The sequence below is a fragment of the Lolium rigidum genome, chromosome 7 (assembly GCF_022539505.1).
Source record: "Lolium rigidum isolate FL_2022 chromosome 7, APGP_CSIRO_Lrig_0.1, whole genome shotgun sequence".
In the NCBI taxonomy this organism is placed as follows: domain Eukaryota; kingdom Viridiplantae; phylum Streptophyta; class Magnoliopsida; order Poales; family Poaceae; genus Lolium; species Lolium rigidum.
Genome location: NC_061514.1, coordinates 52,885,953 through 52,956,932, shown reverse-complemented (window position 1 = coordinate 52,956,932; position 70,980 = coordinate 52,885,953). Strand labels below are relative to the sequence as shown.

The 70,980-nt window shown below is 47.0% G+C and overlaps 4 protein-coding genes and 1 long non-coding RNA gene across 9 annotated transcripts; 1 reads left to right on the top strand and 4 right to left on the bottom strand.

The window, feature by feature from the left end:
* Positions 1-21,623: 21,623 nt before the first annotated feature.
* LOC124674417 lies at positions 21,624-23,585 on the bottom strand. 2 transcript variants are annotated; one of them, XR_006993004.1, is made up of 3 exons: positions 23,538-23,585; positions 23,347-23,457; positions 21,624-22,157 (listed from the first exon to the last, which is right to left on the bottom strand). XR_006993004.1 is itself a non-coding variant. In XM_047210467.1 (2 exons), exons 1-2 carry the CDS (start codon positions 23,476-23,478, stop codon positions 21,861-21,863), a joined length of 429 nt encoding a protein of 142 aa, XP_047066423.1. In that variant the 5' UTR covers positions 23,479-23,526; the 3' UTR covers positions 21,624-21,860. The 2 variants fall into 2 exon arrangements, 1 of the variants encoding a protein (XP_047066423.1); XM_047210467.1 differs by lacking the exon at positions 23,538-23,585 and having other exon boundaries at positions 23,347-23,526.
* A 1,174-nt stretch (positions 23,586-24,759) lies between these two features.
* On the bottom strand, positions 24,760-30,031 carry LOC124676026. Of its 4 annotated transcripts, none has more exons than XR_006993497.1 (6): positions 29,718-30,031; positions 28,864-28,899; positions 28,255-28,329; positions 26,349-27,752; positions 26,013-26,148; positions 24,760-24,999 (listed from the first exon to the last, which is right to left on the bottom strand). It is a non-coding gene; the product is annotated as an uncharacterized LOC124676026 (long non-coding RNA). The 4 variants fall into 4 exon arrangements; XR_006993495.1 differs by having other exon boundaries at positions 26,013-26,815; positions 27,112-27,752; XR_006993494.1 differs by having other exon boundaries at positions 26,013-27,752.
* Positions 30,032-39,266: 9,235 nt separating this feature from the next.
* On the bottom strand, positions 39,267-41,853 carry LOC124675241 (pentatricopeptide repeat-containing protein At1g79490, mitochondrial). The gene has a single exon (XM_047211308.1). The coding sequence runs from the start codon at positions 41,851-41,853 to the stop codon at positions 39,523-39,525; it is 2,331 nt and encodes a 776-aa protein (XP_047067264.1). The 3' UTR covers positions 39,267-39,522.
* A 189-nt stretch (positions 41,854-42,042) lies between these two features.
* On the top strand, positions 42,043-43,324 carry LOC124675244. The gene is made up of 3 exons (XM_047211310.1): positions 42,043-42,160; positions 42,614-42,730; positions 42,832-43,324. The coding sequence occupies exons 2-3, from the start codon at positions 42,634-42,636 to the stop codon at positions 43,056-43,058; spliced, it is 324 nt and encodes a 107-aa protein (XP_047067266.1). The 5' UTR covers positions 42,043-42,160; positions 42,614-42,633; the 3' UTR covers positions 43,059-43,324.
* A 740-nt stretch (positions 43,325-44,064) lies between these two features.
* On the bottom strand, positions 44,065-46,316 carry LOC124675243 (zinc transporter 3-like). Its single transcript, XM_047211309.1, has 3 exons — positions 45,668-46,316; positions 44,960-45,109; positions 44,065-44,467 (listed from the first exon to the last, which is right to left on the bottom strand). The coding sequence occupies exons 1-3, from the start codon at positions 46,295-46,297 to the stop codon at positions 44,162-44,164; spliced, it is 1,086 nt and encodes a 361-aa protein (XP_047067265.1). The 5' UTR covers positions 46,298-46,316; the 3' UTR covers positions 44,065-44,161.
* Between the last annotated feature and the right edge of the window lie 24,664 nt (positions 46,317-70,980).

Genomic DNA, 70,980 nt, shown 5'->3' with positions numbered 1-70,980 from the left:
ACAACAACTAGAGGAAATAGAAGCATTTATATTATGGTGACAAGAAATAGCAAGCATATCACCATGGCATTTATATGAGCATTTGACACATGGTAGCAAGGACTATCAACACAAGCATGTGACTCATTTATAGTGCTAGATGTGTTTGAGTCCAAAGATGAAGCATTGCAATGAGATAGAGATGAAGGATCATCAAGAATAGGATCTCCCTCAACATTGCAATGGTCATCACCACTCACCTTGGCATTTCCTTGTGTCTTGCAACACAATGGTGAAGTGGATGAAAGTTCATCACGGCCGGAAGTGGAGGGAATACAATCATCCTCAATAATGTTGGACACATCATATTTTTCTTGAAGCTTTGTCCATAAATCATGAGCGCTCCGGAAAGGCAAGATTGCAAGAATATCTACATTGCTCAAAGCATGAAGAAGCACATTAGAAGCTTGAGCATTGAGATATAAATTATTCTCATCTTCTAAAGATAGATTTTGGGAATCCATCGGAGGAGAAAAACCTATATCTACAATTTGCTCCATATGAGGGTCAATGGCCCGAAAATGACTAAGCATGCGAATTTTCCAAACATCATAATTTGTGCCATCGAATATAAAATTGTGATCATGCACTAAATCTCTAGCCGACATCCTTACTCTCAAGGCGGTGAAGCCTAAAATGAGAGACCGGACTCTGATACCAATTGAAAGGACACAGATGCCGCCTAGAGGGGAGGGGTGAATAGGAGGTTTAAAACTTTTACAAATATGGCTTAACAAATGCGGAATAAAACTAGCATTTAATTTGTCAAGCACAAAACCTATATAACTAGGGTTCACCTATGTGCACCAATGACTTAAGCTAAGCAATTCAAGAAACTATGTGATAGCAAGATATATAACTTCAAGCACGAAGGCTATCACAAAGTAAAGTGCATAAGTAAAGAACTCGGGTATAGGAATAACCGAAGTGACACGGAGACAACGATGTATCCCGAAGTTCACACTCTTGCGAGTGCTACTCTCCGTTGGAGCGGTGTGGAGGACAAGTCACTCCAAATGCACGAGGGCCACCGTATTCTCCTCGAGAATTCCCACCAAAAGGGATGTCCTCGATCCACTATGGAACCTTAGGGTGGTCACAGAACCCGCACAAAGCTTGGGGCTATCTCCACAACTTAATTGGAGGCTCCCAATAAATCACCACAAAGGCCTTGCCCTTGAAGAAACTCCACAACTTAATTGGAGTCCCCAAGAACACCACAAAGACCACAAATACCACTAAGCCGTCTAGGGTCCAAAGACCCAAGATGAACAAGCTCCGGCAACAAGCTCCCGAAGTGAATATCTGACAAACTTTCACCTCCACGTATCACCGCGGAGAAGTCAAACCGATGCACCAAATGCGATGGCAAAAACACCACAAAGATGATCCAATCTTTCACTCTCAAATTCCAACAAAGCTACTAAAGCTATTGGGGAAATAAGAGAGGAAGAACAAAGAGGAGAACACAAAATTCTCTCCAAGATCTAGATCTAGAGATTCCCTCACAAAGAGGGGGATTTGATTGGTGCAAATATCGATCTAGATCTCCTCTCTCTTTTCCTCAAATATAAGCAAGAATCATGGAGGGATTGAGGGAGAGGAAGAGATCTCAATATGCAACAATGGAGTAGAGAAAGAGAGAGTATAAAAAGCCCAAAAAACGTGGGGGGAGAGAGGAGGAAGGACTTAAAAAGGGGTCTCAGATTTCTGCCCGTTGGGGCCAAAATCGCGACGGGCCGGTACTACTGGCCGCGGTCGCGAGGGTACTGTAAGTTTGGCCATATTTCCGTTACCCTGGGTGGTACCTCGGGCGGTACTACCGGCCGTGCTCGGGCGGTACTACCGGCCAGCCCAAACTCCTCTCGTTGGGCAAACTTAGAAAATCAATAACTAGAGTTTGGAAACTCCGATTGACATGAAACCAATTTTGTTGGAAAGAAGACGACAAGAGCTACCCCAACAATGAATGAAAATATGGAAACTAGTGGGGGATGATTTTCTATAGTTTTTAGAGTGAACCCTCTAAACCCGGAGAAGCGAGAAAAACTCCAAAATCGAAAACGCAACAAATGATATATGCGAAATCCGTTTTCGATGAACTAGAGCTTGTCATGGAAATAACCACAAGCTCTAATACACCACATGGATAAGATCCAAATAACAATCAAAAGATATGATTCAAGGATGCAAAGGTTTGACCACACTCCGAACGATACGATCGAGTTACTTACTCGAGAGCCCCTTGATAGTACGACACATAGCCTATAAACCGGTCTCCCAACTAAACCCCGAGACCGGTAAGAAAGAAACCCTATCAGGAGGAAACCTTAACCTTGCGCATTCCACTTGAGCTCGATGATGAAGATCTTGACCGCAACAAGGATGGAACGTCGTTCTTGATTGTGCTTGCTTGATGTCTTGCGGATTGCTCCCCCATAATCCACTATAGGAGAGCTTCTTCTTAGGTGCATCTTCACATATCCATGAGCACATATGAATGGCAAGCTTCAAGCATGTGAGCTTTTCGAGTTGACTCATCTTGAACTTGCACCTCATTTCTTCATATTGCAACCTTGACCCCAACTAATCGTTCAAACATTGCCTTATGGACAACTCCTACACATATAACTCAATGCAACCATTAGTCCATAGGGATTGTCATTAATTACCAAAACCACACATGGGGGCTCTATGCACTTTCAGTTCCACTATCACCTTTACTCTTTTACACAAATAGCAGATGTTTTATCTATCATTATTGAGAGGGCTTGACACAAAGTAGATGTTTTATCTATCATTATTGAGAGGGCATAAAATGAAGGTTTATCTACCGGCTTATGCACAAACTTTGTTAATAATGGTATTAGCCATCCTGCAATATGCGGATGATACTATATTACTATTGCAAGATGATTTACATCAAGCTAGAAACTTGAATTTTTTTCCTTTGTTTATTTGAACAAATAACTGGATTGAAAATTAATTTTCACAAAAGCGAAATATTTTGTTTGGGGGAGGCTATGGATAGAAAACAAAATTTTGAGGAAATCTTTACTTGCAATAGTGGTTCACTCCCCATGAAATATGTGGGAGTACCCGTTGATGAAAAAAGAATAAGAAATAGTGATTGGAAACCAGCTGAAAACAAAATGGAAAGTTAATTAGGATGTTGGCAAGGGAAATGGCTCGCTAATGGATGGGAACGTTTCTTTGGTTAATTCATCACTCTCAAGCATACCACTATATATGATATCTTTCTGCAGAGCGGCCAAAGGCCCGAAAGTAAGAATGGATATGCACAGATCACGGTTTTGTGAGAGGAGGTTAAAATGAAGAAAAAGTATCACCTTGTGAATTGGGTAATTATAGATGTTTTATCTATCATTATTGGGAGGGCACAAAATGAATGTTTATTTGCTTATGCACAAACTTTGTTACTAATGGTATTAGCCATCCTGCAATATGCGGATGATACTATATTACTATTGCAAGATGATTTACATCAAGCTAGAAACTTGATTTTTTGTTGCTTCGTTTATTTGAACAAATGACTGGATTAAAAATTAATTTTCACAAAAGCGAAATATTTTGTTTGGGGTAGGCTGTGGATAGGAAACAAATTTTTGAGGAAATCTTTACTTGCAAAAGTGGTTCACTTCCCATGAAATATCTGGGAGTACCCATTGATGAAAAAAAGAATAAGAAATAGTGATTGGAAACCAGCTGAAAACAAAATCGAAAGTAATTTAGGATGTTGGCAAGGGAAATGGCTCGCTAATGGATGAGAAAGTTTCTTTGATTAATTCATCACTCTCAAGCATACCACTATATATGATATCCTTCTACAGAATGGCCAAAGGCCCAAAAGTAAGAATGGATATGCACAGATCACGGTTTTGTGGGAGGTTAAAATGAAGATAAAGTATCACCTGTGAATTGGGTAATTGTTTGTCTCCCAAAAGACCAAGGTGGGCTAGGCATTCTAAATTTTGATTTAATGAATATATCATTGTTGGCTAAATGGTATGGAAACTTTTCAATGAGGATGGGATATGGCAACAATTTTAAGGAACAAATACCTTTCTTCAAAATCTCTTGGCCAAGTGGAAGTTAAACCTGGTGACTCCCCTTTTTGGCAAGGTTTGATGGAAGTTAAAAAACTATTCTAGCCTTGCTGTAGTATTGTGATTGGCAATGGGGCACCCGGTTCTGGGAAGATCATTGGCTCCATGGTCACCCGCTCTCTGATTTTTTCTAGACTTTACTCAGTTTCTCTAAACCAAGGGATCATTGTAAAGCATTTTCTATCAGGATCAGAAATCTTAGATTTAGAAGGATTATGGTTGGACGAAGAAAAGAACAATAGCTAAGAATGTGAGGTGTGTGTGGGGATGTGACTTTATCAGAAGATTCAGATAAGCTGTATTGGAAACTGTCTGACACGGGGTTTTTCACTGTGAGATCTTTTTATCACGCTCTAGAATTGTGGTGTAGTGCTGTACAAGTTTATATGGAATGTTAAGACTCCTATGTGAGTTAAAACATTTCTTTGGCTAGTGCTGAAAGGTGGCATCTTGACGAGAGACGGTCTCTTGCAAAGGGTGGAACATGTTTGAAGAGTTGCTTATTATATGGAAGCAATGAATCGATTGACCATCTTTTTTTGTGTGCCCTTTAGACAGATATGTGTGGAATGTGTTGAGTGTTGCTTTCAGTTTCAACCATCCCTTCACCAATATTCAGAGTTGTGTGAACATCTAGCTTAAAGGGTTGCGGGGGCTGTGAATCGAAAGCTTGATACGGTGGTGATAGCGGGTGATAGCGGCGGTTTTCTGGGGGGATTTGGAAAAGAAGAAACTTGGCGTGTTTTGTGAAGTAGTTGCCAGATGAACCAATTTTAATCGTATACAAAATCTGCTATTGGATTAATTTATGGAGTTCTTTGCAGTGAAGGAAAACGTAAAGGATCGACTACGATGGCTCGTAAAGTTGGTGGAGTGAATCGCAACTGTGGTGTTCAGTGCCAGGGTATCAAGGACTCCAAGACTGGCAATGTAGAAAAAGTAGATGAGGAACTGAAGTCGCCTAAGCCTGAAGCCTGTGAGAAAATGCTTCAAGCTTGAGGGTCTGTAGCTCCAGCGTGTGTTGCCTCTGACCTATGTCTCTTTTCTCTTATGTATTCTCATCATGATGACTTATGCTGTCTAGTTTCTTCTTTTTCAAACAAACTCTCAGTTCCATGGTGGTTTGGTGGCATTACCGAGGCCTGTAGCAAGCAACTTTTGGTTTCTCTTAATGAAAATCAGGGGAAACCCTTTATCAGAAAAATGAACACGACGAAGCATCCCTAGTCTGGAGCCATCGCTTCCATGGTCTCAGGATTCGTTTGGCAAGCACGAGCAGCGATATACTCCTACCCCACCACCTCTCCCCTCTCCCATCTCTTGGATTTTTCATTTTTGTGGATGGAGATTAGAGAAGGGGATTCAGATTGATTTTTCGTTTTTTGAGCATGAGGGGATTCAGATTGCTGGGGATGGACATCGGGGTATGTTCATGGATGGGATGACTATTTCCACGGATGGGGATTGAGGTGCGTCGGTACTTCTATCAGATCCGGGTGTGTTGTTTTTCATCTGATCCGATTTTGTAGGTACACGAGTCCACAGTGTAGCATCTCAAAAAAATGGTCCATAGTCTAGAGCTTGGTTCATTTATCCGATTAATTGCATCTGCTTAGTACAACTTTCTGAACCATAGATCATTACGTGATGTTTAGCTTATGATTGATTTGTTTCTTTTGCTTAAATTTTCGGGCAGCGCTGAGCGTGGGTCGGCTGGTGCTGGCCTTAAAATCGGTTGCAGTCCACACCGTCATATCACGATCGTTCAAGAGCAGCTGTAGCAACTTTTGCATTTTGCCCCTTAACTTTTTTGAAATCTACCTGTGGTCTAGAGAATTTCTATCTATAAAAGGCGCTAGCCTACCCGGCCAACCACTGGGTCTGAAAGGGGCAAATCGATCAGCACCACTCGTTTCACCTGTGCCAGTAATTTCCTTCACCCGCTTTTCACCTTAGCCGTTTGATACGGTAATTTGTTTTTCACCAGTTGCTTCGGGTTCTTGGTGCATGACAACTGGGCCCGAGCGCGTGCGGGAGCTTCAGGCAGAGACAGCGGAGGCAGCTCGTTCCCGTCGGCCTTCACCGTACCGGTGAAAACCTAGCGTCGTGGGGTGCCCCAATCCCCCGTCTCGTCTCCTCCTCCTCCAATCCCCCGCGTCGTCCCCTGCCCCAATTGCCGCCTTGCCTCCTCCCCGAATCCATGCCTACTCTCCTCCTCCAACCTGATGGCGGCAGCAGGTCGGCGAACGTGGTCAACGGATGGAGGAGGATCTTGTGGAGGCGAGCAACCACAGATCGGCTTTGTTTTCGAGGCCGTGGCGGCGCACATGGAGGAACAACGCCCGCTCCTCATCCTTGCCGCGTAGGAGGTTGGGGAGGACCAGGAGAAGGCATGCGGGGCTGGGCTGGGCTAGTTCGACGCGGGCGCGGGGAGACCGGCGGCGGCCAGGGCCCGTCGACGAGCGCCTCCACATGGGAAAAGAAGAAGAGGAGGTGGCGCTGGGAGACCGGCTGTGGCGATGGCCGGCGAGCTCCGCCACGATCGACTACGAGCCGCTACCGCTGTCAGGCTTCTCCCCCTCAACCCACTCAGCGCCGGAGTTGGAGGAGCGGCAAGGGGTGGCGCTGGGATGGAGGAGGAGGAGCACGGATTCGACGCTGACAAGCTTCTCCACGAGTAAGGCCGTCGTCTTCCTCTCAATGCATCTTCCCTCTCCCTCTCTCACTTTCTCTCTTTGTCCACAGATCGGTCCATGCGTGAGATGGCGGGGGCGTATGTGTGATGGCGCTGCTCCTTGAGATCCATGGACGTGAGATGCGAAGGTGAGCTTTATCTCGTTTTGTTTCCATGGGATTTGCTGACCCGTAAGACATCTGTGGAAGGTGAGGCCTGAGCTCCTTTTGTGGTAGGAGGCCAGAGGATTTCCATGGCTAGGAAGCTGGATAAAATCCCCAACCTGAACTCCCCGGTTCTTTGATTTGATTTGAGAAATGGAGTAGAACCACTCACCATTCCCAGGCCATCTCGCCCCCAAACTATCGTTAATTGAAAACTCATTGATTTGTTTCTCATTGATTTGTTTTGCTGAAAATATCAGTGCACTTTGATGTGATGACTAGCTTCGTATTGAACTATGCCTATTTTAATTTGGTTATTTTGTATTTGACAGACATGCCAAAGAGACACATGCAACCAAATGAGGCCACACTGGCCGCGGGTGGTTGGATGATGGTGGCGGTCGCATAGCGCGTGCCAAGCAACGACAGTAAGCGTGCGTCGAGCGATGGCTGCGGCTGGCCACATACGCTGCGGGGGCGTATGTGTGATATGGTAAGTTTATTCATGAGTTCAGTGCATATGTGGTCATCTGGTCCCTTCCACCAGCCATTTGGTACTTTTGTGAAGATACCTGACATGATATATTTCAGCTGCAGCCCAAGCATTCTTTGAACAGCGATGTTGTGTCAGCATTTAACTGAAATATCTGCACTCTGCATTACATTTTTTTTGAGCATTTTTGTTTCATGAAACCTGAGAATAGTTTTTAGATTTGTCACGAATCAGTGTGTTGCAACCTTCGTGATGATACCGTTGTATATGCCATATAGCTTTTTATTTTACTTTTGTCTCACAAATTTAGAAAAGAAAGTGTACATTTTTAGAAAGTCGATATACATAACCTGATTTGAGTTACCATTCAACCTCTAAGAGCGAAGGTACTGTAGAGACTTGCCGCGTTCAAGCTTGAAAGAATATATGTAGCCGCCTTTCTGTAATACCAAATAATCGGGGAATGTTTTCAAGAAAATTCTTAAACTAGAATTATTGTACATGTGGAAGTGGAACTAGGTCGGTCACTAAACATTTAGTTTTATTGGTACCATTTATGAATTAGATTTTATGTATTGTATGCTTGTTTCTGCTTTCTGTTGTGGTACTTTTCCGAAGATACTTGGCATGATATGTTTCAGCTGCAGCCCAAACATTCTTTGAACAACGATGTTGTGTCAGCATTTAACTGAAATTTCTGCACTCTGCAACTGAGACATGACAACTCCTGAATGGAGGGCAGCTTAAAGCCATTGAAAGGATCGTATGCCGCACCTAGAGGTGGGGGGTTGAATAGGTGCTAACCAATTTTTAGTTCTTTTTCAATTTAGGCTTGACACAAAGGTAAATTCTCTAGATATGCAACTATGTGAGTTTACCTATATGACAAGAACAACCTAGGCAATAGATAGCAAGACAATATATAGGGAAGCTAATAAGGATAGAGGTAACCGAGAGTGGAGCACGCGGAGACACAGAGATGATTCCTGTAGTTCCTTCCTTTTGAGGGGAAGTACGTCTACGTTTGGAGGAGTGTGGTCGCCACAAAGGCCATACCAACGCCACGAAGGTTTCACTCAGGTCTCCTGTGAGCAACGCCATAAAGGCCTAGCCTACTTCCACTAAGGGATTTCCTGGAGACGGAAATCGGGCCTTTACAAGGTTCTTGGGTGCACATATCCACAACCGAATTGGACGCTCCCAAAATCTGTAACAACACAACAACAAGAAGAATAAATCAACCACAAACAACTAGGGTTTCCAAAGAGGAACACTAGCAAGGGGGCCCTCAACAAAATGAGGGGGAAATGCAAATCACTTTGGTGAAGATGTAGATCGGGATCTTCTTCTTCGATTCTCTAAAGCTCAAGAGATTTGGGTGGTTAAGGGAGGAGATCTGACGATTTTGGTGTTCTTGGTGGCTCAGCAATGGTGGAAAAAGACTTGAAGGTTTGAGCAAATTTCCAAGGCAGGAGAAGGGTTCCTTATATACCCCTCCACCAAATCTGTCCGTTGGGACGTCTTTAGCGGTAGTGTCGGCCCTGAGACGGCGGCAGTGCCGGCACCTGAAATTAGGTCACAACTGGTCGACAGAGATAGCCAGCAGTGCCGGGGTGCAACCACCGGAAGTGTCGGGGTGCAACCACCGGCAGTGCCGGGGTGCATCCACCGGCAGTGCCGGCCACTAGAAGAAATCAACCCAACTCTTCTGCCTTTTTGAGGGGATCGATAATATCAGTCGTGATACTTTTTCTTTATCTGTTACACACTTAGCACAAAGTTATATCGTCACCGGTGTTGTTATCAAACACGCAAAACCCTAGAGATCATGAAATGTTCTTTCAATCTCCCCCTTTTTGGTGTTTGATGACAATACTGGGATTTAGCAAATAGAGAGCATTTTCAGCATAGTGTATCAATAGAAAAAAGAAGCTCCCCCTAAATGTGTGCATATAGAAAATTTGCGTTTGAATACAAATGCACATATTATGTACAAAGCAACTCTAACCATCAGGGAAAAGGCAACACTATGCTAACATATCACATATCGCAGATAAGAGACAGAGAGATATAAAAGTTGAGATGTAGAGACCATACCCTTCCATAAAGATATACTCAATTATGTATAATTCCGAAATCCAAGTCTCATGATCATACCATGCATCAATTTGAGATATATAAATAGCCAAGTTGAGATATATAACGATCATACCATTTCATAATGACAATCTCAACCATATCGAATCCCGAAATCCATAACAATATGTCTCACACTAATATGTCTTGCCACCACACTTAGAATAGAGTTTTAAACACACAAGAAACAAACGATAAATAGTTCAACATAAGCAAGCACAAATGATAAAAGGAGGACACAAGCTTTAAAGAAATGGTAAACACATATGCTTGTGTCTCAACCCGAGCAAATCCCGTGCAAGTCCTAATAGACCTATGTCTCTTTTCTCTTATGTATTCTCATCATGATGACTTATGCTGTCTAGTTTCTTCTTTCACTACAGGAATCGCGGTAGATGCCGACGGCCTCCGACCCTCAGCGAGCACGCGCTTGCCCTCAGCGTACGATACACCGACGGGGCCCTCGGCGTAGCTCCTCAGGGAAGGTCGGCCTCGGCAGAGCACACGTGGCCCTCGGCGTAGACGTCGCCGTCGGCGTAGCCGCAGAGGGCTGACGGCTGGACCCACCCGTCGGCGTAGCAACCCTCGGCGTAGCACGGTGACCGGCGCCGTCCGGCTAACGTCCGTTTGGGCTACGCCGAGCGTCGCCCCGTCGGCATATGGAGGCACGTGGCGCCTCCTGGCCGTGTCTACGCAGACGCTACGCCGAGCGTCGCCCCGTCGGCGTACGGAGGCACGTGGCGCCACCTAGCCGCGTCTACGCAGACGCTACGCAGAGCGTCGCATCGTCGGCGTATGGAAGCACGTGGCGCCTCCTGGCCGCGTCTACGCAGACGCTACGCCGAGGGGGAGGCCCTCGGCACAGCCCGCGACGTGGCAAGCGCTGGGAGCTCATCGTTCATACGCCGAGGGGGAGGCCCTCGGCATAGCCCTGACCATTTGGTCCATGTCGAGGCTATGCCGAGGTCTAGGCCGTCGGCGTAGCGTCGACCCAGATTTACTTTTTTTGCAAAATAACCAGATTTCACAGTTTTTCACAGATTTCACAGATTTCACAGTTTTCACACCACATATATTGCATAATTCACAGGACTTTGCACAAAGACATCACATGAAGTTCAAATAGCTACAAATCATGGTCTCATAACATAGCTCCGGATACATAGTGTCGTGTCGATAAGATACATGCATGGGAGAGCTAGAGGGGCTCGTCGCCGCTAAACACCGGCCCGGGCCGACGCGCTGCTCCAGTAGAAGCTGCGGAAGAACCACCGGGAGAAGGACCGGGAGAAGTACCGGGAGAAGAATCGGGAGTAGAACCGGGAGAAGGATCACCATGATGAACCGGTGTCATCTTCCTCCCACCACCCTGGTTCGCGGAACATCCGGATCCCTACACACATGTTTCCTAGATGTTAGCAACCTGCGAGGCAAAGGAAAGCCGTAGTATTCGGTTTGGCGAAGAACTTACCGTTGTTCTACCATAGTATGTCGCAGTGAAACTTTCCTTCGATGGCATGTTTGGCGCCGGCCCCGGAAAGGGAGGAATTGGCCCTAAATCCACTGTCTGTCCAGTTTGATTGGCCACCATCGACGCCTGCAAGATAGTTTACATGTCAGTCTTTGCAGAAATGAAGCATCAAACTAGGGGAAAGTGGGACTTGTCATCATTTGCGAAAAGAAAGGTTGGAACTTACATGTACATATGCCATGTACTCCTGGAACTGCTGCTGCCGGTTAAATGCCACCTGATATTCTTGATAAGCGGCCACGTAGGCCGCCTCGAAGTCAGGCTACAATTTCACAAATTCATATCTCATTAGCACTTAACAATGTATGAACGAAAGTCGGAAAGAGGATGGAAATGAGGGAAACTTACGTCGTATGCGGGTTGCCGAGGCCGGCGACGAGGCGGGAGAGGGGGGCTGTCCTTGGTGAGGCCCGCCTTGAGACGCGTGAAGGTCGTGGTGAGCTTATGCTTGATGACCTTGTTAAGCATCTTGAGACGGCCATGCGGCAACCCTCCGGACGAAAGGACCAACGACTCCTCGTCGAGCTCTGCGCTCATGGGGTCATCCACCTCCGGGTGACGATGCCTCACCATCGCGCAGTAGTTCTCGGCGTCCTCGGCGTAGGTGCCGAAGTACTCAGGGAGCGAGGGCTGAGGCTGCGAGAGATCGGGCCTCTTAAGCCGCATCCTGTTGTATACCTCGACGTCAGAAATCTCCTCTTCGGGTCCTAACTCGGCCCTCTGCATCGAGAAAGGAAATGTTGTGAGTATCAACTTTGAACCTGACGGAAAATAAAATGTATACATACCATCTTCCCCTTGTAGCGCTCGTAGCTGAGGTTTCCCCCGCAGTGTGTGCCACCGTCGCCTCGGTTCTCCGTGTTCCGCCTCGCCACGGCTGCAAAGTCCTCATCCAGCCTGAGCCACCTCGTCCTAACCAACTCCTCCCATGCATCGGCATGCGGCTCGGCCCACTCGGGGATAACCTGAAAATGCAATACTCAACTCAATATAATACAATTGCAACTTAGTAGCAATGTAGAATCTCATTGATATTTTACTCACCGACATGTAGTCCTCCACCGTCATCACGTACTCGGCCTTAGCACGGTGACCGACAATGTCCGCCTTGTGGACCCTCTCGCCTCTCTGTGCCCAGAAGTGACTAGTTGTGGTGACCCTGCATACCACTGCATGTTGTAGTATGCCAGTCGTTGATATAACATTCACGAAGTACCATTCCGCAAATATTACATCCCTCAGAGTAGTACAACAGAACATAGCAGGTCCATAACTCATTCATTTATTATTACAAATATCATACACATGTCGTCTCGGAGCTCCTCTCGGGTCCTAAGAGGAATACTCTTGGGTTCGAGGTGAACCCAACTTAGCTTACAATATAAGAGTCTCATTAAGTTATACATTTATTTCTTCGAGCAGCTAAATACTAAGAGTTCGGGCTGCTCGGCTTCTACTACTACTCGAGATGTTCAGGCTTGATCTCCTCTGGAAGCCTCCCCGGTTCCATAGACAATGAGGTAGTCTACGCCCTCGATACCTCCAGAGAGGTCTGGTTCTTCATAGCCGATGATCTCGGCTCCTTCATTGTTGTCGTAGTCCTCCTCCAGACGATTCAGACAATCTAAGCATGGGATTTAAGAGTGGTATGAGTACGAGCGTACTCAACAAGTTCATTATAGATAAGAGGTGTTTAATGCACTAGCTACGATATTAGACCGGAAAGTCTAATACCAATGCAAGTTTTGGTAAACATTTCTTCAAGAGATTGCTTTTATTCCAAAGAGCTATGTCCGTCAGCCTTCACCGGTTTACTAGAACTTCATGGAGCTCCTTTCCGGCCGCGTTCGCAGTTCCTTATCCCGGAACAGGGAGTGACGGGTCACAGTTCTTTACACTCTGCAGAGGTGTGTTGCTTTACCCATAAGAGATCTTAACCTTGGTGCCAACCGGGCAGCTTTCCCGTCCACACTTCCTTTGGTGTGAGGCCCGGTATAAGGTCTAGCCAATCATGTTCCTCCGCTACCTCGAACACCCACCCTTTGTTGCATGCCCCGACCCTGGGTCCACGCCGGTCCCATTATTCCCGTAATTTCAGGGTGGACCCCGACCACGACGACAGTGCTGGGCTCTACCATACACTCCTACGCCGGTAGCTGCAACCCATCATAGACCGCATTACCGTGGGGAATTAGAATGGGATCCTGTGACGCCCCAAAACCGGTACCATGAGGATTCCAGCGATCCCGCCGAAATCCGCACGATATCGATCCAGAGACGCCCTCCGACACGACGTGCGCGACGAATCACACACGTGATGCCAGAGGAATTAACACGAGCGGTAACATTACAACAGGATTACAATAGAGCCCACAAGAAACATATATTACAACAACGACTCCAACGAGTCAAGATACAAATATACAATACAAAGATCCAAATCATACGAGAAGATCAAATACGTCCGAGTACGGACAGGATACAAATTGGACTAAGAGTCCCGAAGATAACCGATGGCGTCCATAACCCCGCCCGGGCCAAGCCGGAAGGGTAACCTTGCTAACGTCGTCTTCATCGAACATATCTTCATACCTGCCCGGTTATATCCCGTAGAAGCAGCAATAAGTACGGGTTCGTACTTAACAAGACTTCAAGACGTATAAGCATTCGTCAACCAGTCGTCCTTTGTACTTGAGGCACGCAGGGGACTTAGAGGACGCAAGAGGAACGTCATAGGCAAAATGGTGGGGTTAAGCGGCAACGCGCAAGCACTAAAAACCTATAGAGACACTCTACAACATTCGTCTAATCAGAGAAGGTGAGAGAGCGCATAACTAACAGTTCTATACTCTGCAAACATAACACAGCCGATGCGTTCCCCCTTCGCAAAGAGGTACTTACAAAGGCACTCACACGGTTGTCAAGTTTTAACCATTTATTATTGAAGTTGTGCTAACTTACTACACAAATTATTATGATTGAAACAACAGGTGTAAGTTGTCTATGGTCGAGTCATACAGCTCCAAGTCGTCCATAACCGCGGACACGGCTTATCGATAAGATTGTAACCCTGCAGGGGCGCCCAAATGTGCCCACACGCACGATCAACCCACTTACGACAGGTGGATATCACGACACGCACTCTCCTTCACGACAACAATGTCCAGGAAGCCACCTAACTAAGTTAACCCGTTTCGGAGCCCGATCGAAACTCTGAGGCGGACCTAGCTGTTGCGAGAACGGCTAAGAGGATCAGAGCCCACTAGAGGATGACCTCTTAACAATACGTGCCGCACCTACGGACGTGCAAGAGACAACGGGGATACAAGGCACTCACGGCTTCCCCAAAAGTAACATCATATCATCTGACCACAAAGAAACATGCTTGCACGCCCGGGAGAAACAAACAAACATTCAAACTAGTTGTGGCCACTGGACAAAGCTGTAGATTCCGGCAGTGGTCGAGGGGAGACCCGGTAAGCATACCCACGTGTGGTTAGAGCGCTCAGTCTCGAAACAGATAACAAGAACTCGGGGTCCTAAGATATTTAGGAAACACAAGTGAGCCGTCACAAAACGAGCAGCTGACCCACCGATGCCTCCGCTAAACAAATATCAACAACTAAAGTAACCATGATTCTTCCCAACATATAACCCGATAAGATAACAATAACGGTAACGAGATAAAACAGCACTAGCATGCACTACGACTCGCAAGGCAGACCCCGATAACCAAACAATAGCCGTAGGAGGTGGTGGTGGCAATATGGGCTGCTTGAGGTAACACATGGAAGGGACACGTGACAAGAACGCAACTTAAGGATAGCATGAGGGAGAAGGCAAAATAAAATAGATGAGCGACTCCTGCAGGGACAGGAGTATAGGGGAAATGCTTGCCTGTTAAAGCTTGCCGCGGAACATCCGGAGAACTTGTCGTATCTCACCACATCACTTCGCGATCCTATCCGGGAAGAAGCAAATGCTGGACAAACAATGGATGCAAATCTTACTACTACGGCAAAAGAATCGGCATGCTCAAGGTATGGTATGCATGACATGGCAAACATGATGCGGCGATGCAACTTATCCAATTTAAGCGGAACCGGAGTCCGGACAAACAATTAATTAGGTTCAAGTTATTTTTCTACCCCGCAAAATTAAATGTTGTTAGCATGGTATAAGCATGGCATGGGTGCGCTACGCAAAATTAAATGGAACCGGGATAAGATAACAATCCCGCACAATTCCATATTTAAATAGGTGATTCGCTATTTACCCGAACAACCACATATGCGATGCACAAGATGATATGCGATGCACATATGATGATATGATCTATGCCTAAAAAGTCCACCATCGGGTTAGCATCCGCACCCCTTCCAGTATTAAGTTGCAAACAACAGACAATTGCATTAAGTATGGTGCGTAATGTAATCAACACAAATATCCTTAGACAAAGCATCGATGTTTTATCCCTAGTGGCAACAAGCACATCCACAACCTTAGAACTTTTCGTCACTATCCCGCATTCAATGGAGGCATGAACCCACTATCGAGCATAAATACTCCCTCTTGGAGTTACAAGTATCAACTTGACCAGAGCCTCTACTAGCAACGGAGAGTATGCAAGAACATAAACAACACATATATGATAGATTGATAATCAACTTGACATAGTATTCAATATTCATCGGATCCCAACAAACGCAACATGTAGCATTACAAATAGACGATCTTGATCATGATAGGCAGCTCACAAGATCTAAACATGATAGCACAAGAGGAGAAGACAACCATCTAGCTACTGCTATGGACCCATAGTCCAAGGATGAACTACTCACGCATCAGTCCGGAGGCGGGCATGGTGATGTAGAGCCCTCCGGTGATGATTCCTCTCTCCGGCAGGGTGTCGGATGCGATCTCCTGAATCCCCCGAGATGGGATTGGCGGCGGCGGCGTCTCTGGAACTTTTTCCGTATCGCGGCTCTCTGTAATAGGGTTTTCGCGACGGAGAGTTTATATAGGCGAAGGGGCAGAGTCGGGAGGCGCTCGAGGGGCCCACCCCATAGGGCGGCGCCCCCCCCCTCTTGGCTGCGCCGCCACGTGGTGTGGCCACCTCGTGGGCCCTCTCCATCTCTCCTTCGGTGTTCTGGAACCCTCCGAGGAAAATAGGAAGTTCGGCTTTTGTTTCGTCCAATTCCGAGAATATTTCCTGTGTAGGATTTCTGAAACCAAAAACAGCAGAAAACGAGAACCGGCGCTTCGGCATCTTGTTAATAGGTTAGTGCCGGAAAATGCATCAAAATGATATAAAGTGTATATAAAACATGTGAGTATTGTCATATAACTAGCATGGAACATAAGAAATTATAGATACGTTTGAGACGTATCACACGGTACGAGTAAAGAGTACTTGTCATGAGACGAGGTTGAACGAGGTATAGAGATACCGATGATCAAACCTCGGACAAGTAAAATATCGCGTGACAAAGGGAATCGGTATCGTATGTAAATGGTTCATTCGATCACTAAGTCATCGTTGAATATGTGGGAGCCATTATGGATCTCCAGATCCCGCTATTGGTTATTGGTCGGAGAGAAGTCTCAACCATGTCCGCATAGTTCACGACACGTAGGGTGACACACTTAAGGTTTGATGGCGTTTAAGTAGATATGGAATATGGAATGGAGTTCGAAGTTTTGTTCGGAGTCTCGGATGGGATCCAGGACATCACGAGGAGTTCCGGAATGGTCCGGAGAATAAGATTCATATATAGGAAGTCATTTTATAAGTTTGAAAATGATCCGGTACATTTATGGAAGGTTCTAGAAGGTTCTAGAAAAGTCCGGAAGAAAGGCACTATGGAAGGTGGAGTCCCAGAGGGACTCCACAAGCTTGGCCGGCCAACCCTAAGGGGAGGAGTCCCAGGTGGGCTCCACCTGAGGTGGCCGGCCACCCCCCCCCTCAAGGAAAGGTGGGAGTCCCACCTTGAGTAGGACTCCCATTTTGAGTAGGTTTCCCACCAAAGGTAGGTTTTGGTGTTGGGGTCTTATTCGAAGACTTGGACTACAACTCTTGGGGCTTCCACCTATATAATGAGGGGCATAGGGGAGGGGCCGGCCACACCCTTGGCCGCACCACCACAGCCCCCTTGAGGCCGGCGCCCAAAGCCCCCTCTCCCCAAACCCTAGCCACCTCCTCCTCCACATACAACTCCCGCAGCGCATAGGCGAAGCCCTGCCGGAGTTCTCCACCACCACCGCCACCACGCCGTCGTGCTGCTGGGATTCCGAGGAGGATCTACTACTTCCGCTGCCCGCTGGAACGGGGAGGAGGACGTCGTCTTCATCAACACCGTACGTGTGACCGAGTACGGAGGTGCTGCCCGATTGTGGCACCGTCAAGATCTTCTACGCGCTTTTACAAGCGGCAAGTGATCGACTACATCCACCCCGAGATCTAATCTCGTTAAGCTTTGCGATCTTCGAGGGTTAGTCTCTTCATCACCTCGTTGCTACCGTCTACTAGATTAGATCTTGGCTTGTGTTTTCGTTCTTGCGGTAGGAAATTTTTTTGTTTTCTATGCTACGAATCCCATCACTCTTACCTAGTGTTTGCCAAGATATTCCGTGAGAGTCTAGTCAGCAAGTCTGGAGATTCAAGTGAGTGCCGATCCTATCATCTCAATCTCATGTACTACTACCGTCCTGAGCATGCTAGAAGGATTGATGGTTGTGACTTTCTATGCAATGAACTGAGACGCTTTGTTCGCAACCGTATGAGTCCGAACTTTGCTCAGTACATCCAACAGCTTCAATACCGTTGTACCAGCTCCTTACAACAAGAAGAATCAATTGATAAAGATGGAACCTTTCAAGATTCCTCAACAGGGAAACAAACCTGAAATCCCTTAAATGATGCCTTCTGGGCGCAGGTCCAAGGAAAGGCATGACCATGCTGCATGTTCCAGCTCCTCTATGTGCCCCAAACGGGGTGCCTCTCGCTTCTTGGCAAATCTGTGGCAAATGTGCAGAAATACCAATGATGTGGCTCATCAAAGCCTTTCCCTGAATCAAGAGACTAGGAGGTGCCAAAATGAATTCATGGCTGCAAGAAACCATCATGTCCCTCCTCTTGGTCATGAACTAGAGCATGTGGTTGCTCCAACTTGGTAGATGCCTCCCATTGATGATGCCATGTTCCAGAACTTTGACATCTCCCTGTTTGCTCGTGGTGGATCTTCACATGGTGTTCCTCCTCCCAGGACTAGGTCTAGGACTACTCCTGCTTCTGATGCTGCTGAGTCTGGCTCTGATGAGTCTGGAGATGATGATGGAGACGGTGATGAGGATGAAGACGAGGATTCCCGACCTCCGGAAGATTTCTACTGATGGGAACGATAGCATTCATGCTCTCTCCCGCCTTTTTGGTGTTCCGATGCCAAAGGGGGAGAAGAGAGTACAGTCTAGGATTACATGTTTCATGGATGGTTGTTGGTGCACAAGCCATTCATACTTTATTTGCTTCTTATTTGGCTTGTGCTATTTGCTTGCTTTCCTTTCCGGAACCATTTGCTACTTTTAATAATTTGTGTACGGACAAGTTATTTTATGCTTAACCTCTATCCTAGGATGATTATGCTTGATGCTTATATCTTGATATATACTTGTCTATACCATGCTTGTTTCCTAAAGATATTGGGGGAGCTTCTCATATTCTACAAATGGTGCACTTTGCATTCAAACGGAAATTCTCCAAGTGCATACATTATGGGGGAGCTGTCTTAATATCTTATATGGAATCAAGGTTTGAGCTTATCATAATATTTATATGTAACTCTAGCTTGGTTTGTCATCTTATACCAAAAAGGGGGAGATTGTAAGGGTATTTTACCCTTATCCATTATTTTGGTAACAATGACACCGTAGCTAGAGTAATCAGACTAATGCATGCCTCAAGATGATTCTCAGGAATTAGTCTAACTGGCATAATGGTGTATTAATGGAACAAGAAGGTGAAGGGAAACCCCCCACTTCGATGAAAAAGGGGGTACACTTTTTCTCTACAGGATGGCGTGTCGTTCGGCGGTGCCGGTCGTGGCGCCGGCTGGCCCGGCGCCGACCGGCCCTGGCGCCGGTGCCAGCCAGACACTATCTAGTAAGGATTCCATCCTCGCCCGGTGCCGGCCTGGCGTATGGCCCGGTTTTTTCCGGGTGATCTGGTGCACGGCCCGGCGGCACCGGCCCCTGCATCGGACGGTCCGGTGCCTGGCCGGCCGACCGTCCTCCTCGACAAAATGCTGAGCTGGACAAGTTACAACGGCTAGATTTCGAGAGGACATATAAATACCCCTTCACCTAGCTCAGAATACTTAGGCACTACACTACAAACTGTTCTTGAGCTCTCTATCTTATACTCCATTGTTAGAAACACCAAAAGCCTCAGATCTCCCTCCTCCTCCACCCAAACTCGAATCCCTCCAGGGAAAAGCTAGAGGAGGTCTTGATCTATAGTTCCACCGAGCCAAATCTTGTTCCCCCTTGTATTCTTCGAGATACCTGCTCTCTAGGGTTTTTTGGAAACCCTGGGTGGGCAAAAGTAGTCCGGAAGCATCCCGGCAGTGCATTTGCTCCTGACAAGATTGTGAAGGTTTGGAGGCTGCCTCAAAGTCTACCACAAGTGAGTGAGCTATTCCTTTGTGGGATAGGCTCCGGAGAAGAAGGTGAGCCTTCGTGGCGTTGGGAAATCCTTCGTGGGATCCCCACCTCTCCAAACATGACTACCTTCTTGCAAAGGAAGGGAACATGGGGGCGTGCTTTCGGTTATCGCTAACCAAACTCTTTACTTGTGCTATATATCCTGTGAGAGCCTTCGTGCTTGAGTTACTCGTATCATCATCTAGGGTGCCTCACCTAGTTTGCATTAGGCTCATCTTTATATTTCACAAAGCCTAATATTGCAAAGAAAGAATTAAAATCTGTAGAAACCTATTCACCCTCCCCTCTAGGTTTACCATCTCTGAACTTTCAACGCGACGCTGGCGGAGTACGGCTTTAGGCGGCGCATCCACAGCGACCCCACGTGTGTGCCCCTCTTCTACCCGCAGGCGGAGTGCATGACGCGGAGGTGCCGCCCCTACGGAGGCCGCTGGCAAGGACGACGGCATCAAGCAACTCGTGATCTAGCTCGTCGACCGCCAGGGGCCGCCCGCGCTCTGCCGCGCACATGCCTCCTTCGGGTGGCGTCGTCATCCACGACGGCCCGAGGCGTGCAGCTTCGGATCCGGCTCGAGGGACGCCGGAGACACTTCAACGCCGCTGCCCCAAGGAGGAGGTTGCGGACTCTCCACCACCTCCACCGGCGAAGAAGTGGTGGGAGATGGAGGCGGAGGCGCAGACGGCCTTCCCGGGGACTTCCCGGGGAAGCACCTCATCATCGGCCGTTCCGTCGAGGAGGACTACCGGCAGATCACGCTCGACCTGCGGCAGGCGGCGGTGTGGTCCGCCATCGACCACGGCGAGAACTTCATCTACCTCGTCGGTCCTTCTGAGCCGTCAGCGCCAAAGGAGGAGGGCGACTGGTCCTTCGACTTCTCCGATGACGACGGCGGCAGCGACGACGCGGACAATCTCGACTTCAGCGCCTTCGACGGGCCCGGCTAGTTTTTTTTAAGATTTTAGTTCAAATTCGAGTCGCTTTTGTATAAAACTAGTCTAAATTCGTATAAGTTTCGTTTTTTAAATGTTTTTCATATATGAGTTTTTTTGAGGGCTGTCATATGGAGGCGCCGGTGTGGGAACATCATCCCCAAATGGAGGATGTTATGTCGGCACCCCCCATATGGTAGTGCCGGCACCCCTGCCAGCGCCTATTTGGGAGTGCTGGTGGAGATGCTCTTAGGTGATTTTACAAAATGTTTGGAAGAGTTTAGGTGTTGTCCCTCTTGGCAGGAGGCTGGGAGGGAGGAGGGGTCGTTGTAAACTTGTAATAACTGGAAGGTCTTTCTGTGGTTTCATTTTAATAAAATTTGAAGCGAGATCCTTTTAATTCGAAGAAAGAAAAACAAACTAACTGATTGATCTACTGTTGTTAGCCAAGTTTGTTAGGATAAGGTGCGCGTGAGATGTCTGTGACAATTTTTCAGTAATAATCTGATTTAGCTGAGCATTTGACACGTTTCGGCTATTTCTGTTAAACCACAAAATTTTGGTTTTAGCCGAAATAAAGAGGGGGCTATTATGGTTAGTAGTTTCCCTAACTATAACCAAAACCCAGAAAAACTGAAATTTAGTTGCAGTTACTTTGTTTCGAACCTCACAGCTGCTGATTTGTTAGTGCTCTACTGCCTAGGATCAACCCAACATATCAGGTGTAAACAGCAAATACAGTACCTAATCATTGGCTTGCTATCTGAAAAAATTAGCAGAAAAAGGGGATAAAATAGAGGCTGCAATCAAATTGTCGCTGTGTACGTAGCATGCAGATGTCACATACTCCGTATAACAATGTAAACTGGCATCATGCCAATATCGCATACAAAATTGCAACACATACGGCCAATATCGCATACAAAATTGCAACACATACGGCCAGACAGAAATTGGGGCAGAGAGCGTCATTGACCTAGAGAGTAGTCCTGACATGCCAACACGGTGACCAAAGTACTAGCAACAAGACGTGAGTGATCAGCTCACTTCATTCATCCAGCACAGGGAACTTAGCAAAGTACTCCGGGAGGTATGCTTTATAGCCAGTGGAATCATATATCTCCTTGATCTTCTTGCCAACATTGGCCATCAGTCCTCCAAGCTCGAGCTTAAGCTGGGTATATTCCTTTGCATCAGGCGTTGGAGAGCGGGCCAGACAGTGTAAGACTTGACGTCGCTTATCAGCAATGTTGTTGCAATCATCCTCGTACAGCGCCTTCAGAAGAAGGTCAGCGACTTCTAGACCTATACGATCTGACTTTGCAAACCTGAAGAGGGAACCCTCCTGAAAACAAAATCACAGAGAAAATTCAGGACAATAGAATTTCCAACCACGCAGTGGAGCACTAACCCAACACTAGTGAAAAGCACAGAACCCAAGGAATGTTGTAATGCACAGTACTCATGTTATTAAGGTAATCCTGAAAAATTAACTTGCCATGATGAAATTTATTTGTGGGTAATAACCTGTTCACTCATTGTCAAGAAGAAAAAAAAATATAGCTATGCATAGTGTTTTGTCTATTTCAGTTTACAAATCAAACATCATTTTCTTCTACACCCAAAGTATGGAGCTAGAATTTCATTATTGTCATTAATACCCGTTTGTGATGAGCATGCGACTTTAGGTGATACGAGACTCGTCTTCCATTTCATATTATGCAACCTTAAAAAGATGAGATGTAAATTATGATTACTAAAGAGGATACGTGTTAGCTGTTTAATGGACCCAAATAGAAAAGCATAAACATAAAGACAGAACCATTCCAATGTTGCAATCCTTTACATGAAATAAAGGTACATACATTGGTCTGGCAATGACATAAACAGCTGAAGTAGTGATATGGTGATGCGATTAGTAAGAAGCTTCAGATGTACACAAGTAGCAAAGGAAACCAACGACTCTCTTGCAATCTGATAGCTAATAACAAAATCCCCTGTTCCACTAAGGATTAATAGCATTTCCTCCAATGGCACAAAGTAGCAGAATAGAAAGATTATGACGCATGTATACAAAAAAAATCAAAGTTGAATATTTTCTCTTGAGATTGCTATCGATTAGAATCTGCTAAGCTTGTTGCGTTTGGTCCAGCTGAAGCCTTCATGCAGAAAATTTTGGTCTGTTATATTCATCCAATCATTAATTATTGAGAAGGTACTAGAAGTAAACCTAGTCAAACATTTCTTCCCTGACTTGTTGCTACTTGATAAGTGGAAGTGCGAAATTAAACTGCTGCCTTAACAGACAATTCTATGACTCTCAAACAACATAGTTTACCAGGCTCCCTCTAACGTCCCAGAGGAAAAGCACTGCAACATGCCTTGGTTCGGCAATAACACAAGCACCTGGCATGCCATCTATTCCAAACTGAACTATTGATATGATGAGGAATGGTTGAAATCGAGGGAAGCTCAGACTCATTAAGTAAAATACAGTTCATCGTCATCAGACGAAACAGAGGGCAATAACTTACCACAGCAGGGGCCTTGGCAGGGAGAGGGAGCCACTTGTGACCCCTGGACTCTTGGTGTTGACCGACATGTCTCCAAGCGGTGCCAAAGAGCTGCTCCTGACTGGGACCACGCTGGTGGGCATGAAACTCCATCGTCAGAAGAGACAAGAGGGGAAGGTAGAAGTATCGGAACGGAGGGGAGGTTTATTTACCGCTCTGGCGGCGGCGGCAGTGGCTGGGTCGACGAGCTGCGGCGCCTGAAAAACCGCGGCCTGACGGTGCGGGGCCCCTGCGCGCCCCGCCCTTCCATCCCGGCGGCGGGCGCGATCCATCCTCGGCGGCGGTCTTGGGCGCTAGGGTTCGCGGATATTGAAATCGATCGCCTACGAATAGATGGGGAATTTTTGGGCTCCCCGGCTGCGGGTTATGCGAGAGAGGGGAAGGTGTGAGGGGGTTTGTGCGGGGATTAGCACAGCACAACTGCGAGGTAAACGGGCTGCGGATGATCGGATGGCCCACAAATTGATCAGCCGCAGGCTCCAAACTTCGTGCACTGCAATGCCTGTAGGTAATTGAGCTGAAGAAGTTAAGTTAGCGGTTGATTGGCCTTCTGGAAATTGCTAAGCGTAAAACTACTTGAAATGACCTGCAGAATTTGTATCCGTTCAACTGACTCTCAAATTGAGAAAGAATAGTACCATCTTTTGGGGAGATCCATGGGAGCGCAAATTGACGGAAGCATCGACAAGATCTTCATCTAAAGAGGTGCAGCTATGGCGGCCCTCTGTTGTTAGAAGGCAGCGGGCCGCTACGACCTCGCTGCCTCCTAACCACAGGGGATCGTCGCGGCTACCTCCTAATCACAGAGGATCGTCGCAGCCCCTTTCATGGCAAAAGGATGCATAGTGGTGGGAGCTTGAAGTTCTGGGCAAACTCGATACCTCCTAACCACAGGGGATCGTCGCGGCTACCTCCTAACCACAGGGGATCATCGCAGCCCCTCGCAAGGAGATGGTCGTCGCGGCCGCTGAGCCCTGAAGCTCAGGGCAACCATCTCTTCCGGCCATGGTTCCGGCGGCAGATCTGGTTTAGGGTCTGATGAGGAAGTGGCGGCTGGACAGGGGAGGTTTGGCAAAGAGCTGGAACGCCCATCTTAAGTAGACCTTGGAGATAGGTCACAGGATTCATTGAATCCAGACACCCTGTATTTGTAATATACCACAACGCCCGGTCTTTCCTCTCAACCACAGATTAGTTTGGAAAGAGCGACCCCATCGCAAGCGGCAAACTGAACAGAACCCGGTCTTTTCTCGAGGGAACCGGATCTCGTATCCTCAAGTTTAGAATAGGCTGTTGTTCTCTCACGATACACCAAGCTGCCCACAGGCCACACCTTATTCCCTATATATAAAACAAAGCTGCCCACACCTTATTTTCTCGTGAAAGGTTGTGACGCGACATCACATCGATTGGACACTTCTGTATATAAGTATATTACAATCGCCCGCTAATTCCATGTTAGAAACTCGATAGACAACCATTAATTACATGCTCGTAGGAGAAGAGACATTGTACTAGTATCCAAGGAACTGAAACTAAAAGGATGTTTTCTGCCGCATCAGGAACTATGTTTTGTGGTCCATTCATTGGCTCGCAACCCCGAAGCTTGTGAACCTGCACAATGAAAACGAAGATCTTGCCTGTGAGCTCCTCTAACTGTTACTTATATTGTCGAGCATCTGTAAAACTATATGTGACGGAAATTTACCAAAACAAAATGCTCACGGCAAGATCAGAACATGCATAGATTCAGGCATCACATACAACTCACAAGATGTGCAAAACTACTCTCCTAACAATCATAACTCGGAACTCCAAAATCAATTGAACAGCGATGCACCAGCCTTCATGGTTTACAAAAGGGGAAAAAAACACCTAGACAAACAAAACAAAAAAGGCTGTGTTACGTTAGGTGCAAAACTGAAATTTCTGTGGACAAAAATACTCTCTGCAAGAGCAATGCTCCCCAACAAACAAAACAGAGGAATTATCACTGCATGATCTTTTAGAGTCACACAGGGCATAAAAATGAAAACCCTTGGCAGAAAATGTCATGTTAATTCATTTCACGTGAACGTAACATGTATATAGTCTGGCTCTTAATAGCCAAACAAATAATGCAGACATATTTTTTAAAGTAGTTCAAAGAAAATTAATTCACGTAGGAACATAACTGTAATGAATATTCAGACACTATTCTAGAATCTGTGTTGGCAAAATAAGCCACTTCCTTCTTTTTAGTTTCAACAAAGCATAAAACCTTTCATCCCTGTGTAAACCAGCATTTGCTTTTTAAAGATGCAAGTGGAAGAAAATGGAATCAAAATACTGTTCCTTGCTGCTGCAAAAAGCTTTCAACAGCTTTACCCTCCCAACTTTTATGATAATATTTAGTATGTGCAGCTCATTTGCTTGTCAATTTATATAAAAAACTGATTCAATCACTATCCCGAGGCCTAGAAAGAAGAGCTGGAAATGATGACACCAACCAATAAAAAACAGCAAACAGGTACACATCATTCTTGTCGAACAGGATCACATTATCGAGCACAAAACCAGACAAAGATGTCGTAACTCGTAACAGCTTCAGGAGCATAGAAGGATCAAAACAAAGTTAAGGAATATACCATGCCAGGAGAGTCCTGTTTATGCGATCGAGCTGTTATTCCAAATGATAACCATGTTGCAGTTTCTGCCTTTCTAGCATCAGCAGTTGCCCTCCAGAGAATCAACTTGAGCAATCTTTTGTGCTTGAGGTGGCAACTGAACAAAAACAGAATTGCATGTAGAAATACATAGAAAATAGAGCAAAGCTAATGCACCAGATGACAGAAGATCCGACAATTGCAAATCAAGATGAACAAGTCAAGAGCGCACGCTAAGCAGTATAGCATGATGCCACAGAATAAAGGAAGAAAACAGCACTATAAACAAGCACCAAAGGTAACCAAATATATACTGACCCTTCAAGCCATCAAAGATCATGAAGAAGACTATTTGTCGGTACAACTGCTCCAGTACCCAGAGAAACTGTTTTTTCTTACTGAAACATGCTTGTCAGTCTTTCGTGCTAACACAGAAGGATGACATATTTACTTTGATTCAAAATAAAATTTAATAGATTAGATAAACAGGACATGCTGTATAGTTACAAAATCATTGGTCAATTCTACCTATGCACCGTGTACCGTTCCTTTCTATCTTGAGACCCATTTGTATTAGGAACATACACTTGGCTGAAAATTCGTTTGAAGATAGAATGTTTTGGTGTTTTCCCAGCTCTCATACCACATATATGGCACCAACAATAGTAGTAGCAGATCATTTGTGAATAGAAAAGGCTAGATCCAAGGTGAAGGGGGGAGAAAGAGAGAAGGGCTCATTAGATACAGGAAAAAAGGCCAAGCTGAGCCTTCTCCAGGTCTGAAGGCTGCAATAAAAAATCAATGGAACGGAGTTAACAAACTAGAGCCTGGAAAGGGTATAATTAGCTAGAGATGACATAAAACAGTTCCAGTTCAATTAACATGTCAGGAACTAGTTTGTTAACCTGCCAATTCACTGTATGTTGATACTAAACTTAACTACTAGTAAAATGATGCATCAAGCAGAAGGTAGTAGATGCACAACAATTCTTCACTATCTAACTCTCCGCACCCAGTTCATGCAAAACCATAGTTCATGAAACCACTACACTAAAAGTAAGCAGCACAAAGTTCAACATACGTCCTAGTCTGCTCCATGCTTGAACGTAGCTACAGAAGAAGCCGGGTTCTTATGGTCATCTTTGCATTCAGTAAGAGATAAACCAGGAGTAGTTGCATGACAATAAAGTGAATAATGTGAGTACTTTGTTGTTTCCTTGAAGTAGAATATGTCGGCCCATATGATAGCTCTTTAGATTCATGGAAATTAATTTCACCTTACGATAGTTATATCCTCATAGGTAATCTCAGCAAGTATCATGGTACAAACAACTGCAACAATAATTCAAGGTACCATAAAAAAGCACTCAGAAACTAATCTAACATGACATGGTAACCAAAGGAACTAAAGACAACTTAAGGAATTTGCGCTTCACTGTGCAAATTTATTTTGGATTAAGATTTGAAACTGACTGAAATACATGATCAAGAGATGATGTTTATCATATTCATGAGTTGTACGTATCATAATTCACAAGTCATTAAAACCCAACAGAGAACAAATATCACATATCAATATTTATCAAACTTATAAATGTAGTTAATTTGTTTTTCTATGACTCACTGCGTAGCTGCAAACCGTGAAATTGAATCTAAGAATAAATTTGCATCCCTTGTCCGGCTGATGATGATAGGGCGGAAGCCAACCAGGAGGCAATGACCCTGGACACGGTAAGAAAACAATATGAATATCGCACAGGCAGAAGCTTCATATACCTAAGATAAATATAAAAAAGTATTCACACGTACAAATATTAGATGAAAACCACACTGAACAATATCTTTACTCAAAGCCTCAGGAACTTCGCATGACCAAGGATCTCATTTATATTAGCTGCCCTATTTGTCTACATATAGTTGGAAAGAATTGTCTTGATTTCATTTAGTAGCCATCTCTGGACCCGGTGATTACCAAATCATCATTTACTAATCTTCTAAATATTACTATAATTATCAGGATACATGTTTGGGTGCATCCTATGGGCGCACATGCCAGGGGGTACTTGAGACAGATGGAATTCAGATTACTTTGATTCATGAAAATGGTATGCCTTCACTTTTCTCACCTCCAAGAAGTAAAAAGTAAAAAATACTTAAAGAGGAAAAATCTTAGTGCTATAAAAGATTAAATTGAAAATAGGAACAGGAAGAGAGATAAACAAACCTTCCATAGAATCCTTTGGCTGTTTTAAACTTTTAATGGTAAATGAGAGCCTCTATATATCAGCATCATATGCACCTGCAATATCACAGTAAAACTTAGAGCGCGCATACACACAGGCTTCCTCGGCTGAGGTGAAGGCCTACTTGGCATAGGCGACAAGAAAGCCAGGACAGTGACATTGCGCCTATGTCTTAATTGTATCAACAATATAATTTTAAATAATAACATAGTACTCGTATAGTGCATTTACAAGAATCTCAATGGCATCACTATTCAAGCATGGCTAAAATTATCAACACTTGAAATGTAAAGTACAAATTGAATGATCTTCTTTGCAAAGTTCAGCCTTACACAGTAGGTATAAATGAAGAACTGATACAAGAATAATATACCATACACCTATTATCGCGCTACTTGGGGCCAAATAATTGGGGGAACAGGGAAATGTGATATAATTATTATTCATCTCATAAAGCTTTTAGTGCTTCGAAGTTCAAACTATTCAATAGTCACAATATCTCATATAGAAACACGGCAACCATGCTCAGATTACACTGAAGAATAGATACATGATATCTGCTAAATGCATGGTCAACAAGCTCTACTCACACATGGGATGCCGCTTGTATCCAGACAACATAAACCCTGCAAGAGATTCATATAAAGAGTTAAACGAAGGATTGGTATAGCTATACCTTAGGAAATGGCATCAATCGTCCAAATCTACTGGTGCAATAATTTTCAGCCAGTCATTTAGCCACTCTGGCAAGTGGATACTATAAATAGAAGACTGCACCAAATAATAAATTGTCAAATATTAGACAATATCGTGTTTCGTACATTAGACTAACAATAACAACACTGGAGCATTTGCAGAAATTAACATCTTGCTGATAGGGCTTCCTTGATATGTTTCATAAAGGCCTTTTTTCGAGATTGACATAGGAACCTTCTTTAACCACAAGTTCAGAAGAAGCTTTCAGAGAAAGATAGTAACTAGTTTTAAAAATATCCCTATTCAGCAGAATCTTTCAGAGTATAATTTGGGTCTTCCATTGTTACATATCTTGACTGTGTCATAAAGAATGAAGCAATAAGTAACCGATTCAATGATATGCATATGATATACCAATGGTTATGAACCTGCATTTACTTTAAGCTTGAGAAACTACGCATAACCAAGGATCTCATATAGCACAGCTGCTCTATCTATCTGCCTATAAAAAAGGTGGCATGGAAATCGATGATTTGGTTCTGCTGAAATCGAATTGAATTGCAAATGATTAAAAAGAGCCGAATTTATCCATTTTATTAGGGAATCCGGACAGGAAAACCTTACAAGTCTCAGTTATTGAGGACAACCGAGCTAAAACCAGTACCATACGGCCACACTACTAAACTAGGTATGGAGAGGCCCCATACGACACGAACACAATGTAGAATAGTGTAAAAACGGCCGGTACCAAGCAGCGGGAGATGAAGTGAAGCGGTTCTGGGCCTCTGGAGCACGTGGAAAGAACGACAAATCCCCCCACACCCTGGCAAACTCCACTCGGCGGTTGTGCAGGTCGAAGAGGAAGTCGGAGGTGGCCATCGCGGGAAGTAGCTGCTGCTCGCTGCCGTCGAAGGGGCGGAGAGGGCTCGACGGCGACGAGGGGGCCGAGTGGGAGATCTCTCTGAGGCAGTGTCTCTGGGTTTGCTAATGGTAGTGGGGAACTGGGGAGGGGAAGGAGAAGGAAGGGGAGTGGAGGATGAAGACGCGAAATTGGGCTCAGCCAATAGTGGACTGGCGGAACTGGGAGCCCTGTGCTGCTCTTTTCCGGCCTGTTGTCCTGTGTCCTGTGTGTAATGGGCTTGAGTGAAATACGCGTCCACTCACGAGAAAAAGGGCAATTCTCAATGGAAAAAGCTTGTAATCAGCCGACCGATGCGTCCCGCGCGATCGGTCGCTCTGGCTCATGCGTGCAAACGTCGCTTTCACATGCGCCCTCCCGTCGCTTTCTTTTAACCCGCTCGTTTTTTTTTACTTGCTTTCCTGTGGGCATGGCTCTCGCTGCACCCAGCTTCTTCATGCCTCATCCTGGCCACGTCGCTCAGCTGTTGTAGGCCACTATCTCTTGTCTCCATGCAATGTTTTCTACGTGACTCACTAGCATTATATTTTGAACTAATGGCTGTTGGGCAGCAAAGTACATGTAGCTGAAGTACCTATATACTGGGACACTTAGCTTGCTACATATCGTATTTATTTTTTCTATCGCGGTGCTTAAAGTTGCTAGTAAATTTGATTTTCTTATACTATATACTTCCATTTGGAAATAAATGCTGCATATTTGTGGCATGTATCTATTGTGCAGACACATCCAAATCTATACAAATAGGCGACATTTGTTTTCTAACAGACTGAGTATCTCTTAATTTTGACACGCCAATCACTCTTGGTGTATGCTAAAAAAATGTTGTGATCTGACTGTGCAAGGCTCCGGATCCTGCGAGGTCGGCGCTTCAACAAAAGGCAAGGTTTTTTCCTGATTTTCGATGTTACTTTTGTTCACTCGATATGATGCAAAGTTCTAGACATTTTGTTGTTAATGTAGACACGAGATGTTCTATGGCTTTAGTGGGCTCTCCTAAAAATAAGGTTTTCCGTTGGATATTCAATGTTGTATACATGCTTTAAAATTGTAACAAACTCATATGTGTTTTGTTGTGAAAGCACATACAAGATGTTGTAAGGTGCTTTGGGCGTTTGATAGAAATATGCTTTTCTCAGATTTATTGATGGTGCATACATGTTTTAAAATTGTAACAAACTCGTATAAATTTTGTTGTGATAGCACATGCAAGATGATGTAAGCTTTTCTTTTAGCATTTCATACAACTTTATTTTTCTTGGATTTGTGGATGTTGCATACATGCTCTAAAATTGTAACAAACTCGTATGAATATTGTAGTGAAAGCACATGCAAAATGTTGTAAGCTTTACTTTTAGCATTTCATACAACTTTATTTTTCTTTGATTTTTCGATGTTGTATCCATGCTCTAAAATTGTAACAAACTCGTATGAATATTGTAGGTAAAGCACATGCAAAATGTTGTAAGTTATTCTTTTTAGCATTTCATACAACTATATTTTCTTGGAATCTTTGATGTTGCGTACATGCTCTAAAATTATAAAAAAACTCGTATGAATATTGTAGTGAAAGCACATGCATAAAGTTGTAACGTTTTTTGGGTGATTGATACAAGTTTGTTTTTGTCAGATTTTTCAATGGTGCATACGTACTCTACAATTGTAACAAACTCATATGAATATTGTAGTGAACGTACATGCAAAATGTTGTAATTTTGGGTGCTTGATACAAGTTTGTTTTTGTCAGGTTTTTCAATGGTGCATACGTACTCTAAAATCGTAACAAACTCATGAATATTATTGTGAAAGTATGGGCGATATGTTGCAAGTTTTCTTGGGAGCTTGATACAAGTTCGTATTTTTCTCAAATTTTTGGGTTCGTTAAGCGCGCCTTGCGCGTATAATATGTTGTATTCATGCTACAAGGCAAGGCGCGCATAATATGTTGTATTCATGCTACACTATTTAATTTTATTGATTTTTTTTGTACAATCCAAATTCTTTTGCTCTATTGGTGATTTTAAATTTATATTTTCCTGTTAGATATCGTGTACTCATGCTAGCATAATATTTTGCCTTGCCCGCATAATATGTTGTATTCATGCTAGTACAAGGTAAGGCGAGTATAATATGTTGGTGGAAAAATAGCAATGATTTATTTTAGTGCAGTGTCGTGAGCAAGCTAGCACTGTGAGGCACCCAAGCACCTAGGAGCTAGGCTTCACGGTTGCACAACTCTGCATGCTCACAAGACACTGGCAGGAGAAAGTCACAACAGTCGCGCAGCACATGCGGGCTCCACACACGAGAAACAATACTGTATCACGCTACCCTCCAACGCTTTGAACATGCACCTGACGCAAGAACAGAGCTGAAAGCGACGTGCCTGAGCGACTATTTCCATCCATCAGATGAGGCCAATGGACGGTGGTCGAGCGACCGATCCCTGCGCACGGATCGGTCGGCCGACGCCTAGCGCGGCCATTTCCTCGTATATGTTTTTAGCCCGTTGGATGTCGTATGAGGTAAAACGAAAGTTAGGTATGTTTGTGTACTAGGTTTGGATGCCAACAAAATATCTTCGTGCAGTTTCGGCATAGTGATTGGTTGACAACAATATGAGCTATGTTGGCTGATGAGGGAAGAAGTGGTTGTTTGACTGTGTGCTAAGCACAGATGTTGTTACCTCCCTCTTTGTAAGGATGCTCTTACTCCTACCTAGCTATTACGAAGCTAGTAGCAAGAACTTAAGATAACACACATGCTTAGCTAAATGCACAACATCTAATCACCATAGTTAGGGCTTAGAAAGGTGCACTGTGAGGCAGTGAGGTCTTGATCCACTTACGGAGCGCGTCCTGGAACCATGATGGGACGACGAGCATGTGGAGATCGTCCGTGTTAAGCTGGATGTAGAATCTCCGTGGCATGAGGGCCCTAGCGATGTGCCCCAGCTTAGGCTGGCTACCGGCGATGGGAAGTGGCATGAGCACAGCCTCCACCATCCCTGGCACTATCGGCTTCAGAGCGCTCGTCCACCGGTTGAGGATGATGTTGTCCTGGTAGCCTGGTGGAGGAAACCACCCTTTGGTTCGAATCGACCGTTCCTCTCGGGCCAACTTTTGGTCTGCTTTAAACATCGTGCTATCCAAGATTTCGGTAAAAGCTAGGTTTTCAAACAACCCGTTTTCGTTCCCCCCCCCCCATATGAAAAAACATATTGTGGGCAACCAATCAGGCCCTCTATATACAACCCGTTGCGGCATCACCCTACCCTTCATTGGTGTGCGTGCGGTGGTGTGCCAGGCTAGTTGCGAGGGATTGAGCATGCGGATGGGTGGGGATCATCTTTCTCTCTTCCTCGCGACCAACCAAAGAACTTAGGGTGGAGCGTGTAGGCAGTGTGTCGATGGCGATGGAGGCCCTCACCTCCATCGCCATCGACACACTGCCTACACGCTCCACCCCTAAGTTCTTTGGTTGGTCGTGAGGAAGAAATCTTACGATTAGGGGTTGCAGGTGTATCACCAACGCTGGAGGAAGGGGGTTTAGAGGGATGGTCGGCTGGTGGACGGTGGACCTGCAGAGGTTGCAGCTCGGCATGTAGGGCAGCAAGGCATCGCGGTAGCGACGACACCGACCGTGGGTGGTGGGAGATGGCGGTTAGTCCCGCGGTGTGTGGACGAGTCGACAAAAAGGAGGAGAAGTTCGGCGGCACTGTTGTTCTTGTCGTCGAGCAAGAGGAGGAGGAATAAGACTGGGAAAAGAAGGGGCAGTCGGTGGTAGGTCGCATCCCACGACGTGGTGCGTGTGCGGGGTGTCTCCTTCAGGGCCGTAAGGAGCGGTGTATATGAGCACCCGAGACCATGGGGATTGGGAAGAGGAGGAGAGCTCCTTCCAGGGAGCGCGTGGGAAACCTCTCTAGGCGCGCCACTTATCCACCCTCATTCCCTGATCCTCTTCCACTTATCCACCTTCTCCCTTTCTCCTCTTCCACTTCTCCATCCTCATTATCTTCCACTTTTCCACCTTCTCCCCTCCTCATCTCTCCCTCTCCACCTTCTTTCCCTCCTCATCTTTCACTTCTCCATCATCTCCTCTCCGGCAACGGTCGATCATCTCCTCCCGACATGGTGACCACCGGCCCTCCTCTCTAGCGTCGGTGGCCACCTCCTCCCGGCAATGGATACCACCTCTTCCCCGATGACAGTGACCACCTCCTCTCCCGACGACGGCGACCACCTCCTCCCCGACGACGGTAACCACCTCCTCCCTGACGACGGGCCACCGCAGACGCCCAGCTCTGGCGGCCATCTCCTCTCCTGGATCTCGTCAATGCCATTGACTTGATTGCTTTCTTTTGGTTTTTAGGGTGTTTTGTGAAATATCACGTGGACATTCGGGCGTTTGTCCCAACTTTATTTTAAATTGCAAAAAAAAATATACTAGTAGCGGACCGAACGAGAGTACGTGACTAATAACTTATTGGCAGCGTGCCGGGTGCGAACGCGACTAGTACCGGACATACTAATCGTGCACCGGGTGCGCACCGACTAGTAGGCCCTTACCACTGGCGAGGTATCACTAGCCAAATTTAACACGCGTAGGATATTCTGTACTACTAGTATTGTATCTTGAATAAATCGAGCATTCATGTTGAAGGTTTGCCAACCAATATATAGGGCTTCCAATTTAGTTCCTTTGCTAGAATTGAATCAATGGCCACAATCGGTTTCTGTAGGAAAGTAAGCTTGTTTTCCCTATCGTCTGCATAAGCCCTCCCCTCCATGATGAAGGTTTAGCGCATATAATTGCTATATTCAGTACCGATTTAACATTTCAAAAAAAAATCGTTTTTACAAAGATGCATCCACGACGCTTATAATAAATTTAGGACCCACTCCTTTCTAGAGCATATAAGTTTCTTCTCCGGTGATAGAATCACAAACCTTCCCGAGACTATCGAATGACAAAGCTTTTACGCATCGCATCACTTTTTTTTGAAAGGGGAAATCCTGGCTTCTACATTATGGTCATGCACACGGCCTTTTATTTATTAAATTATTCACCAAAGCTTTACAAAAGCAATACAAAAGATCAAACTCAAAGCCACCTCGCTATACCTAGAGGGATGAAGGGGGTGACAATACACCAACTCACATCATCTAAAAAACCAAATGCCTTACCAAGTCGCTCAATAGCAGGTGAGAAGTACATCCAGTTAAGCGGACTCTCAGCGCATGCCACCGCACACACCATAGAAGTTGCTACCGCCGTCTTCCTTGACCCCATCTTCAAGAGGGACAATCGCATTAACCTTGCAAGGCCTGCCGTCGATGCCACCATGACGCCAGACGGCTCCACCATCCTGCACGCATACATCATCCCGCATTCGTCGTCGATACCCCGCAGCACCATGCCACCGAGACTCATCACCTTCGATGTGGTAGATGAATACCACTCCACCAACATCCGCCATCATTCAGCAGCTGCTCCAAAAACGAGGTAGAACGACGCAGGTAGTGCTGCCATCGTCTGATCCGAGAGACCCGGATCTAGGGTTTCCCCCGGAGCAGCACTAGTGGGTAGATGCAGACTGTGACGATGATGCCTTCAAGAAGGTTATGCCACGTGATGCCGCCATCGCCCGCCAAGATCGGGGTCGGAGCACGGTTTTCACCGGCAGCCGCGCATCCCCAACTCGCTGAGTGTAGTGCCGAGGCAAGCAAAGATGATGCCTTCGACAAGGTAACGACGCCAATCGACGCCGCCATCATCCGCCAAGACCAAGATCGAAGCACGATTTTAACCGGCTACCACATCACCCCCAACTCGACATCGACTAGATCTTCACCACCAGAGATCGGTGTGGGATCCCGAGATCCTCCACCCCAGATCCTAATAAGGTCGTCCACCTCCGGAGAGGAGGAGGACACCACCGCCGATTCCGAGGCCGCTGCCTCGACTCCCAGTTGATGTGGGCAGAACCACCCTCGCTGCAAACCACATGATCCCGCAGTGCAAATCAGGCCCTCACGAGCCCGCTCCACTGTCGCATCACTGCCGCCGCGCCTCAGGAAGTCGCCGCCACGCACCACCGCGGCTAGAAGATGGAGAAACGAGCACCGCCGCAACTCCCCTAGCCGCTGCAGCAGAGTCCCCGCCGCCGCCACGTCGCGCGGGCTTTGCCCAGCAACATCACCGGCGGCGGCAGAGAAAAGGGAGGTGGTAGGGAGGGCCGGAGGCGATGGGCTGGAGGGGCCCCAGTGTGGGCGGTGCCGCCGCACGGGGGTTAGGTCGCGAGAGGTGTAGGCGGAGGGTTAGGTGTAGGCGCATCGCATCACATGGTCGTAACCTTCTTCTCCTTCTCTTACATAGATCATGTGGGTCCTTCATGTTTTCATCCGGGCCATTTTGATTTATTTTGATTCATTTTCCATAATTCTGTGTTGATCTTTGTTTTTGTACACAAATATAGGATTAGTTTCCAAAATTATACCAAGTAAGCTGAATAATATAGTGACAACATTTGGCAGGACAAGCCAGAAATTTGTTTTCTACGTGAGCGTTAAATGTTTCCAAAGTTATATAGCACACAATGTAAGCAATGGTCTTACGGATGCTGGAGGTAATTAAAAAGCAAACCTTTTTTTTTCTCGATCTTCAGTAGTAATAAAGGATCCACAAGGTGGTTTGTGTTTTTTTCTGGAAGGAACAAGGTGGCTTCCGTTGTGACAGACTTATAAGTGGGCTTAAGTTGCGCCGATAGTTGGTGAGTCTAGGCCTGTGCACGTTGATAGGCCCAAGAAACTAGAAATTGGGGTCTAGAACAATGCGAATCCGGTCCGGGGAAGAAATCGAAGACGGACTGTGTCCAGACTTGCCTCTATATCGAGCGAGCCACAGCTCCTGCAAAAATCCCAACCAAGAATCAACACAACAGATCTACCCATGGCTGACAAAAAGGTGGTTCCTCCCCAGGTGGAGGAGGAGCTCGCCGGAGAGGACAGTGCACCAAAGACGAAGGCGCTGACAACCGGCCTCAAGGGTTGTGCCACGAAAAGAAAGGTGCAGCACGGCTGCTCCAAGGGAGAGGAGACGGCGGACGAGCAGGCAACGACCGACAAGACTGCGGGGCTGTCCGAGGTGACAATGGCGGCCGACGAGACGATGGAGCAACAGGATGGCTCGAACTTGGACAAGTTCTATGAAGAGTGGAAAGCAGAATACGCACAGCTTATGGACGAGCTGTTTGGTAATGGCCCAAACGCAACACCCGTGAGGTGGGTGAAACATCCCTCGTTCATGTATTACGATGGCCAGGATGACGAGGAGGAGGGGGAAGAGTTCGGCGTTGTGGTTGACGGGATCCCGCCGATGGCATCCAAATGACACGAGCAAGAAGAGCGATGGCATGGACCCGTCATGTTTCGGTCCAACCCACTTCGGTTTATTTCTCTAGTACATCACCTTGACAGTTTTTGCATGTTAATACAGAGCAAAATCTAAATAAAAACAATAAGGTGAAAGTACTTCTAAAAAATAACTCATTGTACATCATGTTTTGTTGTTATATCTAAATTACGTGACGATGTTAAGATAAGGCGGTTTTATCAACCATTGCACATGCCCTTATGGCCTTATGGGTCCATCATGTTTTGATCCATCCCATCCCACTTCGACTTATTTTTCTACATGTCATCTTGACATTTTCTTTTTGGAATATTGATACAGAAGAAAAACTGAAAATAGTTAGGTGAAAGCACTTCGACAAATGTTCTGAAGGTTTTGCCGAACACATTATAAATAATGACCTTAAAGATGATCTATGTAATCAAAAGAGCAACATGGTAAAGGGAGTATATGCATACATATTAAAAGTAAATTTCCGTATATTTGTCTCCATTTATGTCTGTGAGTGTATAATAGAGTTCTTAAGGAAATACAACTACTACGGTACTACCTCTGCCTATAAAAGGATGTCGTAAGTTTTTTCTAAATTTTAATGTATCTAGACGTACTCTAGTGTATAGATACATCCGAATTTAGACTAATTTCCGACGTCTTGTTTATGGACGGAGGGAGTACTATTCTTGCTTTACCAAAGTGTCCCGGTTGTTCTTTTCAATAGTACTTTTGCAATTAATCTGAGCCGTTCTTTTCATTGCTTATGTCTAGCTAATTTTTAGATGGAAGGTTTGAAGTGAGCCCAATTTTAAATTAACGAAGTCATTAACAGGCTAAGAGTACAACATGTATCACTGCTAGGGAGACCAGCTTACAATGAAAACACATAAAGAGAAGAGAACAGTACTAAAAAAAAAAAGAGAACCACTGCTAGAAGCAAACGGCTTGTTGGCTTCATCCTCAAGATAACTTGACCCCGGGGAACGTCGCTGGATTGGGAGCAAACCTTCAACGGAGTCCGTGCACCTCCATCTTCATGTCACACTACTCCAAGCCGCACGAAGACCACTAGCCAGAAGCATCAACACTCGTAAGGAATTTAAGGAAACACCTTCAAGAAGGAGGCGACACCGTAATGTTGTCGCTGCCTGACCCAGAGGGTCTAGGGTTTCACCCAAGTTCTAGGACACTGATGAAGTAAGAAAGAGAGGTTCAACATCGACGCCTCCGAGGAGGGGAATGGCACCCATGAGCGTCAATGAACTGGGCAAGGCTTTCGCCCAAAGCCTTCTAACTTCTTCATCACAATGCCGCCAAAACATGAGGAAGTTGCAGTGATGACCAACCGCTACAATGGACAATCCCGTCACTGGAGGACGCGAAGATAGACCAAAAACAGGGATCTTCTTCTCCCAAGGTCCAACGGATGACAACGGAAAGAGGGGAAGGCACGAGAGTCGAAATTGGACTAGATCCTTGTAGCTAGGCGCCGGCTCCGACCAAATCCCATTCTTCAACCTCACTCTGGCGGTCTTCCTAGTCTGATCTTTGTGACAATCTGTACTGTGATCGAACAGGCGGCAAGAGTCTGACCGGAAGCTGCATGGCGAACATCAGAGAGACGCAGGAGATGCTCGACTTTGCTGCCGGGAACAGCGTGACTGCGGACGTCGAGGTGAATGTGGCCATGGAGAGCCTGGCCAAGGGCGATGTCAGGTACCGCTTCGTCATCAACATTGGCAACACCTTCAGCTCGCTGGCCTCGGCTATGTAGCATATCTACCTGCGAGACCAGTGGCCGAATCCAGCAAAAAAAACACCTGATCCCTGCTGGTGCAAATAAATGCAGCAAGTGATATGATTGTTCTTAACCTATCTTGATTTAGTGTTGTAACTTTGCATATACATTGTGTAACACTATGATATGAGGATGGATTCTCTGAGACGGCAAGAATTGGAGATAACAATGCAGTATGTAACATCTGTTTTCATATAAATAAGATGAAATTCAATAATTACATGCCACAAACATGTGTGAGCTCTCAGTCTCACTTCACTACAGGAAACATTTGCATTATCTCTTTCTAACAATTATGGTACCATAAACCATTTGAATTTTGCATTGTTGTACACGTACAAACAGAGAGGGAAGAGTGAGAATCCTCACGCTTTGGCAAAAAACTACAGTATACAGTATGCTACGGTTTGTGCACAGAAACTCGCACCATCACCGTGGCATGCCAAGGGGCCTAGGGAGGGACAGAGACCGGACCTCTGGTGCTGAGCTAGGGAACATAACGTTGAGCTTGTGCATCAGGACGTCTGACTTGGACGGTATCTCGTTGAGCAGGAACTGCTGCACAATTGGCTTCTTAAACCACTCGAGCACTGAGTCCCCAGGTGCCCGCAGGACAACCTTACTTACCTCGAATGGCGACTCCAGTGATGCTAGCACCTGGGCCACCACCATCTTGAGCGTCGGCCCTGTCACCAGCTTGATGCGACGCGGCACGACTCCGTAGTAGAGCATCCGCTTCCTGAATCGGTGGAGCGTGTGCACTGTCGCGATGAGCGCTGCTCCCACAGAAAGGTTCCGGATGTCCAGGGACCAGGCGATGTGCTGGTCAAAAACGATGGCCTTGGGGAACAGCTTATTCTCGTAGGCGACCTTCCAGACGCATCGTGCACGGTTCATCTGCCCCATGAGCACCAGATAGTTGAGGAGCACGTTCACAAAGTACCTCGCCGCATTCTCCTCATTTTCATAGTCGATGCCCTGAAAGAATTCACGGACAAAGGAGAGCACGGGCTTCTTGCGCTGCTCAGGCCCAGTGAACAACCCGCACATGAAGTCATGCGCCTTGTGCCTGCTCACGCTCAGGATGTTCATGATTGCGCGTTCGCTGTCCTCATCCTGGCACCGCACCAAGTGCGCGAGGATGGAGGTGTAGAGTATCATGTCCACCTTCGCCGCCGCACCAACATACGTCTCGAGCAGAGGACGTGCCGAGTCATACAGCCCCATCTTCATGCAAGACTCGAAGAGCTGCCTGATGATGAAATTATTGGTCCGTATCCCAGCAGAGCCCATGAACCGCAGCCACTTGAGTGCGAGCTCCGTTGACCCATCCTTGATGTAAATCATCAGCAGGTCACTCGCAGTCACCTCGATTGGGAACCCTGACGCCTTCATCTCAAGCAACACTTTTGCAGCCAAATCCAGTAGCCTCTTGTTCGCCAGCATCGTCAGCAACGCTGTAAATGTGCTCAGCCCCGGCCTTGTCCCTGCATTTGCCATCGAGTGGTACATCCGCATTGCAATATCCACCTGCCCTGCTGAAGCATGCATTTCGACCAGACAAGCATATGTGGCAGGAGTAGGGAAGAAGCCGGACTTCTCCATGTCTCCAAACAACTTGGCAGCGACGTCCAGCCTCCCTGACCGTGCATTCGCCTCGACCACCATGGTGTACAACCCAAAGCTTGGCCGGAGCCCTCCTCGCCTCATCTCCTCCCAAAGCTCCATCCCGGCATCGAGCTTCCCAGCCTTCACGAGCCCCTCCACCATGGCCGTACTCACTGCCGTGCTCACCCTGTGCCCCACCGCCACCATCTCCCGGTACATTCCCATCGCTGCGTCGAGCCTCCCGGACTTGGCCAGCACGTCCACCATCGTGCTGTACACTGCCGGTGACGCAGGCCCGACCCCATCCCTCTGCCTCATTTCATCAAACAGCTTCCGTGAGGCGTCGATCCTGCCGGCGCGTGCCAGCGCAGGCACGGCAAGCTCGTAAGTGCCCTTGTCGAGCGCGCAGCCACATACCGACATTTCATCGAGCACCTCGAAGGCCTTGAAGGCGAGCCCCCTGGTGAGCAGCAGCGAGAGGAGGGCGTTGCAGGCGGGCGTGGCGAGGCCGCGGAAGCCGGCGTCGCGGAGGCGCTTGAAGCAGTAGAAGGCGGGCTCGAGGAGGCCGTGGGTGGCGAGCGCGGAGACGACGGCGTTGAGGGTCCTGGGGAATGCGGCGGGGTCCGGGTGCGCGAGCGCGTCGTCGAAGAGGGAGAGGATGTCGGAGGAGTGGGTGGACGGCGGGAGGCGCGCGGCGACGAGGGAGGAGAGGGCGTCGGAGGGCGCGAACCAGGGCTGGGTGCGCGCCCAGGCGACGAGGGAGAGGAGCGGGACGGGGTCGGAGGCCGGGAGCGAGCTGGCGGCGAGGAGGAGCAGCGCCGGGTCCGGCGGGGACGGGAGCGCGGAGAGCGCGGCGGTGAGGGACGGCCCCGAGCGGAGGCGCAGCGCGAGCGCGGCGAGGCGGGCCGCCGCGGCGGGGCGAGGGAGTGGGTGCGCGGAGGTGCCGGAGAGGATGGTGGGCTCGGCGCCTGGTACTGCGGGGCGCGCACCCGGCGCGGACGAGAGGACCTCCCCCGTCTCGTCCAGGTAGTCGACCGTGTCCGTCCACTCGGCGCCCGGCGGCGGGTCGGATGAGAGGCGGCGTGGCGCGAGCGAGCGGGGCAGCGCCGCCGCCCGGCGGCGGAGGTGGGGGAGGCCGGCGCGGAGGAGCATGGATTCTTTCGGCGGCGTCTCGGCCCTTCCCCTTGGGCTGCCTCTCGGACTAGTTGCGGACTTTCGATAGACGAAGCGGGCCACGGGCTACATGTGAAACTGGTATAGCCCATGGCCCATTGTGCCCGGCCCATGAGAATCACGCGAGTAAAGTCACACATCTCCGCACGTCAGACAGATGGTCTTCTTCTCTGGCTTGTTCTTCATTGTCCCTGCGACGCGCATCCCCAGATCGCCTTCTCTCCTTACCCTGGTGCGAGGGCAGGCCGTGCTCGCGTCGTCCGCGCCAAATCCTCCCCGCAGTCAAGTAATCCTCGTCCTCTTCTCTGGCAGCCCGTGATTAATTTGGGCGCTTGCTTGGAGTTCATGCTTCTGCCGCCGAGTTGGAATCACTTTTAGATTGATGGAATTAGGTGCTCGATTAGATGAATGGGCAGTAATCTTATGCCGCAGCTAAAATTTTGCATGGGATACGAGCAATAGCAAGGCGATTTTGTTTTCTTTTTAGGGGTTTGGAACAGGGTTCATACGCAAAGCTCACAAAGCAACCAAACAACATTTTTTAACCTACTAGTATAGCTGTATAGGCAGGGGAAGCATACTACCTTTTCGTGGTTTAAGTCTCTAGTTTATAATATAGTGATTCTGTTCATTGCTTGGCCTCATCAGCCCATAAACCATAACCAGCTTGCAGAGTCATATCTTTCCCAGCAGTTAGCTTTTTTACTCATAGTTCCTTCTTTATCTTGAACTGTATCAGCATTCCCGTTAGGAGAAGCGATGTCGACAGTGATCACAAAGTTCGCGGTTACGTCTATGCTGATGTGGATGGTCCCAGTTGCAATCGTCTATGGATTTAACCACCAGATCTTTCCAGGTATGACTGCTTTCCCTTCTACATTATGCTGTTCTTCATATTTTTATACAGAATCGAACCACACGCATTCATAAGAGGATGACGTTTTACTCATTGGTCAGGTGTCGGCCAGCTTTCGCCCTCGGCGCAGACCTTGGCCAGTGGATTCCTCGCTGTCATCTCGGTCAACCTGGTGATCGGCTTTTACATATACATGGCCATGAAGGAGACTCCCCATCAAGAGCCGCAGCCTGACCCTACCTTTCTGGCGAACGCCAAAGCGAGCATCAACCAGCCTACATCTTCGCAAGTGAGTGACGATTCCCATGGGAAGGGAAAGGTGGAGTAGGCAGTAGGGCACCTTCACTTGGTTTTTTGTCCCCTTGATGCACATGCTATCAGGAATCAATTGTGTTATGTGTGCTTATGTAATAGTAAGCGTGTCCTTTTAGTTTGATGGATGTAGTTGCTGAATCTTTTCAGAACTGGAGGTATATTGTGATGAATCTTGTGTACCAGTTATCAGTAGGTACTGTGTTCAACTTGTTAATTTTGTTACGATGTTGAGAAAGACCACTCTTGTGATCATAATCGAGAATCTACTTTCACTGATTATGTCTGTTATTCTTAGCACATATTTTATGCAGACTTATCTCACTTGTTTCCTTTGTATGCCATATACTCGATATTTTATAAACAAAACAGTGAATTTCTTGGGAATAGCTACTGTTGAGCTAAATTGTTCTTAGTTATTAAATAAGGAGTATTTGTGAACAATCAGTGGAACTGGATAAGACAGGTCATTGTTTGACAATGGATATTGTTTTTGTGTCACGAAACAAAATAGGATCTTGATATATTGTCGTTCATTTCGGGAAGGACTTGAGTCTTATCTAAAGCTTTGTCCTATCCCAGATATGAGTGACCATGGATCAATAGCTCCAGTAGCACTTCACTCTTCTGTGTGTTGCATGTGTTTTTCTCCCAGGAGCATATGCAATTGCGGATAAATTGTGTAGACCTTAAGATCTTATTGAAAATTTATATCTGTGGTGAAGCTTTGAACTCTCCTGTCAAGTATTCTGGAAAGTAATTTTCTTACTAATGATCTAAACAAACTAGCCTGTTTTGTTGCTTCCGGATGATAGAAAAACTGTGCCTGCTGATTCTGTTAATTGTGTGATATGTGGGACTCGGCTTGTCTAAATAGAAAGTTCAAAACCTACTGTATAACTAATCACTTGCATGACTTAGGATTTATGGCTGGCATTCATACAACCTCATACAATTGTGTAAATGGAGAATATCCAAGAGTAACCTATTTTGAGACTTAGAAAATTCATGGAATTGTCAAGTCTGCACCAATGGATTATTATTCTGATAGAATGGAGAGCTCCACTGGATACTTCCAACTTTAGCAGGACATAGTAATACTAGTAGAAATATGGAGATCTATGCCCATATGGCTAGCATGGACATGATCCCTGCACCTAGGAAAAGTGCAAGATATGTCATCAGCTGAAGCTTTGTGTTTGTCTGTAGCTTTGGGTTATTGAAATCTGTTGCTAGAAGGTCAACTAGGGACATGTAGATCAAAATCCCTGCCGATGCTGAGTTGAAGACTCCCTCGATAATGAAGGCAGTAGAGCTATGCACATTATAGCTAGATGAAATTGCAATCCCTAGCACAATGCCCACAGGTGCAGTCAGGGAGAAAAACGTTGCCATGATGATGGTTGCCCTTACCTTGAAATTAGCCTGCAGTGAGAAGTAAAGATCAATGATGTTAACCTTTGTTGCTGTGGCACTATATACAATTAGTTCTTTATCCTCTGCAATCATTTGTTTGCTTTCTTGAACATCTTTGCTATCTTATGACAAAATAGTATGTCCTTAGTCCATATAAGAGTCTATCTGCTGACCACATTTGTTACTTTGTGTTCTTCCCTGAAGATTTAATGATCAATAGCTCTTGGATGCATTGTGTTGATTTTTTGGAAGAAAATTATCAATGTTGTTTAATGCCTGTGATGTGTCAAGTTATTATCAGGTCTTATTTTAACTCCATATTATCTTTGTCTCTTGTTTTCCTCCCCTTCTGTGAGTCATAAATATTCTGATATGTTGGTTTGGAATTGTCTTTTTGAGCAAGTTGTAGCTTCGTGGTATCTTAGTCTAAAAAAGAAATAGACAAAACAAATTAGGTTCTTATCAGATACCTAGTATCTTAGTTTTAGTACAAGCAGGTACCTGTACAATGCAACCACCCAAGCCTATGCCTTCAAAGAACTGATGGAAGCTAAGGGCACCGACCAGAGGCCTGATGGTGGATGGCCTCACAGATGCTCCTAAGGACACCCCAATGATCACCGAATGCACCAAGATTCCCAGCTCTAGAACCTGCATGATGATATATTTGTTATTTAAAGAGGGATTCACTGGTTCTTCAAAATACTTGGAGAACAAGGTGTGGAGGAACTCAATTCTTAGTTCGAAGAGGAAAAGTTTGTCTTAAAGAAGTAAAGCACATAATGCCAGACCTGTCGAATAGGTATTGATCTCAGTACCCTGTCCCTGACCCTGTTTGTTTGTGTGTTATGGAAAGGTTTCTGAAGAGATGCAAAAGTGATTTTGGAGAATTCTTTAACATGCCACTATGCCTTTTGGTTTCACCCTGAAACTGTAATCTTCGAACTAGTATTTGTTTGCGATGGTCATTGTTGATAAACGTTTTGTTAGAGTGAGTTATTTTGGAACATTATGTGCTACTTTAATCTTATTATCTGCATGTTAATGAAAAGTTAATACATTGCTTGATTCTTTTGAAAGTTACTTCTTTCATGCTCCCGTCAATTTCAGATTCACTATTTTTCTGGTACACAGGAAGTTATGGAACAAAGCAACCATTACTGCTGCAAGTGTCAGGGATTCCTATGAGCTCTGAGTGGCTGCTCTTACCTGAGACACCACCCTGTGCCGGATTGTGTCAGCTATTGAAGCCTCCTCTGGTGAGCTGATGGTCACCACCTCACCATGTGAATGGCCCTGCGTATGCACATGCACATGATCGGTCCTCCCTTCCTCGTCTCCAGCACGCTCAGGTATGTCGATGCTGTCAACAGGCTGTGCCTTACTGACGTGAGAGCGCCGGTAGTACCCAGCAGCCAGCGAGTCTATGACCATTGTGGCCATTGCTGCAGTCATCGCCACAAGACCCGCGAAAGGGAAGCTGTTCCTACTGCCGCCACCTTTGTGGAGGCATGGGGACGTGAAGCTGTCGAACGCCGCTGGCAGAATGTGCACCATGCCGGTGGCAAGGATGACGCCAGCCGCAAACGCCTTGACAGCGAAGAAGATGTCGCCGTCAGAGCGCAGCGCGGCCATGGAGCGGCCAAGCACAGGCACCAGCACGCCAGCCGCCCCCGCAGTCAGGATGGACGCGATGGCGACCAGCTTCAGCTTCGTCGCGCCCTGCTTGTCCACCCCGTCTGTGGCTGTAGTGCAGTCGCAGCCGCCGCTGGCTGCAGCCTGCTGCGCAAACAAGAGGAGCCATGGAAGCGCTTGCAAGGTATGCTTGATAGCCAACATGGTGCTGATTATGTCTGAATGTGACGTGTCCCCTTGTCTATTCTGGTGTGGCCTGCAGGGAGATAGATAGATGGAACCAATTCTGTGGGTACTTTATATAGGAAGGGTTGCGGTGATGAGAGCTGTTGTCCTTTGTCCAGGTGGGGTCTGATACTTCCAAAGTCCCCTATGGCCATGTGTCACTGACCTCGGTACGAAGTGTCGTTGATGCTTGATACTCGAACGACATGGTATCCGTAAACTGGATTCTCTGCACTTTCGAGACTTGTTTTCCATACAGATCCGCAGACTATGTTGAAACTTGTTCTCATCCATGATCATCAGCTTCAGCTCTCTGAAATCTGGTCCAGCGCCGTATCGCCTTGTTGTCGTGCCTCATCGCCGATCACTGGATGGGCGAAGGCGTGATACTGCCTGATACTACTATTATAACCCTGAGAAATCCAGAGAGGGTATGAGAAGTAAGGCATGTTTGGCCGATGGTGGCTGTGGGAGGACCTGGTTTGCTTTCTGGTCGGTTTAGTGCAGCGTTGACATGATGGTGTCATCGGCCAGTCAGATTAGACACTTCCCAGCCCAGGTGATTACCCTTTCAGGGCTCTGTGGACTGGATTGAGAGAGAGGCTATGCGGTTGCGTCTGATCATTGGTGGAGATAAAAAGAAAAATTCAAGGCCCATAGCTTCTGTTTAGCTGTGCGCTTTCGGTGCTGGTTGAAGGTAAGTTAAAGCCTTAAAGGTGAGGAATTTGTCAAGTTGTCGTTGCAAAAGAAACTGAAATACTGCCTCCATTCCAAATTAGGAAAGAAGCCGCCCCAACTAATTTCGAATGGGCAAACTTATGATTCAAACCCAAGCAACTGTGAAACCTGAAGAATCAGAAGGCAGAGATCCCACGAAATCCAGCCGATAGGATCTCGGTTGAACTTGTTGGGTGCCCTGTTCACCAGTGGACGTCTCAGTGAGCCACTTACCTGTACGAGGGGGGCGAATATGCATGCCATGTCATGTACTGTCGTTGGGGTCTTTAACTGCCGTTGTCTTGGGTCACAATCATGACGATGTGGGATAGTTCCACTAACCTTGGGAGACAACCTTGTGAGCACAGCCGAGGTGTTCTCCTCCTCCCAATCCAGAGTTGAAAAGATAGAGAATCTGCCTAGCTAGATAGGGAGGAATCTATCTAAGTGCACACCAAACACGAGCCATCGAACCCTGGCCGGAAAATTGAGAAAGAAAGAAAGAAGGCGGGGCTAGCTTATGTGCCAGCAATCATCGACCCAACACAAACAGGGACGGGGCTACTTGCCTTGCAATTGGGTGTGTGTTCTTGGTGGGTGTCGCCGCCATGGATCAGGTACTCAGCAGTAGGATTGATGTGTACATGCAAGGGAAAGGCACCAGGGTTTTCAGGATTGATGTGAACTCCACTCGTGGGTTCTACTGTTGGCAAGCATCTATACATCGGCAAGAATGCTTCCTGTGATTGATCGATCTCGTGGAGAGACAACTCCAAAGCCATTTCTGTCTCTTTGATCCATCATCACTGGAGGAAATTTGAGTGCATCAAGCAGATGCAGAGGTACATATATCAACTCCTACAGTTGAAAACCGTGACCATCTGCCCGAACTAGCGTTTGGCCTAAAGTTCCGAGGCAGATACATGTATCTTCTCCACGCAATAGCAAGGCGACTGACCGATGGCCGACGCACTGGCTACCTAGCCAGGGTGAAAAGGTTAGTGGAGAAGGCGGTGCAGGACAGCAGCGTTCATGGGTTAAGAAAACGTAGGTGGTGGTCCTTTGGCTTGAACAACATCCATCAACAGAAGAAGCAACATACGCAGCGGATCAAGGAAGCCAATAATGCTCGTAATAGGATCCACGATGGTGCACTGACCCCACAACTGTTCCGTTCGTGCTCACATGTTGCAGAACCATGCGCAAGAGAATCACATATGCAAAAGTTTTGGTGTAACTAAAGGACTCCCAGGATTGATCACTAAGTGTTCAGTCGTGTCGTTGGCTTTGGGGCCGTGTACTATTGTGGCCCTCTTTCTTCTCGGGCCAAGGCCTGGTTATATTGTTTGGCCCAACTACCAAACGCTTGCTAAACGGGCTTGGCCTACCACGCTTGCTAAACGTGCTCGGCCCAATCTACCCGCCATGTGCGGCAGCTGAATTGGGCGGAGAATAGGTTTCGCCATATGAGACTCTTTCCTATTGGTTTCACCATCAGCAAGAGTGGAAGATGGAACATCGAAATGCGAACCCTGGCCGCTTTGGTGCTTTAGGGGGAGGAAAATGACGGGAGCCTTCGTCTGATCTTTCACATGCTCCACCAATCTCTACCAATTTGTCTTGTGGCAGAGGTAAATTCAGATCAATGGTTGGTTTGTAGATTAGGTTTCTTAGATGTTAGGTTTATGTGTCTTTGGTGAGGTTTGAATGGCGTGGACAAAGTGCATGACGCGGGAGGTCATGACGACAAGACCATTCACACCCACAAGCACCGCCTCTCGGATCGTGACTTCGGTACCCGCCTCGCCGATCTGGCCTTGTCACCTGCCTCGCTTCTCTTGGTCTCGCTAGCCGCTGACATGCTTGCACAGGGAACCTCTCGCCTTGCCTCGGTGCCTTTCGAAATTGTTGCATATGCCAAGGCTAGCCAAGCTGGGTGGGAGCTCTACCGCCTAAGATTCCCGTCTCCAAGGTCCCCACCACTCCCTTCTGCCCAACGCGCGGACATGACTCACGCGGCCCTCGACTTGCCACCCGCGTCTCCTGCTACACTGCCCACGACCACTGTGGTGTGCATTGACAACGATCAAATGTAGGATGCGGTTCCACCCATTGCTCGGGTCGGGATCGATCGTGGAAAAGATGGCTTGCCTGTGGCGGTGGAGGACCTCTACGACAAGCATGCAAATGCGCTTATGCCTTTGCCACCTCTCATGCCTTGCATGTCACCATTGGAGCCGGTCGGAGATGGTGCCACCCCTCAGCCCTCGTCCATCTCCATGGTCGCCAGCGTCGGAGATGGTTTGGCATAGACTTCGACTAGGATCTAAGCCGTAGATGCCGGCGCTGAACAAAGTTGTCTTGGAATTCCACTCGAATATGGGCTTGCCAAAGCCTAACTCGGCGGGACTTGCTCGCCAAGATTACTAGGAGCTGATCCAGAAGACCCCTTTGCATGAGGCTTCCGTGGAATCCATTTGGGCCTTTTTCCAGCTTGCGAGCGCACATGCCAATGTGGCAGAGGCGGGTGGGTCGGGAACCCAGTAGCTGGTTGACACGAGCCTCATCGTTGCAACCTCCTAGTCATGTCATCCTGATGTCCACCCCCTCGCCGTGTTCTTCTCCATTCCACTACCATCTATGTTACAATCGTCTCTTACTTTTGCATAGTTTGTACTACCTGCTTCAAAAACTACATCGAGGAGGACTTGTTTCCTTCCCCGTGATCCCCCCGCGTCTTCAATACGGCTTCGCTTTGCGGATTTGACCATAAATGGATGATCTCGTCTCTCGAAGTTAATGTGCATTCATCAAAACTCGGACTATCCACGACAACTTCATGTGTGTCCGTGGGGTCAGCAGGTGTTTCCACTCTAACAAGTCCCATGCACTACTCGTCAAGCTTGATATTGCCAAAGCCTTTGATAGTGTGCGTTGCGATATCCTTTGAGCTCCTACACCTCAGTGTCCTAGACTCTTGCCGTTTTTGGATCACCAGAATGCTCATTTCCTCGACCTCGAGAGTTCTTCTGAACGGCATCCTCGACTCACCAATTATCCATAGAAGAGGTCTCCTCATAGGAGACCCGTTGCGTTCCTGCTTTTTGATTTGGCAATCGACCCCCTTCACTCGCTATTGCACCATGCGATGGAGGCGAATATCTCGATGCCATTGCCTAGCAGATTCCCCAAGCTCAGAATTTCGATGTATGCGGATGATGCGGTTATTTTGCTAAAGACGATCACAGAGGACGTCGGGAATTTGGTAGACATTCACGCCAACTTTGGTCAGGTCACTTTCCTTTGCACCATTATTGCCAAGAGCATTATTTCACCCACCAAATGGGAGAGCATGGACCTAGGCTTCATCCTTCATGATTTCTAAGCCGCAAAAGTTGAATTTCCAATCATATTTCTAGGGATCCGTATCGTCCTTGGGCGCTTGAGGATGGTGGACATTCAACCAATCATGGGAAAAACTTAAAATGAGGTTGCTACATGGCAAGGCCGTTCAATCATAACTCACGTTCTCACAACCTTCCGGCTTAGCAAGAGTTCCATCAATACCTTCACGAAGAAGTCCCTTAGAAGCTCTATGTGGGCGGCCAAGGACGGTCTCCGGTGGACAATGCAAGGTCAACTAGGCCACGACTGCCGCCCCAAAAATCTAGGGGCGGTGGCTCGAAATCCTGGACACAAAAAGTTGCGAGAGCTCTTCGTCTTCATTGGCTCTGGCCCCAGCGGAAGTACCCTCATAATCCTTGGGTAGCCCTGCCAGCCCGTGTGATGATATGGACTATCAACTCTTCGACACATGCACCACGATAACCTAGGTAGTTGGATCTACTTCAAAATTCTGAAAATCAAACGTGGTCCATGGCAGGGAGTATTTATCGCAGGTTCAATGAATATAGATAGATTTTACCATAAAGGAAACATATCGTCTTACTTCCAGCCACCTGTTCTAAACCTAGCCGTCTCCTCCACCTTTTCCTCTTCCATCAGTCGGTTCCCCCTCCTCCTGTTGTCCTTGTCAGCCTCGGAAGGGATGGGAAACCCGAGCTATGAGTTGAAATTTGAACAAAAGTAGTGGTTTCAAGACATTAGGTTAGGGTTTTGTTAGCCATATTGTTTTTTCGCCTATGCGCCAATGGAGATGGCATCGTCTAAAATAAGTGATATTTGACTCTTTGTTCAAGGAGGAGATCTCCTTCCTGACATCAATGATGGTGTTGAAAGATTAAAATTCTATAGGTATGGTCTTTAGATCTTACTTCGTGAGATCAATTTTAGAATTTCTATCAAGGTTATCAAAAGGAGGATGGTGCTCGCAATTTTTGTCCCGGATGCTACGTTTTCGATGATGATGGTCCGTATAATCGTCTCCCATGCAATATCGATGAGGCGGTTTGGTTATTGTTCCCTAAAATATCAGTGTTGTTATTCTTGCCGATGATGGTTGATTACTTTAATGGTTACACATATGCTCATAGCTTTAGCATTATGGCTTAAATAAAAATTATGGGAGAAACTTGGAATGGTATTTACATGTCGATGGTTTGGTAGATATGTTAATTTTTATTTTAAACTTTATTTCATAATCGTTAAAGACAACTTATGTATCTCTACCATGTGCTATTCGCTACTATAAAATATGTCATGGTATTGATTATTAAAATATATCGATTTTACCCCGCATTTTTACTAAACCTGTGAGAGTATTTTGGGCCTACCATTCTCACGATTCATTACTTATCAATGTGTCATGCTAAATTAAACTTGCGTAATATATCCGATTCAGCATAGGATAGCACCGTGCACGCGCTTGCTAGGGCCCGACTCGGAGTGGTTGTGCGATGCTGCGGATCATATATACATGGCGTGCGACGTGCGCCGGCCGTCTCCCCAGACAGAACCACCGATCAACACCGCAAGAGTGCAAGACACAAGTACGGAGTATACTGTATACACACCATGGGAGCAGTTTTGTCCTCCGCCGCCGTCTGCCTAGTTCTCATAGCGACCTGGAAGTACACGCGACGGTGGTTGATGGCGCAAGACGCCGCATCAGCTGCCGGTTGGTCTGACCTTCCGGAGGACCTCCTGCTCATCGTCCTGGCGGCGCTGGATGTCCTCAACCTCATCAGCTCCGCCGCCGTCTGCACGTCCTGGCGCGACGCCTGCAACACCTTCGGCCTCCCCGTGCTGAAGCAAGCGCCCTGCCTCCTCTACGCGTGCGAACAGTATGGGTCCAACGACGCCGCTCTCTACTGTCCCTCCACCGACGCCACCTTCCGCGTCCCCTTCCCGGCCCCCCCGCACGACAAGAGGGGCTTCGTCTTCTCATGCAACGGCTGGGTGTTCGCCGCCGACGAGGTTGGCAACCCGTACATATTTAACCCTATGACAGGGGTTCAGGCTGCGCTTCCGCGGGTCCAAACGATCAATCCAGGCTGGTGGGATGATGAAGGCAAGCACGTCTTTGAGGCCGACGCCTCGAGGCCCTTTAACATCACCTGGGCACGACTCACGGAGTATTCTCGGGTTGCTATCTCTACCGCCACCGAGGTGATGGCGTGCACCGTCCTAATCGTGCATAGGCCAGAGTGGAGGCTCTCATACGCTAGGCCGGGTGACAAGGGGTGGACATTGCTCCCCGACATTAAGCCCTCCGTTGCCGACATTCTTTACAACGAGCGTGATGGCTTGTTCTACATCCTACATTATAATGGTTCCGTATTTACATTGGATCTCAATGGCCCTAAGCCGTCACTGATCAGGATCTTGCGTCCTGTTCTACAACATAGCGCATTTAGCATGTACCTTGCCCTCCAGCCATCAGGTGAACTCCTACAGGTGTGGAGGATGTGGCATCCCATAGATATGCCACTCAAGTATCGGTACACTTACCAAGAGGCTGTGAAGGATGCGCTCAAGCTCAAGGGTCGCATAGATTTCGTTGACGAAGATGACAACCAAGTGCACACGGAAGATATCATGAATGATCGAGAAATTGATGCGCCGCAGCTAGTTGACAACGACGAGGTTATCACAACCGAGCTCGTGGTCTTCAGGGTTGACATCAAGAAGAACAAGTTGGTGGAGCTAAGGGACATTGGAGACCAGGCGCTCTTCCTTGGGTTCAACGCTTCAATATGCGTTCCGACTAAAGACTTATTGAAGTTGGAACCAAACTGTGCATACCTCACGGACGACTGTGAGGAGTATAGCGAGAAGCTACGAAACGATCGGGTTGTCTGGAACATCAAGAAGAAGAGTATGGAGAAGCTTGATGATGTGTGGGCTTGCACCCATCCTTATCTACCTTTACCAGCCCCAATTTGGATCACACCTAGGTTCTAGATACTTGTTAGGGATAGAATTGCTAGAGTGTTGCAATGATTACAGGCCGGGTGAACTTAACTGTACCTGCTAGGGAAATTCAATATTTTAGTTGTCATACACAAAAGTTGCCAAGAATAGTCAAATATGTTTGAAAATTTTCTTATCTAAATTAACAAGTTTCCGTAACAAAGTATCTGTAAGTGTCTTTTGCTAGGACTTAGAACAATGTTTAGGCTGTGTACATACTGTCATGCATATTTTGCATTCTTTTTCATTTGATGATCTGGTGAGATGTTCTTCCGTGTAGATAAGTTGGACATGTTTATCGGTCATGGTATCCTATTCAAGTCTAATTGGTGTTTGTGTGCCAACATTGATCCAAGAAAAATGATTCTAATCACGCGAAAGAAACCCGAACCGAAAAAAAACAGGCGAAAACCTACCACCCTTGCTAAACGGGCCTGACCCAATCTTCCCGCACCGCCAAGTAGCGCCAGCATTGGGCGGAGAATAGGTTTCGCGGTATGAGCCTCTTTCCTATTGGTTTCACCATCGGGAAGAGTGGAAGATGGAACAGATGAATGCGAACCCTGAACGCTTTGGTGCTTTAGGGGAAGGAAGATGATGGGGCCATTTGTCTAATCTTTCGCATGCTCCACTGATCTCTAGCAATTTTCTTGTTGTGGGAGTAAATTCAGATCAATGGTTGTTTTGTAGATTCGGTTTCTTCGATGTTAGGTTTATGTGTCTTTGGTGACATTTCAATGGTGTGAGTGTTATCACCAGAATTTGACCGGATCAGAGGTGGGCCGCGATTGAAGATGGGCTTGAAAAATATACATGGAAGAAATACATGAATCGGCCTTATATGCAAAGTTTGGGCTAATTTGCCCGTGTATCTGTAATATAGTAGGATACGTGTCGGTTAGATAGAGTTTGGCTCGTGACCGGTTGGGATTATTCCAACGTTAGAAAGTCTACGGACTATAAATATGTATCTAGGGTTTATGAAATAAACAACAATCACGTTCACCACAAACCAATCTAGGCGCATCGCCAACTCCCTTGTCTCGAGGGTTTCTTCCGGGTAAGCATCATGCTGCCTAGATCGCATCTTGCGATCTAGGCAAGCACACGTTTATTCGCTGTTCATGCGTTGCTCGTATCGAAGCCTTGTTGATGGCGAGCAACGTAGTTATCATAGATGTTTTAGGGTTAGCATTGTTTCATCGTATCATATGCTTTCGTCCATGCAACCCTTAGACATCTAGCCGCCGTTACACCTATCTTGGGTGTAAGGGCGGCACCCCGCTAGATCATTATTTAGTAGATCCGATCCGTCATGATTGCTCCTTGTTCTTCAAGGATTAGTTTAATATCTGCATAGTTAGGCCTTACAAACGGGTTGAAGGATCCGAGTGGCGCGTAGGGTGTAGTTTGCTAGCCCTAGACAGGATGTTCCGAGGATCAACTTCGTGTTGGTTTTTAGGCCTTGTCTAGGGTCGGTTTACGATCACCGTGCGTGGCCGCCAGGCTCAATCACGAGTAGGATGTTCCGATTATGTGGTGAAAACCCTAAATCGTAGTAGGTCGTTTTAGCCTTATTTTGATCAAGCAGGACCACCATCTGATCGTACACCTCGTACGGATCATGGGTGGATCGGCTCCTTGAGCCGATTCACAGGACAACCCGAGAGCCGATCGAGGCTCGTATTTAATGTTTACATGTATGCCATGCAGGAAACTAAGCGAGGCACATCCAACACCTTCCCGACCGGTATAGGTCAGCCGGCACGCCCTTGCACCAGCATCGGACGTGCGTGCCGAGTCTTTGCGGGCCGTCGCTCGGAGGGACCAGGGCCAGCCGCAGTCCTGGGAGCCTCCCGGCTCTACAGTGTTGCCCGTCGCTGCTCGCCGGTGGGTTTCTGACCGCAACAGTGAGCAACGTGCACGACGCGGGAGGTCATGATGCCAAGACCATGCACAGCCACAATCGTTGCCTCTCAGATCATGACTTTGGCGTCCGCATCACCGATCCTAGCCTCCTCACTTCCCCCGCTGCTCCTGGCCTCGCCGGCCGGCCGACATGCTTGCCCCGGGCACCTCGCGCCTTGCCTCGGTGTCTCCCGACCTTGTTGCGATTGCCAAGGCTGCATAAGCTGGTTGGGAGCTCTACCGCCCGAGATCCCCGACTCCAAGGTCCCGGCCACCCTACTCGCCCGGCCGAACGGACACGACTCACGTCGCCCTTGACTTCCCATCCGCGTCTCCTGCTACCCCTCCCACAACGACCGTGGTGTGCATCGACAACGATCAAATGTAGGATGTGGCTCCACCCGTTGCTCGAGTCGTGATCGACCCGAGCCAAGATGCTTTCCTATGTTGGTAGAGGACCTCTTCGACAAGCCCGCAAATGCGGTTCCGCCTTTGCCGCCTCTCATTCCTTGCCCATCGGCAATGGAGCCGGGCGGAGACGGTGCCACCCATCAGCCCTCGCCGATAGCCAAGGTCGCTAAAATTTGATGTATGCGGATGATACGGTTATTTTTCTAAAGCCGATCGGAGAGGAATTCAGGAATTTGGCGGACATTGTCGCCAACTTCACCGGCCTTTGCACAAACATCGCCAAGAGAAGTATTGCACCCATCAAATGGGAGAGCCCCGGACCTCAACTTCATCCTTCATGATTTTCAAGCCGCGAAGTTGACTTTCCAATCATATATCCGGAGATCCCTATCGCCCTTGGGCGCTTAAGGAGGTGGAAATTCAACCAAACAAGGGCAAAAGATAAAATGAGGTTGTTGCATCGCAAGGCTGTTTCATCCTACATTAATTAAGTCAACGCTTTCATCCTACCTAACTCACGTTCTCACTACCCTCTGGCTTAGCAAGAGTTCCATCAACACCTTCACCAAGAAGTCCCTCATAAGCTCTATGTGGGCGGCCAAGGATGGTCTCTGGTGGACAATGCAAGGTTAACTGGGCCCGCGCATGCTTCCCCAAAAATCTAGGGGCGGTGGCTTGATGGCGTGTATTTCACACGTTCGTTGGGGAACCCCAAGAGGAAGGTATGATGCGCACAGCAGCAAGTTTTCCCTCAGAAAGAAACCAAGGTTTATCGAACCAGGAGGAGCCAAGAAGCACGTTGAAGGTTAATGGCGGCGGGATGTAGTGCGGCGCAACACCAGAGATTCCGGCGCCAACGTGGAACCTGCACAACACAACCAAAGTACTTTGCCCCAACGAAACAGTGATGTTGTCAATCTCACCGGCTTGATGTAACAAAGGATTAACCGTATTGTGTGGAAGATGATTGTTTGCAGAGAAAACAGTAAAAACAAATATTGCAGCAGATTTGTATTTCAGTATTAAAAGAATGGACCGGGGTCCACAGTTCACTAGAGGTGTCTCTCCCATAAGATAAAAGCATGTTGGGTGAACAAATTACAGTCGGGCAATTGACAAATAGAGAGGGCATAACAATGCACATACATGTCATGATAAGTATAGTGAGATTTAATTGGGCATTACGACAAAGTACATAGACCGCCATCCAACTCGTATCTATGCCTAAAAAGTCCACCTTCGAGGTTATCGTCCGAACCCCTTCCAGTATTAAGTTGCAAAGCAACGAGACAATTGCATTAAGTATGGTGCGTAATGTAATCAATAACTACATCCTCGGACATAGCATCAATGTTTTATCCCTAGTGGCAACAACACAAGCACAACCTTAGAACTTTCGTCACTCGTCCCGAGTGTCAATGCGAGCATGAACCCACTATCGAGCATAAATACTCCCTCTTGGAGTTAAGAGCAAAAACTTGGCCGAGCCTCTACTAATAACGGAGAGCATGCAAGATCATAAACAACACATATGCAATAACTTGATAATTAACATAACATGGTATTCTCTATCCATCGGATCCCGACAAACACAACATAGAGTATTACGGATAGATGATCTTGATCATGTTAGGCAGCTCACAAGATCCAACAATGAAGCACAATGAGGAGAAGACAACCATCTAGCTACTGCTATGGACCCATAGTCCAGGGGTGAACTACTCACTCATCACTCCGGAGGCGACCATGGCGGTGTAGAGTCCTCCGGGAGATGAATCCCCTCTCCGGCGGGGTGCCGGAGGAGATCTCCGGAATCCCCCGAGATGGGATTGGCGGAGGCGGCGTCTCCGGAAGGTTTTCCGTATCGTGGTTTTCTCGCATCGGGGGTTTCGCGACGGAGGCTTTAAGTAGGCGGAAGGGCGAGTCGGAGGGCTGACGAGGGGCCCACACCACGAGGCGGCGCGGGCCCCTCCTTGGCCGCGCCGCCTTGTGGTCCGGCCACCTCGTGGCCCCACTTCGTATGCTCTTCGGTCTTCTGGAAGGTTCGTGGCAAAATAGGACCCTGGGTCTTGATTTCGTCCAGTTCCGAGAATATTTCGTTACTAGGATTTCTGAAACCAAAAACAGCAGAAAACAGCAACTGGCACTTCGGCATCTTGTTAATAGGTTAGTTCCAGAAAATGCACGAATATGACATAAAGTGTGCATAAAACATGTAGGTATCATCAGTAATATGGCATGGAACATAATAAATTATCGATACGTCGGAGTCGTATCAAGCATCCCCAAGCTTAGTTCTGCTCGTCCCGAGCAGGTAAAACGATAACAAAGATAATTTCTGAAGTGACATGCCATCATAACCTTGATCATACTATTTGTAAACATATGTAATGAATGCAGCGATCAAAACAATGGTAATGACATGAGTAAACAAGTGAATCATAAGGCAAAGACTTTTCATGAATAGTACTTCAAGACAAGCATCAATAAGTCTTGCATAAGAGTTAACTCATAAAGCAATAAATCAAAGTAAAGGTATTGAAGCAACACAAAGGAAGATTAAGTTTCAGCGGTTGCTTTCAACTTGTAACATGTATATCTCATGGATAATTGTCAACATAGAGTAATATAACAAGTGCAATATGCAAGTATGTAGGAATCAATGCATAGTTCACACAAGTGTTTGCTTCTTGAGGTGGAGAGAAATAGGTGAACTGACTCAACATAAAAGTAAAAAGAATGGTCCTTCAAAGAGGAAAGCATCGATTGCTATATTTGTGCTAGAGCTTTTATTTTGAAAACATGAAACAATTTTGTCAACGGTAGTAATAGAGCATACGAGTTATGAAAGTTATATCTTACAAGTTGCAAGTCTCATGCATAGTATACTAATAGTGCCCGCACCTTGTCCTAATTAGCTTGGACTACCGGATCTTTGCAATGCACATGTTTTAACCAAGTGTCACAATGGGGTACCTCCATGCCGCCTCGTACAAAGGTCTAAGGAGAAAGCTCGCATTTTGGATTTCTCGCTTTTGATTATTCTCAACTTAGACATCCACACCGGGACAACATGGACAACAGATAATGGAATCCTCTTTAATGCATAAGCATGTGGCAACAATTATTATTCTCATATGAGATTGAGGATATATGTCCAAAACTGAAACTTCCACCATGATTCATGGCTTTAGTTAGCAGCCCAATGTTCTTCTCTAACAATATGCATGCTCCAACCATAAAGGTGGTAGATCTCTCTTACTTCGTGACAAGACGGACATGCATAGCAACTCACATGATATTCAACAAAGAATAGTTGATGGCGTCCCCGTAAACATGGTTATCGCACAACAAGCAACTTAATAAGAGATAAAGTGCATAAGTACATATTCAGTACCACAATAGTTTTTAAGCTATTTGTCCCATGAGCTATATATTGCAAAGGTGAATGATGGAATTTTAAAGGTAGCACTCAAGCAATTTACTTTGGAATGGCGGATAAATACCATGTAATAGGTAGGTATGGTGGACACAAATGGCATAGTGGTTGGCTCAAGTATTTTGGATGCATGAGAAGTATTCCCTCTCGATACAAGGTTTAGGCTAGCAAGGTTATTTGAAACAAACACAAGGATGAACGGTGCAGCAAAACTCACATAAAAGACATATTGTAAACATCATAAGACTCTACACCGTCTTCCTTGTTGTTCAAAACTCAATACTAGATATTATCTAGACTCTAGAGAAACCAAATATGCAAACCAAATTAGCAAGCTCTAAATGTTTCTTCATTAATGGGTGCAAAGTATATGATGCAAGAGCTTAAACATGAGCACAACAATTGCCAAGTATCAAATTATCCAAGACATTTTAGAGTTACTACATGTAGCATTTTCCAATTCCAACCATATAACAATTTAACGAAGAAGAAACTTCGCCATGAATACTATGAGTAGAGCCTAAGGACATACTTGTCCATATGCTACAGCGGAGCGTGTCTCTCTCCCACAAAGTGAATGCTAGGATCCATTTTATTCAAACAAAACAAAAACAAAAACAAACCGACGCTCCAAGCAAAGTGCATAAGATGTGACGGAATAAAAATATAGTTTCAGGGGAGGAACCCGATAATGTTGTCGATGAAGAAGGGGATGCCTTGGGCATCCCCAAGCTTAGACGCTTGAGTCTTCTTAGAATATGCAGGGGTGAACCACCGGGGCATCCCCAAGCTTAGAGCTTTCACTCTCCTTGATCATATTGCATCATACTCCTCTCTTGATCCTTGAAAACTTCCTCCACACCAAACTCGAAACAACTCATTAGAGGGTTAGTGCATAATAAAAATTAACATGTTCAGAGGTGACACAATCATTCTTAACACTTATGGACATTGCATAAAGCTACTGGACATTAATGGATCAAAGAAATTCATCCAACATAGCAAAAGAGGCAATGCGAAATAAAAAGCAAAATCTGTCAAAACAGAACAGTCCGTAAAGATGGATTTTATTAGGCCACCAGACTTGCTCAAATGAAAATTCTCAAATTGAATGAAAATTGCGTACATATCTGAGGATCATGCATGTAAATTGGATTAATTTTCTGAGCTACCTACAGGGAGGTAGACCCAGATTCGTGACAGCAAAGAAATCTGGAACTGCGCAGTAATCCAAATCTAGTACTTACTTTACTATCAAAGACTTTACTTGGCACAACAAAACTCAAAACTAAGATAAGGAGAGGTTGCTACAGTAGTAAACAACTTCCAAGACTCAAATATAAAACAAAAATACTGTAGTAAAAACATGGGTTGTCTCCCATAAACGCTTTTCTTTAACACCTTTCAGCTAGGCGCAGAAAGTGTAACTCAAGTGTTATCAAAGGGTGGTGCATCTACAGCGGGGTTTGGAGTTTTCTCAACCATGCATAGTATATTGGATACATAAGTTTCAGCATCTCCCTTCTCATTAGTCTTGGGCTTGCTACTCTCATCGAACAAATTTTCAGGAACAAGCCAAGCATAGTTATGTTCTAGTGCATCATTCATAGCTAGGAGTTTACATAGTATTGATGCTTTGATCTCCCCACCATCATTAATATTATTAGTGTACCTTATTCTATCCATGTCCATTTTTTAAAGGAGACCAACAAAATTAGTATGAGAACCAAGCATATTAAATTTAGCGAAGACCTTTCTAGCCTCTCTTGCTAGACCACCAAATTCTCTAAGAAGGGTTTCTAAAACAAAATCTTTCTTTTCCCCCTCTTCCAAATCAGCAAGTGTAAGAAACATGTGTTGGATTATAGGATTGAGATTAACAAATTTAGTTTCCAACATGCAAACTAAAGCAGCAGCAGCAATTTCATAAGTAGGAGCAAGTTCTACCAAGTGTCTATCTTCAAAATCTTCAACGGTGCTAACATGGGTGAAAAACTCTTCTATATTGTTCCTCCCAATTATAGACCCGCGTCCTACCGGTATGTTTTTTGTGGTAAAATTAAAAGGAAACATGATGAATCAAGTAAAGTAAATGCAAGTAACTAATTTTTTTGTGTTTTTGATATAGAGTGCAAGACAGTAAATAAAGTAAAGCTAGCAACTAATTTTTTGTGTTTTGACATAATGCAGCAAACAAAGTAGTAAATAAAATAAAGCAAGACAAAAACAAAGTAAAGAGATTGGGAAGTGGAGACTCCCCTTGCAGCGTGTCTTGATCTCCCCGGCAACGGCGCCAGAAAAAGAGCTTGATGGCGTGTATTTCACACGTTCGTTGGGGAACCCCAAGAGGAAGGTATGATGCGCACGAGCAGCAAGTTTTCCCTCGGAAAGAAACCAAGGTTTATCGAACCAGGAGGAGCCAAGAAGCACGTTGAAGGTTGATGGCGGCGGGATGTAGTGCGGCGCAACACCAGATATTCCGGCGCCAACGTGGAACCTGCACAACACAACCAAAGTACTTTGCCCCAACGAAACAGTGAGGTTGTCAATCTCACCGGCTTGCTGTAACAAAGGATTAACCGTATTGTGTGGAAGATGATTGTTTGCAGAGAAAACAGTAAAAACAAATATTGCAGCAGATTTGTATTTCAGTATTAAAAGAATGGACCGGGGTCCACAGTTCACTAGAGGTGTCTCTCCCATAAGATAAAAGCATGTTGGGTGAACAAATTACAGTCGGGCAATTGACAAATAGAGAGGGAATAACAATGCACATACATGTCATGATAAGTATAGTGAGATTTAATTGGGCATTACGACAAAGTACATAGACCGCCATCCAAGCTGTATCTATGCCTAAAAAGTCCACCTTCGAGGTTATCGTCCGAACCCCTTCCGGTATTAAGTTGCAAAGCAACGGACAATTGCATTAAGTATGGTGCGTAATGTAATCAATAACTACATCCTCGGACATAGCATCAATGTTTTATCCCTAGTGGCAACAAGACACAGCACAGCCTTAGAACTTTTCGTCACTCTGTCCCGGTGTCAATGCGAGCATGAACCCACTATCGAGCATAAATACTCCCTCTTGGAGTTAAGAGCAAAAACTTGGCCGGAGCCTCTACTAATAACGGAGAGCATGCAAGATCATAAACAACACATATGCAATAACTTGATAATTAACATAACATGCTATTCTCTATCCATCGGATCCCGACAAACACAACATAGAGTATTACAGATAGATGATCTTGATCATGTTAGGCAGCTCACAAGATCCAACAATGAAGCACAATGAGGAGAAGACAACCATCTAGCTACTGCTATGGACCCATAGTCCGGGGGTGAACTACTCACTCATCACTCCGGAGGCGACCATGGCGGTGTAGAGTCCTCCGGGAGATGAATCCCCTCTCCGGCGGGGTGCCGGAGGATATCTCCGGAATCCCCCGAGATGGGATTGGCGGCGGCGGCGTCTCCGGAAGGTTTTCCGTATCGTGGTTTTTTCGCATCGGGGGTTTCGCGACGGAGGCTTTAAGTAGGCGGAAGGGCAGAGTCGGAGGGCCGACGAGGGGCCCACACCACGGGCGGCGCGGGCCCCTCCTTGGCCGCGCCGCCTTGTGGTCCGGCCACCTCGTGGCCCCACTTCGTATGCTCTTCGGTCTTCTGGAAGGTTCGTGGCAAAATAGGACCACGGGTCTTGATTTCGTCCAATTCGAGAATATTTCGTTACTAGGATTTACGAAACCAAAAACAGCTAGAACAAAGAATCGGCCCTTCGGCATCTTGTTAATAGGTTAGTTCCAGAAAATGCACGAATATGACATAAAGTGTGCATAAAACATGTAGGTATCATCAGTAATATGGCATGGAACATAAGAAATTATCGATACGTCGGAGACGTATCATGGCTTGGAATACTGGACAAAGAAAAGTTTGCAAGAGCTCTCCGTCTTCATTGGCGCCCGCACCAGCGGAAGTACCCGCAGAAGCCTTGGGTAGGCCTTGCCACACCATGTGATGATATGGACCAACAACTCCTGGACACATGCACCACGATAACCTAGGGAGATGGATCTACTTAAAATTATGGAAATCAAACATGGTCCATGGAAGGGGGTATTGGTTGTTTTGAAACCAACGACCGGTAGTGACCGTGCCCTCCTTTCTTTAATCTAGGTACTCCCTCCTTTACTAAATATTTGTCATAGGTTCAATGAATCTAGATAGGTTTTATCATAAAGGAAACATATCATCCTACTTCCATCCACCTGTTCTAAACCTATCTCCCTTCTCCACCTCTTCCTCTTCCATCAATCGGTTCCCTCTCCTCCTACCGGCCTCGCCGGCCTCGGGAGGGGGTGGGAAAACCGGTCTTTGAGTTGAATTTTCAATAAAAGTAGTGGTTTCACGAGATTAGGTTAGGGTTTTGGTAGCAATCTTATTTTTTTCCTCCGCGTCAAAGGAGATGGTATCGTGTACAATAAGTGATATTCGACCCTTTGTTCGAGGACAAGATCTACTTACCGCCGTCAATGATGGTGTTGAAAGAGTAAAGTTCTATATGTATGGTCTTTCAAATCTTATCTCGTCAGATCGATTTTAGAATTTCTATCAAGGTTGTCAAAAGGAGGATGATGATCCCAATTTTTGTCCCGGATGCGCTACATTTCCAGCAATGGTGGTCCGTATAATCATCTCCCCTAGGACATCGACATGGCAATTCAGTTATTGTTCCCTAAAAATTATTAGCGTTGTCACTCGCCGATGCCGGTTGATTACTTTAGTGGTTGCACGCGTGCGTATAGCCCTTGCATTGTGGCTCAAATTAAAATTATGGAATAATCTTAGAATGATATTTACATGTCTATGATTTGTTATATATGTTAATTTTTACAACCTGAGAGCCGATCGAGGCTCGTATTTAATGTTTACGTGTATGCCATGCAGGAAACTAAGCGAGGCACATCCAACACCTTCCTGACCAGGTATAGGTCAGGTGGCACGCCCTTGCACCAGCATCGGACGTGCGTGCCAAGTCTTTGCGGGCCGTCGCTCGGAGGGACCAGGGCCAGCCGCAGTCCTGGGAGCCTCCAGGCTCTACAGTGTTGCCCGTCGCTGCTCGCCGGTGGGTTTCTAACCGCAACACATTCTGGCACGCCCGGTGGGACCAGCTCTGGGGACTCATCAAGGAGAGATGCCACTCCAGTCCCGTCCACCGCTGCCATTCGCGTTGGCAGCACCAGAAGTGCCGAGTTCACCGGCATACGTCGTCTACAAGATCGGTGGTGACCCTAGTGACTACCAGTTCTTGCATGAGGCACCTAAGGAGATCCCTCATGGATACACGTGCACATACGTGCCAGACTGCAGTAACTGGGCGCTCACGAACCAGGCTGCAACAGCAGGGACTTCTGAAACAGCAGGAGGAACTTCGGGAACAGATCTTGAGAAGCAGACGTGGCTAGCTAAGTATGCCACTCCGACAAACCTCCAGAGCTCAGCTCTTGCAGTTGGCTCAGAGTTGGAAAAGCAAGCATGGCTGGCTAAGTATGCCACCCCGGCGAATCTTCAGAGTTCGACGCCTGCAGCCATCACCGCGGATCAGATCGGTACAATCCTGAAAGACCAATTCGGCATGGTGCCGAAAAGGAGGACAATCGGCTATACCAAGCCGTACCCCAACGAGTACGAGTTGATCCCGCTACCACCCAAATATCGGCTCCCTAATTTCTCCAAGTTTAATGGATCAGATGGTTCCAGCTCCATCGAGCATGTGAGCCGATATTTGGCACAGCTGGGCACGATCTCGAGCATCGGATGAGCTGCGTGTGAGGTTCTTCGCACGGTCCCTCACGGGATCGGCTTTCGGGTGGTACACATCGCTGCCACCAGATTCAATCCGGACTTGGAAGCGAGTTGGAAGAGCAGTTCCACATGCGGTATCACTCGAAGGCTTCCGAGGCTGGCATTGCCGATCTAGCACAAGTACGACGAAGCGCGGAGAAACGAGTGTCGGAATATGTCCAGCGCTTCAGGACCGTTAGGAACCGATGCTATTCGGCTCATGTGACCGAAAAGAAGCGAGTCGAGTTGGCGGTGGTGGGTCTCGCATCACCGATCAAGGACGTGGCCTCCCAAGCGAGACTACCCTTCACCGGCGCACATGGTGCAGAAGCCGTCGGCATATGAACAGGCACCACCCGGATGTATACCAGGATAAATTCAAGCGTGCGGTGGTCCTGGTTGAGGCGGACGAAGATGAAGGCTCGCGGGAGATCAAGAGGTAGCAGTGGCTGAATGGACTCGGGGGCAAGCCCCGTGTCCTGTAAGTGGGTTAAGCCACAAGGTCCTCCAAGAGGGTTTGACTTCGATGTCACCAAGGCTGAGCAAATTCGACCTCTTACTTAAGGAGAAGCAGCTAAGGTTACCCGAAGGCCACAAGATCCCCACGGTGCAGGAGCTGAACGGAAAGCAATACTGCAAGTGGCATAACACGTTCACCCATGCCACCAACGACTGCAGGGTGTGGCGTCGAGCAGGTCCAAATGGCGATAGAACAAGGGCGTCTAATTTTCAGCCGGTACGCCATGAAGGTCGACACACACCCCTTCCCCGCCGTTAACATGGTGGAGTACACTTACCCCGGAGGGTGCCGGCCAGGATTCTCGTTCAACATCAACATGATAGGACACTGGGCACCACTGCGGTAAGGACGGAGACGAGGGCAGCTGCTCTCATAACGAGGACAAGGAAGGAGCCGTTCCACGCGATCGGCTCTGACACTTCCCAAAAAATCTATGGACGAATGTTGCGAAACCTTCCTTGAGCGATTCAATCAACATGGAGGCCGATCCCAGCAATCGGCCAAGATGATCCTCGCCATACATTCTGCCTGTGTTCAACGTCGATCTAATGGGCAGCGGTTTTACGTCGGCTGATGAGCTGGAAGAAGTCAACATTGGTCCTAACAGAGCCGACGTTCGGATACGGTGCCTTAGCTAACTACAGAGCCGATATCCGCGAGTTACATGCGGATTCGGCTCGGGGGGCACCTAGTCAGAGGAACATGTGCGATACATGTGCAGTGAAATATTGGGGGCCGATGGAAAGATCGGCCAGTAAAAAAAACAGTACATATAAAAAGCCGATGCACGGCCGTCGACTTCAGAATGTAAAAAGCCGATGCACGGCCGTCGACTTTAGACAAGTTCAGCGAAACAAGTTTAGCAAAACATTCATCAGTTTGCACAAAGAGGCTCTACGCGAAGAAAAGCGTCGAGGGCGTGAAGGGCATCGGCACGGATTCGATCCACCTCGGCGATCTCAGCCTCGTCGTCCTCGTCTCGCCCGTCACCAGTCGGCTGCTCGGGGCACGAATTTCAGCCGGATCGGTCTTCGGATCGGGCTGTGAGGCCTTTTGCTTCCTCTTGAGAGCGAGCAATGAGGGTTTCCTTGTCTTGGATAAGTTGTTTTGTCTCCCTGACCCTCTTTTCAAGGTCCTCCAGTTCCTTGCGCAAGATCTCGAGTTCGGCACTATTGATAGAAGTGTCGGTTTTGACGTCTAAAGCGGCCTTCTTCTCGTTGAGCCGTTGACATTTGTCTGCGATATCGGCTCTCAACGGAAGCTGGGCGCGGCGAAGAGTAATTCTTTGACGAGCCGACTGCACCCTTGACCTGAAAACCGACAAAGTCACAGCCGGCCAAAGCTTAACCTGCAGCGTCACCGGGAGATGGGGCTGGATGTCTTCGAGGATGCCTTTGACTGCCTCGGGGTTTTCGACCAGGGTTTCGACCGAGGAGGAGAGCAAAACCTTGAGACGCTGGAGCGGGCCATGGACCGCGCTAGGGCTTGGCTCTTCACCTGCTTTGGAAGTAGCTGGCTCGATGGAATCGGGATCGAACGTCAGCAAGCTTGAAAGATCACAACCCTGACAGACGAACAAGAGTAGTATGAGCATACAACAAAGGAAAAGGGTAGGCCCGAGAGAATGGAGCGTACCTCTCCCAAAGAAGGAAGGGCAGCCGATGTTGTGACAATCAGCTTTTCGGTGGGCCGGGCCGGGTTAGCCACTTGGTCGGCCACGCTCGGCGAGGTGGTTAGGCCGAGCGTGGCGGATGGCATCGGTACCTCTTCAACGTCCCCGCTAGAGGTCCCATTAGTCCGCAAAAGAAATGGTGAGCCGATCCAATTAGCAACGGGACGGTATGGAATATGAGTTGTTGAGGTAATTACATTTGAAACTTCACGACTCGGCGAGGAAACTCGTGGGTCTTTGCGAGCCCTTTTGACGCATCGACGCTTCATGCGTGACCCCGTTTTGATCGGAGCTTGAAGGTCAGCAGGCTCGGGAGTCGACCTTTTCCTAGAAGCCGACGCTGGCGAGTCCGTCTGGCTCTGTGTGGTGGATCTCTCAGAATCGCCCGGGGTGGAGTCCCTTGGGCTGGACTGTGCTCCCTCACTGGAGTTCTCTTCAGTGGAAGTCTGAAAGAAGAGGTACAACCATGTTACAAAAGATTGGGAAGGCAAATGTGTTTAGTCAAGACACGAGTCAGCTTACATGCAAGCTTGCTTGGACATGAGCTTTGCGCTTCAGGGTTTTTCTGGCAGCTACTTTCCTCACTGCCTTCCTCGCCTGGGTTGAGGCTCGGGGGGCAACTGACCCCGAGGATGCTTTACTCTTGGGAGCCGATTTCGGTGAAATCGGTTGGCTACGCATTATGACCTTCTTCAAGGGCGGTGAGCTCGACGAGAAGAGAACTACCGGGGCTGGTGGAAGGAACTCGAATGGGGAGCCGTCGGCTTGTGTGGGCTCCGGGCCATCCTGTTGCTTGCCAAGGAATAAAGTCGAGGTTACTGGACAATCATCATGAGCCATTGCGGGTAATTTATATGTAATAGTACCTGGTGTGCGAGAACGTCATATTCAGCATCAAGTTGCTTCAGCAACGGTCCTAGAGCTCTTCCGAAGGCGTGGGTCTTCCACATCGACCACCAAGTCTCGAAGCCATCGGTAGTGGTGGTGAAACAGAGGTTATGAGGAATTGGAATGGCCAGAGCGTCAAAGAAGGTATAGCACCTTTGGCCAGTAAGAATGTCAGGCAGTTCAGCCCTGCTTGCTGTCAGGTGGTGGAGGAAGAAGTGTGGGGGCACTTGCCCGAGGCCAAGCTGCCGTGCTACTACCACCGGTTGGTAAGACTCATAACCAGGCTTTATGATCCTGTTTGAGGTACTCATGCCAACTGGGAGAAAGCAAGGACGAATCATGATAGAGTACAGGTGCTGGGTGCTGGCGTCATCGGCAAGGCCGTCTAATCGGAAGGAGACTGGGTTCTCAAAGATTTCCGATTCAGTATAGGGGAAGAACAGGGGTTGTCCGAGGCCTTGGAAGAAAATCTTGAACCACTCGCTGCTTCCTTGGGGATCAACCTTGCTGCACGGGAGGCTCGTACGAGCTTGGCCATAGCTAGTGCATCGAGATATCCTTCCCATTCGCATGCGGGAAGGTGCAGGTGGCCAAAGGTGGGAAATTTGGGATTTGGTTTTGAAAGTACAATTGAGCCCATAACTGAATAAACCACCAGGGGCCTCCTGTTTTGACTGTCCTTTGGGAGAACAGTTTGACGGACATCAGTTGAAGTGATCGATAGACTTCTCCAAGGAGCAGTTTTCCAAGGCCAAGTTGAGTACCTTTGGCGAGCTCATAGGCCAGGGAGAGGTAGTTCTTGGTTGGGGCGAGTGAAGGACCACAAAATATGAAGTGCTCCAGCCAGAAGTTCAAGAAAGCCGTGTGCTCTCTTTCTGTCACAGGGCCTTTGGTTTTCATATAACGCCTGAGGTAGGCGCCCCAGCTTGTACACTCTGTTTTGGAGGAAAGGGTGAAAGGGACATTTGGCAATTTCAAGGCAGAGGGGCTTGGGGATGCAATGTCCAAGCCTGTGATCATGGCCACGTCCAGCAGAGTTGGTGTCATGGGGCCATGGCCGAACATGAAGCAATTTAGTGCATCAGACCAAAAGTAGCCGATGGTTTTCAGGATGTTCTCATTCTTTTCAAGAGGAGACAATGATAATGACAAGGCATCGGCTATCCCTATCGTATCCCAGGTAGCATAGTGTGTTTTGGACACTCTATTGTACCATGCCACCCAACCTTCGGGAGGATTAGGCCAGGCTCGCAGGCAGTCGGCCCAGGAAGTCAGATCTAAATTCTGGTTCGCGAAGGGGATTCTATTGGCCTCGCATGAGATTAAGTGAGCGGGACTTTCGGAAGAACGGGGGCCAAGACACATAGAGTTTGGGAGAGAAGGGTGCGGCGGCAGGATATCTGAAACCTAAAATTGATAACGGAATAAGGCATTAATTCAGGTGTTTGATGTTTAATCCTAACATTGATTCGGATGGCGAAGAGGCGGTTGAGGATTACCTTCAGACCGGAGACCATGGCGTTGGCGTTGGATGATTCCGCCATTTGATGCGCTGAGGAATTGGGACGGCGTGGTTGAGATCTGAGATTCGTGGGGCTGCTTGGGCGGCGATTTGGGGATCTGAGTTTGCTTTCTTAGATGGAGGTCGCAGGTTACCGTTCGGAGGAGCAGTTAGGTTGGCCTTACTCTTGTTTTATCGTAGAGGCTGATGTGATACCATCGGCTCTTTTGGGGAGTGCTTGACTTTGACTATCGGCAAAGTTAAATGAAAACATTCCTTCATTTTAAGAAGGATTTTTTAGATTGGTGATAAAGTCGAGGAGGCAAGACCCCACGACATGACCCGACGAAGAAAAAGCAGAGTGATTTTGGAATTGTCATTTCCAAAACCAGGGGGGCATGTGTTATCACCAGAATTTGACCGGATCAGAGGTGGGCCGCGATTGAAGATGGGCTTGAAGAATATACATGGAAGAAATACATGAATCGGCCTTATATGCAAAGTTTGGGCTAATTTGCCCGTGTATCTGTAATATAGTAGGATACGTGTCGGTTAGATAGAGTTTGGCTCGTGCCCGGTTGGGATTATTCCAACGTTAGAAAGTCTACGGACTATAAATATGTATCTAGGGTTTATGAAATAAACAACAATCACGTTCACCACAAACCAATCTAGGCGCATCGCCAACTCCCTTGTCTCGAGGGTTTCTTCCAGGTAAGCATCATGCTGCCTAGATCGCATCTTGTGATCTAGGCAGCACACGTTTATTCGCTGTTCATGCGTTGCTCGTACTGAAGCCTTGTTGATGGCGAGCAACGTAGTTATCATAGATGTTTTAGGGTTAGCATTGTTTCATCGTATCATATGCTTTCGTCCATGCAACCCTTAGACATCTAGCCGCCCTTACACCTATCTTGGGTGTAAGGGCGGCACCCCGCTAGATCATTATTTAGTAGATCCGATCCGTCATGATTGCTCCTTGTTCTTCAAGGATTAGTTTAATATCTGCATAGTTAGGCCTTACAAACGGGTTGAAGGATCCAGTGACGCGTAGGGTGTAGTTTGCTAGCCCTAGACAGGATGTTCCGAGGATCAACTTCGTGTTGGTTTTTAGGCCTTGTCTAAGGTCGGTTTACGATCACCGTGCGTGGCCGCCAGGCTCAATCACGAGTAGGATGTTCCGATTATGTGGTGAAAACCCTAAATCGTAGTAGGTCGTTTTAGCCTTATTTTGATCAAGCAGGACCACCATCTGATCGTACACCTCGTACGGATCATGGGTGGATCGGCTCCTTGAGCCGATTCACAGGACAACCTGAGAGCCAATCGAGGCTCGTATTTAATGTTTACGTGTATGCCATGCGAGAAACTAAGCGAGGCACAT

What these genes read in the sequence shown, in the direction of transcription:
- LOC124674417 (XM_047210467.1), bottom strand. Translation starts at nt 23,478, where the DNA reads ATGGAGTTTCATGCCCACCAGCGTGGTCCCAGTCAGGAGCAGCTCTTT. An exon ending in CTGCCAAGGCCCCTGCTGTG is followed by an intron (nt 22,158 to 23,346) that starts GTAAGTTATTGC and finishes TTTTGTTTTCAG; the next exon opens with GAGGGTTCCCTCTTCAGGTT.
- LOC124675241 (XM_047211308.1), bottom strand. Translation starts at nt 41,853, where the DNA reads ATGCTCCTCCGCGCCGGCCTCCCCCACCTCCGCCGCCGGGCGGCGGCG.
- LOC124675244 (XM_047211310.1), top strand. Translation starts at nt 42,634, where the DNA reads ATGTCGACAGTGATCACAAAGTTCGCGGTTACGTCTATGCTGATGTGG. An exon ending in TAACCACCAGATCTTTCCAG is followed by an intron (nt 42,731 to 42,831) that starts GTATGACTGCTT and finishes CTCATTGGTCAG; the next exon opens with GTGTCGGCCAGCTTTCGCCC.
- LOC124675243 (XM_047211309.1), bottom strand. Translation starts at nt 46,297, where the DNA reads ATGTTGGCTATCAAGCATACCTTGCAAGCGCTTCCATGGCTCCTCTTG. An exon ending in GGCACAGGGTGGTGTCTCAG is followed by an intron (nt 45,110 to 45,667) that starts GTAAGAGCAGCC and finishes ATCATCATGCAG; the next exon opens with GTTCTAGAGCTGGGAATCTT. An exon ending in TGGGTGGTTGCATTGTACAG is followed by an intron (nt 44,468 to 44,959) that starts GTACCTGCTTGT and finishes TTCTCACTGCAG; the next exon opens with GCTAATTTCAAGGTAAGGGC.